A 72,089-nucleotide genomic window follows, 5' to 3' on the forward strand; every position below is an offset into this window, starting at 1 on the left:
GATTGACTTCCATAAGTTATGTGCAGAATAATGGAAACATTCTAAGACTACTCTCCTCTTGTGCTAAATGTTTAGTCACGTGCTGAATGTGGCGGGAAGGAACACGGAATACCATTTGGCATTAAAAAGCACTGCTGGAGTTCACTGACTTAAATGATCTAAATTTCAGGAGTTGTATCTGATTTGTACCCATTCCATCTCGGCTCACATGTTCAAATCCCTTTGACGAGGATGCCTATTTTATATTTTCAGTGGGTGCCATTTGAATGAAGGTTTTTGCATTCAAACCAGGATGTCTGTAGGATCAGTCTATGCCAATTCACATTGTAAACTAGCCTGCTTCATATCCATTGAAGGTTAATACAGGAAAGTGGGGAATTCATTTCTCATTAAATATCTTGAAGCTCGATCTCACAGGTGGGCTGTTTCACAAGCTGAATTCTCCCACTGGAGGTCTTGGCTAGAGAAAGTTGCCTGCATAGCCACCTCTGTGTGACTACACTGAGCACTTTATGGTGTCCAAAACTCCACCGTAAACAATTCTTTCCCTCTCTCTGACATAATCTTAACATTTATGAAACACCCTCTATTTATATCATAGGTCTGTCAGTAGTGATGATAATTATCTTTATAATAACTCAATCCTCCAGGAAATCCTAAACACTATTCCACGGTTTAAAAGGTGGGTCAGACAGAATAAGAAAAATATGGTCTTGTAAGTTTGCACCGAAATCTAGACAAAGGTCATGAGTAATAATAAAAGTGCATATTTTAATTAAATATAATATATATCAAATATGAAGCACAGACGACAACCTTAATAAGAGTGCAGGGATAACAAGAGATCATTGAGGATAGTCTGATTAAACAGATAATATTTAATTATACTGGAAAGAAGACTAGAAGACTATTACCCAAATATATAATCACATATGTATATAAATCCTATGTCATATATATGTATGTATGACATAGGAATCTTTTCTCAGTCACTTTGCCAGCTGGAGACCTCTGACTGCCAATGCCACTGCCTGGCCTTGTTTGGGTCCGGGCTTACTGCAGGAGATGCCCTGTCTACCCGACTCATGGCTCCGGGGCTAATTCAGCCCTGATGCTGCTTCCTGTCACATAGGGAGGCTGTCCTCCACTGGCAGAGGGTAGAGGGCCACCGTGTTACTGCTTTCTTCATACCTGCATTCGTCAGGGTCCCAAGTTCTTGTCCTGCATCCAAGAAGAATGAGGTTACACTGACAATGAAGGGTTAGGTGAGTGGAGCAAAGCTTTACTGAACAATGAAACAGCTGTCAGCAGAGATGGGTAGTTCCCCGCCCAAAGTCGGATAGTCTCTCCCTCAGTGTAGCTGGATGCAAGGCTTTTATGGGTTCAGAACGGGAGAGTATGTGCTGATTGATTTGTGAGTATGCAAAAAAGGCTAAAACAAAGTCACCATTCAAAGCTGGGCATGGCAATGTATAAAACCAATTAGGTGACTAACATGGCGAAACCCCATCTCTACTAAAAATACAAAAATTAGCCATGTGTGGTGACACACGACTATAATCCCAGCTATTTGGGAGGCTGAGGTGGGAGAATTGCTTGAAATCTGGAGGCAGAGGTTGCAATAAGCCAAGATCGCACCATTGTACTCTAGCCTGGGGGACAAGAGCAAAACTCCATCTCAAAAAAAAAAAAAAAAAAAAAAAAAAACTGGGGAAGGGTAGGTATATGCAAACTGAGTGAAGGATGAGGATCAATCACAGGAAAGCACACACCAAACGGGAAAACAGGTACTCCATCTGCGCTGTGGATTTCAGGATTTAAAATGTCTTTGGTTTGAAGGTGTCGTTTCACTGGGGACACTCCCCGTCTGTCTGCCTAGGATTTGTCTGCCGCTAGCTGCTATCTATCTATCTATTTAGATGCAGAAAAAGTATTATAGACTAGTGAATAATCATAAGCAACAGCCCAGTGATAGCAAAGAGCTTGCCTTATTTGGAAGGGTTGACATGACCCACTGTACTGCAGCAGACAGTTGGTATACAAGAATACTGAAAAATCAGATCTGAAAGATGAGTGAGAACCACAGAGGGAAGCTGTTGAATGCCCAGCCTGAGCATTAGGCATTTATGCTGTAAGCAGTGGAGAGCCTCGGGAGTGTTCTGAGCGTGGTAGTAAGTTACACATGCTGGAGAGTTGGAAGTCCAACACCCCAAGTAGGAAGTGGGAGAAGACTATAAACATACAGTCTCTCCCTCTACTGGCCCAAATTTCAGAAAACATTTTACTTTCAATCTAAGCTTTTTCTTTGCCACATGAAAGCCAACACATCCAATAGAGGGTCTCAGAAACCCTGACGATGAATTTCCTGTTTTCTATGCCCCCTCTAAGAAACAGTAGCCCTCTAATCTCATTGAATTCTGGCTTAACTTTGAACTTGCAATTCAAAATAAAACCCAGTGATTGACTATTTCATGGTGCTATTTAAAAAGTCAAAGGAATGTTAATGATTCTTAACCTGCATGAGTTCTATAAAGGAAAGGAAAGGTCAACAGGTACAACTGAGAAGAGAAAGGAGGTTGTCTAGTGACCACAGTGAAAGTTCTGGAGGATGCCTACAATGGATATTAAAAGACCCTAGAAGGACCTGAGTAATTCAATTTTAGCATCATAATGTGTGAGTGTTTGAGGACCAAACATCAGTGCTACTTAAGATCAGAATCTTCAATTTTCTTTAATGGCCTTCAGATAACAGGAAAAAAACATAAAATTTTCAGAGGTTCTGTGGCTGTTGAAAACAGACTGATCAGAACATTCATTTTAATAAGTACCCGGGTGATTCTGATGAGATCAGAATCAAATCCACAGAAAGAATCAAATCCACAGAAATAACACCTAGAGAAATTCCGCTTTGCCCTTCACATGTTTTTGATCCTCACAAAAGCCATTTTACAAATATTTTATATACAGGGAATCATAGACTTGAGAGGTTAAAAGATGCAGGGATCACAGCTTCTGAGTGGTTCTGCTGTATCTTAAAGTCATGTCTTCTAATCCAAGTACTAGCTCTTTATCCACAGTCCTCTAATTTATATATAATGAAACTAAATTCATAGTGGATTGCTTAATGCCAAAAGTTAAATCAGTCCCAATTCCAGAATTCAAACATATGTTACTAGAGTCACAAAGATATGCCACCTTTGTTTGCAGTTCACGTACAAATTTCCCCAGATTCATGACTTCATTGACCGTGATCCAGCATTGCACTAAACATGAAAAACCTAAGTTTTTGCTATATATGCAACACCACTATATGTGCAAAACCATTGCACTATATATGCAAAACCTAAGTTTTGCAAAGATTCACCCTGATTGCCTCTGAAGTCTTTGAAGGAAAGCAAATGTGGTATTTTGCTTACTTGTTTTTGTTATGATTTCAGAAACATAGTAGGTTTATCTGTGGTTTGAGGTGGGGTATCATCACAGGAGCTGGAGCTGAAGACAGAACAATTAGGGGGGTGTATATTAGTCTCTCTCTTATTTAAGGCAAGTAACTTCACCTCTGAGCCACAGGAAACTTCCTTGAATGGGGTCTGCTTATCTATCTACCAGGAGAACCTAGACAAGAAGTCTGAGTTGATTTCAACTCTCACCTCATCCTTTGATGTCTCCTCAGAAATTAGGTTTTCAATATATATTTTATTTTACCAAACAGCAGAGCTCCTTTTTTCAAAAAGTTTATTTGAATGAAACAGACAAAAGTGGGGCTTCTCCTGTTCTAATTATGCCATAACACAGGCTCTGAGGTGGTTTCCGGAGGAATCTTTGGAAATGTTTACAAATCTGAGAAGCACAAGGGTAAAACTTCCAGGACCTCGAATTCCAGGAGTATGTGGAAAGTAGTACGAGCCTGAGAAGACCCAGGGGACCACTGGTTTCAGTTCCAACCGGAAGCTTCAGTTACCCTCTAGAGTAACTCTCCACAGATCACGTCTCTTTTGCTAAAGCTATGTTTTATATTTTAGAATAATCAACAATTAGCAAAAGTGATTTCTAAAGTGTATTTCAGCTATTTTATCCCACATTAGAAGTTATAATTCTGCTGAGGTCCGTTCTAGGGCCTTAAAAAAATCTCACTAGATCGTAAGCTTCATGAGGGCATCTGCATATGTGTGCCTAGCACTGGCCATGTGATAGGCAAGCCAGAAACACAATAAAAAATAGCCTCGGCCAGGCACAGCAGATCACGCCTGTAATCCCAGCACTTTGGGAAGCCGAGGTGGGTGGATCACCTGAGGTCAGGAGTTCGAGAACAGCCTGGCCAACATGGTGAAACTTCTATGAAAAATACAAAAAAAAAAAATTAGCTGGGTGTTTTGGCAGGCACCTGTAATCCCAGCTATTCAGGAAGCTGAGGCAGGAGATCACTTGAACCCGGGAGGTGGAGGTTGCAGTGAGCAAAGATCAGGCCATTGCACTCCAACCTAGGCAACAAGAGCAAAACTCTGTCTCAAACCTGCCCCCTCCACCCCCAAAAATACAAAAACAGCCTCAGTGACTTTCATAATGCCAAACACAGATGGCACTAAAATCATTTATATTTGATTTGGAAATGTATCTTAGGTTTGATACATTTATATTTGATTTAGAAATGTATCTTAGCTTTATGTTATCAAAGAATGGTTAAAGAATGTTTTAGAGTGTGTGTTGCATATCACTTAAACCTTTGGTATGTTTAAATTATATCCCATCATGTTTAAAATTTGCTGTTTATAAGCAGTCAGTTCACGTGTGTGTGTGTGTGTGTGTATGCACACACACAGACATATATACTAGCACAATGCTTTACGCATGACAACTACTGAATAAATATTTGATGGATTATAAAGATATGTGTGACATATCCATATATAGGTATGCTCAAGTAGCCACGTCTGTCTGTGAGTGTGTGTATGTGTATATGTGTAATTATTCAACTCTGACTTCTAAACGTGCCCATCTATAGTTAAGTGAGAAAAAGCCAGATTAACTGATCCATTTGACAATAAATCTTTTACTCAATGCCTATCTGACACCTTTTAGAAAGCCATGATAAATGATTAACGAGTGCTTAAAGCATAAACGCATGTTTTGTTTCTGGCTATTTATTTAGATAGCCCATTTTAGCTTCTAATCAAGACAGAAAGTAATGCATCCAACATTGCGGGCTTACACTTTGAAAGCATTTGAGGGAAAATGCCCTGGAGCATAGGCGTGCTCTCACACAGGCATACATGCACATACTCGCAGACTGACAGGCCAGTGCCTGCCCTTCCTGTGCATATATCGACAGTCCATTATGGTTTTAGAGTGAAGAGCAATTGGCATATTATCAAAATAATTTTTAATGTGCAAATGATCACCCACCCTAAATTAACACTCAGTCTCCACATGAAGAGATATTTGTTTTGATGCCTCCATGATAAGTAACTGGCAAGACATATCCTCAAAAATGGACATCTTATTTCCAGTTTGAGCCCAATTTTCTATGCCTATCACGTCACACCTTATCTCACGCTTCACATCTAGAAATTCCAGAAGTGGATTTCCCATAGTCCCCCGTCTACTTTCCTGTTTTGAACATGATGCACACTTCAATGTTTCATTAAGCTGCGCTATGCTTCTCCACATCAGTACATCTTCTGATGCAGATCAGGTCTAGTATCTTGCACTCTAGCACAAATCCTCATGAATGGTGCCTTTGCCAGGTTCATTTTGGCCCTGAAAATTGAACACTTAACACCCAAAGGGTCAGAAGGTGCTCTATGAAGAAGATCAACATGGCATGATGAAAACCAAGACCTTAAAAAACTATGACTAAAGGCTGAAGAATGGAGGAGACTTTTCCAAGTTCATATAGTAAAATTGATTTGAAGGGCCTGGGTCTTCCCATTCCTACATTGACGGCAACCTTCTTTTTGGAATTTAGAAATACCAGCAAATATGCCTGCATTAAAAAAAAAAAGTTTTCTTATAAAGCAGAAACAAAAGGTAGCTCTTCATTAATTTAGCAGGTTACGCCAAATGTTATCCCACCACCAAAGGAAGCTACTGTTATTAGCCGACAAGCAAACTTCCTAATTTCTAATGGTCTTTTTCTTGTCCTCTCTCTCTCTCTTTTACTCAAAATAATCTAATTACTGCAAGTGCTAAATTCTATTCTCATTGACAATTTTGAGGAAATGGGGCAAAACATTTGATTCCACCCTCAGCTTCTCTCAGTGTCTGTGACTAGCATCCCACCATCCAGATGGGTTCCCAAAGCTGTATAATCAGAAGCTGGCTAACTCTATGTATGCTGAATTCTTTTAGGAAACTCTCTGGCAAAAAGGAAAATGAATTGAGTTACTTGAGAAAACTTGAGTATATACCTTCTCATTCAACCCATGTGTTTAATTGCTGTAATGCCTTGTTCTAATTCACACAAGCAAACTAAGACCCATATGCTAAATTCATCTCACTGTGTAAAGGCTTATTGGAATACAGCAATGCCTCTATTTTTGTGTATTGTCCGTGGCCATTTTCATGCTATAATGTCAAAGTTAAGTAGTTGTCATTCTATGGCCCCCAAACACTAAAATTAGGCCCTTTCAGAAAAAAAAAAAATTAATTCCTCATTTATAACATTACAATTCCTGCCTTTTCATATTAGATGAGCCGTGTACCAATGAGTCAAGGTTCCTGAGTTTCCTTAACCAGTTTAGTCTGTTTAAAAGATATATCTGTCAGGGTGCAGTCAGGAAATAAAGACTCATAACAAGTAGTTTATTGAAAGAGATTTAATACAGAAAGACAGTTATAGATATGATAAAAAAAAAAAGAAAGAAAACAAAAACTCAGAACATGGAATCGACTGCCTCAGAATGACACTACTACCCCTAGGACTGAGTGACAAAGGAGGGGGTGCTTTTACCAGCCACAGCCTATGGAGCAGGGATCTGCGAGGAGGACTCACTGAGCAGGAGCTTCGACCCTAGAAGGAAGATTGAGCGGCAGGAGTTGGAATCACAAAGACCCAGCCACTAGTCCAGTTACCACCAAAGCGGAGACAGAAGGAGAGGACACCCTGGTTTCTTCTTTTCTGGTTTCACTCTTATGTCAGTGTCTCACATTAGTCAAGCCCAGTGGAAATGTAGGAGCCAGGAAGGCCTGAGAAACGCAGTTTTCAGGAGTCAGATTTCTGGAAAATAGAGCAGAACAGGCAAAGAAGTGGAGTGAACTGAGAGAAAGAGGCACACGACAAGTGCGGCCGGTATGTGATTTTGGACAAGACACTTCAGCAATCTAGGGTTTCAGCTCACTCAGGTGCAAAACCGAGAGGCCGTTTATCTGTTGTAAAGTTATTACATGGACTTCCCTAAAACAACATATTCTAACACATGTAATGTGTAAGCCCAGTAGACAGCAGATGCCGCATTTGCCTGTGAACACTGTTATTGGCAATACTTTTCAAATTGTCTCTCCTGTTTTCTTCCAAGCCCACTTCCTATCATTCAACGCTTCCTTGCTCTGACGACAGCTATGATCACTTGAACATCTACTGACAGGCTAAGCCTCCCCACACTTAGTATGTATCATCTTATGGCTCGTTAGCGTAAATAAGAATCTTACAGTTCTTGAGCATTAAATTTGAAGACAGGCCTACAGTTAGTTTTGTTTCTGTTTTTATTGGTTTTGGTACTTGGAGCCTCTGGATTAGGCCTTTGAATCTGATGTAGCCTCTTTGCTGTTGTAGTTTGTATGTTCATTTATGTGGATTGCCAGAACTTCATTTAATTAGGATTAGTGCAGCTTCCATTTCTAATATTTTTGTCTTTTTTTCTATGACTGCACCAGAGATTAAAATTGAAGATTTAAATCACAAACAAGTAATAGAGATCCTTCTTCCTGCTGAGAGAGATATTGATAAACTATTATATTTCTGAACTTCCAAATCATTTCACACTCTAGATGTCAAGGTTCACTACATGTCAAAAAAGTTCTTTTTATTATTTGTTAGATATTTGCAAATTTACTAGATCCCTTTGGTCAGCTCAAGACTGGTTAAGAAAACTCAGATGAACCAGTCACTGTGACTTAATGGGAAAGTGCAGTCCTCATGGTATGCACAAGTTTCCAGGGAGGCTAATAGCATAAATACATTTATTCTGTCTGTAATGGTGAGAAGGACATTCAAGAAAGACTGGGCAGACAAACTTTGTATCGGAAATGAACATTTTAAAAATGAGACTTACTCATCTTGAGACAGAAAGAAAAAGTATTATTCCAGGTTGAAATAATAGCATAGGCAAAAGTTCAAAGGTAGGATTGGGCATAATTTGCTGAAAAAATGATGAGCAACCTGACATAACTGGAAAGAAGCTCTGCTCTAGTTTCATTCTTCTGTTCTCCCAATGACTCAGGTTCTGCAGTTATCTTGTAATTTTAAGAGCAATCCCACTTGGTTTTCTAAGTTCTTAGAAAGGGAAGAAATAAATAGCCCTTAGAAGAGAATAAATAGAAGATGAGATTTATATTTGACACTTGCAATATCCAAGTCCTGGTCATACTAGATAGATTCATAGAAGGTTCCCCTGCTCTTTCCCTGTGCCTTCAGCCCCACCATATCTAAATAGCTGTGTTGAACACTCCTGTTTGATGTGTCTCTGTCTTTCTCTTCATTACATGCTTCTCTAATTTCTGAGAGTGATGCTCTGCTTGTGTCCCTATTTCTAACCCAGATCTTCTTTAGAATCTTGGTCTTCATATTAGATGGGTTTTTGTCAAGATCTCCAAGCCTCAAAACAATGTCTCCATTCTCTTATGTAATTAACATCCATTTTGGAAGTATAGAAAGAACTTTTGTTTGGGAGAAGCATTGCTCTGTGGAAATCTACTACAGAAATGAATTTGGTTAAGATCTCTTTCTCTCTCTCTTCTGCTCTCTTTCTCTCTTCCTCTGCCTTGCTCCCACTGCCCCTCACTTCCTCCTCTTTCTCGCTCTGATTCTGTCTTTTACTCCAAATTCAGCAAAGGTTCACTCATACCTAGAGGCTTAAAGCTTTTTCCCCCTGACTCCTTCAGGCCCAGTTGAGGAAACACATTAGAACTTATAGAGAGACTCATTGAAAATATTTGGGAATTGGCTTGAATGAAATCCTTGATCTTGTATCAACTTGATGTTTCATTATCCTTGTGGATATTCTAAACATTTTAATAAAATTCAGAGGGATTAATATGGCTAGTAAAGTCAATCAGTAAGTTAAAATCTATGTGTGCTATCTATCCATTTATCTATCTAAATTGTTTAGGTAGTAATAATAAAAATATAAGAAGACCATTACTGTGCTTATTTTCTCCATGAAATATAAATATATATATATTTTATATATAAATAAAATATATGTATGTTTATATATAAATAAAATATATATAAATATATATACAAAATATCTATATATAAAATATATATGTATTTATATATATACAAATATATATATTATATATATAACAAATATATATATATTTAAACAAATATATATATATGTTTATATATATTTGTATTTCATATATATTATTTATATTTTCTCCAGGAAATATAAATAAATATATATATGTTTTTATATATATATATATATATGTTTTTATATATATATATATATATGTTTATATATATATATATATATATGTATATTTCCTGGAGAAAACAAGCACAATAATTGTCTTATTTCTCCTGGAAATATAAATATATATATATAGGAAATATATATATAGGAAATATAAATATATATATATATAAACATATACATACATATATCCTGGAGAAAATGAGACTCTCTGTAAGTTCTAATGTGTTTCCTCAAATGAGACTAAGGAGTCAGGAGGAAAAAGCCTTAAGCATCTAGGAGTATGAGTGAACCTTTGCTGAAAACAACCTACTATCTATTGAAGCTACTATATCCTAGTGCTATATACATTCACATATATATGTGTGTGTATATGTGTGTGTGTGTGTATGTGTGTTTCTTTAGAGCTCAAGGCCTTTCAAATAATCTCAATAAATCTTTTTCTTGTATCTCAGTGGTCAATCAAATAAAATGATACCTCTTAAAACCTGTTCTGGGTTTTAATTACAGCCAGATCAGTGGTAGATTGGAACTAATGCCTTTCACAGTCAGACAATATGTCACAGTTGGCAGGCACTCCAAGATGCAGGGTACCTGCTTCCTTTGCAATCTGCATCATGTTGGTCTGAGGCCCGTTCTTGAGCTTGGAACTTTAATTTTGGCTGTTTGTCCATAGATGTGTGAAAAATAACACATGTAAGCATTCTCCCAGGGAATATAAATTGAAATTTCATGTAGAAAATGGAATTTGCTATCTCAATTTTACCCTGGACTTTCCTAGATTCTCAAATTGTGCATGTAAGTGTGGCCTTACCTGTAGGTTCAGCTCCATCTGAATTCCTGGTCCTAGTGTAATGACTATCAAGGCCTGGTCAAGACAAGAAGAATATATATATATATATATATACATAAAATCTCAAAGTTATGGTATCTCTTACCATGGCTGAAGCAAACATAAAAGGTAGTAAAAACAAAAAACAACCTACTATCTGTTGAAGCTACTATATCCTAGTGCTATACATATTCATAGTTAATTCTCATATAATACAAAGAAGAATGTGCTATTTATGCAAAGAAAATGCATGTAATCTTTGTTCATGGGGGTTGCTATAAGAAAACACTTTAAGAGGAGTAATTTATAAGGGCACTAATTCCACTCGGGGGGGGCTCTGCCCTCAGGATCTCATCACCATTCGAAGCCCCACCACCTAATACCATCACTTTAGTGATTAGGTTTCAACATAGGAATTCTGAAGGGACACAAATATTCAGAGAATAGCACCATGATGAATGAATTAAAGCTTAGTGGCATTAGGTAAATACCAGTTCACATCACGAGTAAGAAAGGAATAAGGATTGAAATCTGAATCTGATTCCAAGGGTACATTTCTCCCCAACAGAATATTCTGCCCCATAACTCAGAATCCTTGGTCTTCTTTAACTTGACCAAGTTCAAAGAAAGTGCTGCTTCTCTAAAAAGGAGCAGAGTAGAGCTTTTCCTCTCCAACATGGGTAGAGCTTTGCCAAAAACACCATTTATGCATCCTGTAGATCCTTGTAAGTTAGATATTGTTATTCCCCTTTTACAGATAAAAAAAGCTGAGGCTCAGAGAACTTAAGAAAGTCCTAGTGAATTACATTAAGTGTAGGTTCCTAAACTTCATTGACTATTTGATTCTAGTGTTACTCTGTTTCCATTCCACCTCACTGAACTTCATCAGGGATGTGCTATTATTAAAGATTTTTGAAGAATTTGTTACTTGATCTGATTTATTTTTAATTTTGCCAGAAAGTAGCAAATCAACTAAATTCAAGGACGTTTTTGCCATCTCCAAAACACAGCGTAGAAAATCTAGGCCATATTCAGATTGCTTTCCTCAGAGGACAGAAGTCTTACAACCCATTACTAACACAATCACAGTGGGAGACATTTATAGCTTTAAGTGTAAGGAAGGGTAATTAAAATGTTGTTGGCATGCATTTTTTTTCATTTCCCAGAGTTTGCTATATACATACTGTGCCGTGGGCATCTTCCGTTGCCCTGCAGGATATATGAGCATCCTAATTTGTTTGCGCTGTGATTTTGCTTAGAATTTTGATGAACTACAATAGAATCTTTGGGCTCTGTGCTCTGTTTGGGGGCTGTGGGCACAGCTCCCCCAGGCATTCACAGCCAACCCACAGCACTTACGGAGTGACAATTCATTTTTATTCCGCTCTTCTCTAATTCTTCACAAAACTCTAAAACAGCTGAGGCCTTTAGTTCTTCAGGCCCCGAGTTTTGTTCTGTTTTCCAGATGTAGTTGTTTGTCGTGGACTGAATTGCGTCTCCTTTCACATGTTGAAGTGTAAATTCCCAATGTGACTGTATTGCAAGTTAGAGATTTCATGGCCATCATTAAAATTAAATGAGGTCATGGGGTAGTTTGACTGGTGGTGTCTTTATATGAAGAGAAAGAGACACTAGCGCTTACTCTCTCTCCACACTCACACAGAAGAAAGGCCGTAAGAAGATGCAGCAAGAATGTGGCTGCCTACAAACTAGAAGGAAAACTCTCATCCGAATCTGAATTTGTCAGGACCTTGATCTTGAATATCAAGCCTCCTGAACCATGAGAAAATGCATTTCTGTTGTTTAAACCACTGAGTAAGTGGTATTTTGTTATGGCAGCTGATGTAAACTAATTCAGTATCTAGATCCTTTTCCAATAAAGAACCTATTTTTATGCCCTCATTAATAATAATTCTTTATTGTATATGACATCATGACTTCTTGATGACCTAGCTCAGCCTCCCCTCCTCTAAGAAGCCTTGCTGTTCTTCCTAGGCTGGGTGACTTGGCCTTCTACACATTCTCCACAAAGCTTGGCACAGAATCTTTCCGGTTTACCTCCATGGACAGTGGTTGGAGTGATTTGTTTTCAAATATTTATCCCCCATTAAACTCTTATGTCTTATAGGCGCAGACAAGATTTCGCTCCTTTTCAAATCCCCAATGTAAAAAAAAAAAAGAAAAGAAAAAGAAAGAGAAAAACATCAATTGGCACATTGCAGCATTCAGTAAGTGTGAACAAATAAATGAATTTACATATTTGCTTTTAATCCTCACAATGAGAAATATTCCATGTAAAAAGTAAAAATAATGTTAAAAAATTAATTCATAGAAGAGATTAGATATTGCTTGCTGAAGATCACAGAAAATAAATACTTACATGTACACTTAAGGCAGAACTAGACTTTAACCCCTTGTCCTTTTTCTGCTCCTTCATTGTAAGCTGTGTTGAATAAAATTTCTGAAACTCATGCCTACTATGCTGTAAATGGTTCACAAACACTGTGTGAGGGTGATTACTTGTAGTTGGATGAGGGAATAACATCACTAACTGCAATAAAATCATGTAAAAATTAGCTTTTTTTTACAACTGTAAAATATTGATAATAATGCCACCTCGGCCAGGCACAGTGACTCATGCCTGTAATCCCAGCACTTTGGGAGGCCAAGGTGGGTGGATCACAAGGTCAAGAGATTGAGACTATCCTGGCAAACGTGGTGAAACCTCACCATCTCTACTAAAAATACAAAAATTAACTGGACGTGGTGGTGCACAACTGTAGTCCCAGCTACTCAGGAGGCTGAGGCAGGAGAATCACTTGAACCCAGGAGGCAGAGGTTGCAGTGAGCTGAGATTGCGCCACTGCACTCCAGGCTGGTGACAGAGTGAGACTGCTTCACAAAATAAATAAATAAATAAATGGATAAATAAACAATAATTAATTAATTAAAAATTAATACCACTTCTGCATAGCTCTAAAGTGTGTTGTATGAACAAGTGACATAAATGTAAGCTATTTTTATTTTCTATTTTCTGAACATGTCAGGCAACTATAAAATATAAAATTGTAGGAGTTACCTTAGATAATCTCTAAGCCTCTTCTGCATGGAAAAGTCTAAGATACAGTTACTTTCTAAAACAAATTGTTGATACACTTGGAGTGTTTGATATGTTTATCCGTAAGAAAGGTGAAATAATTTCAAGCATTGCTCTAAGATCTACTTTAAAAATCACCATATTTGTTAAATCCCTGAGAGGTTTTGCACTACCCCAAGACACTGTCTAAGTTCAGTATCATAGCACACAGCCTTCATGGTTCAGCAGTCGCTTGAATCTAAACTATATCTCCCAAAAGACTTTTCACCCATCACTTAGTTTATACTTTAGCACTACTCAAGCTCTGGGAGAGTCACACAACACACCAGGCTATTTTGTGACAAATTTGCACAAGAATTCTGACTTCTCCATAATATCTAACACAGGTAGATATTCTATCTAAAACACAGAGTTTTATTGGGAATTTAATTCATTCTTTATGTCTCATTTCAAATATTACTATTCAGGAGAATCAAGAATTTCTCCCTCTGCAAGTCATGCATACTACTATTGTGATACTTACAGTTTTATATCAATCTTTCTTTTTTCCTGCCACCCGTTGCCTATTTATCTAGATCAGGGCTCCCTCCCCTTGGCCTTGTTGTGTTGGACTATCCTGTGCTTTGGAGAAATTTTTAGCAGCATCTGTGACTTACCCACTAAACGCTGGTAGCATCCTTAGTGGTGACAAATAAAAAACATCTCCAGATTGTTCTGGTGCCTTTGTGAGAATCACTGAGTTAGAAGCATCTATAGACAGGCATAAGCACTCAGACACACCATTACAGAGGGGTGTGGTAAGCTAAATAAAGCCCGCCACCCAAAAAATGTTTATGTCTTAATGCCAAGGAGCAGTGCCTATTTTATTTTACATGTCAAAAGAAAACTTTATAGATGTGATAAGGATCACTGGAGCACTCAGACTCATGAAACAAATTGCTAGACCTAGAGAGAGAGCTAGACAGCAATACAATCATATTGAAGAACTTCATGGTCTACACAGAAAATTTAAGAAACATTGGAGTTGGCTGGGTGTGATGGCTCACACTTGTAATTCCAGCACTTTGGAAAGCCAAGGTGGGTGGAACACTTGAGGCCAGGAGCTCAAGACCGGCCTGGCCAACATGGCAGAACCCTGTCTCTACTGGAAAAAAAAAAAGCAGCTACTCAAGTGGCTGAGACACGAGAATCTCTTGAATCCAGGAGTCGGAGGTTGATGTGAGCTGAGATTGTGCCACTATCAGCCTGTGTTACACAGAGAGAACCTGTCTGAAAAAAAAAAAAAGAAGAAGAAGAAGGAACACTGGACTTAAATTGGACTTCAAACAAAATGGACCTAACAGACATTTACAGAACACTCTATCTAACAATTCCAGAATATACATTCTTTTCATCAGTACAGGTAACATTCTGTAAGAAAGGCCATATGCTAGGCAACAAAATAAGTCTCAATAAATTTTTCAAAATTGAAATTATATTATGTATCTTCTCAGAGCAAAATATAATTAAACTGGAAATCAATACCAAAGAAAACACTTTTGAAATTATACAAATATATGTAAATTAAACAACATGCTCCTGCATAACCATTGGAATAAAAAGAGAAATTAAGGTAGAAATGGAAAAAAAAAAGAGACAAATGAAAATGAAAACACAATATACAAAAACCTGTACAATACAGCAACAGCAGTTATAAGAGGGAAGATTATAGCATTAAATGCTTACATGAAAAAATTAAAAAGGTTACAAAGTCAATATACCTCAAGGAATTAGAAAAGCAAGAGAAGATCAAGCTCCAAATTAGCAGAAGAAAAGAAGAAGAAAAAAAAACTAAAGCAGAACTAAATAAAATTAAAAATAAGAAAACAGTACAAAACAAGACAAAAAGTTGGTTCTTTGAAAAAAATAAACAAAGTTGATAAACTGCTAGGTGTTATAACCAAGAAGTGAGAAGACTCAAGGAAGCAAAATCAGAAATGAAAAAGGACACATTACAACTGATTATCACAGAAATTCAAAAGTCCATCAGACTCTTGAACAACTATGTGCTTAAAAACTAAAAATCCTAGAGATACAACCTTTCAAGAATGAACCGAGAAGAAATAGAAAGTCTGAACAGATGAATGAATAATCAGTAGCAAGATTGAATGAATAACAAAAAATCTCCTGACAAAGAAAAGCCCAGGAACAGATGAATTCACAGCTGAATTTTACCAAACATGCAAAAAGGAACTAATAACAATTATCCTGAAACTGTTCCAAAACATCGAGGAGATAATTCGTCCTAACTTGTTCTATAAGGTCATTATCACTCTGATATTAAAACCACATACACACACACACACACACACACAACTACAAACCAGTATCTCTAATAAACATAAACATAAAAATCTTTAACAAAATACTAGCAAACTGATCCAACAGTACATCAGAAATATAATCCACCATGATCAAGTGGGCTTTATACTAGAAATGCACAAATTGTTTAACATATGTAAATCAATAAATGTGATGCATCATATAAATAGTATCAGGGACAAAAATGTGATTATCTCAATAGATGCAGAAAGAAGCATTTGATAAAAATCAGTATCACCATGTTAAAAACCCTCAAAAAAGGAGGCATAGTGTAGAAGAAACATACCTCAAAATAATGAAAGCCATATATGAAAAACCCACAGCTCATATTATACTGAATGGGGAAAATTGCAAAGTATTTCCTCTAAGAACTGAAACAAGACAAGGATCCCCACTCTCACCAATTACATTCAACATACACTGATAGACCTAGTCAGGGCAATCAGGCAAGCAAAGTAAATAAAAGTTATCTAAATTGGAAAACAGGAAGTAAATGTTTGCTGGTGATACGATTTTATACTTAGAAAATCTTAAAGACTCCACTAAAATGTTCTTAGATTTAATAAAGGAATTTAGTAAAGTTGCAGAATACAAAATTAACGTATAAAAAATCAGTCACATTTCTGTAAGCCAATAATATTCTAGCTGAGAAGGAAATCAAAAAGGCAATCTCATTTACAATAGCTACCAAAAAAATCCAGAGATAAATTTAACCAAGGAGATGAAAGAACTCTACAAAAAATTTACAAAACTTTGATAAAAGAAATCATAGATAACAAAAGCAAATGAAAAAAATCCCATGATTATCAATCAAAATAATTTATATTGTTAAAATGGCCATACTGCCCAAAGCAATCTACAGGTTCAATGCAAACCCCACCAAAATATTAGCATTATTTTTCACAGAAGTAGAAAACACAATCCTAAAATTCATATGGAACCATAAAACTTCTGGATACTAAAGCAATCTTAAGCAAAAAGAACAAGATAGACGACTTAACATTATCTGACTTAAAATAATATTACAAAGGTAGGGTCACCAAAACAGCATGGTGCTGTTATAAAAAATAAACACATAGATCAATGGAACAGAATAGAGAATCCAGAAAGAAAGCCACATATTTATATATAGCCAACTGACCTTTGACAAAGCTGACAAGAACACATATTGGGGAAAGGATATCCTTTTCAAACAATGGTGCTGGGAAGATGGGATCACCGTATGCAAAAGAATGACACTGGATCCCTATCACTTACCACATATGAAAAATCAACTCAAGATATATTAAAGACTTAAACTAAGACTCAAAACTACAAAAATATGAGAAGAATACCTAGGGGAAATTCAAAATTGGTTTTACAAATAATTTATGACTAAGACCTCAAAAGCACAGGCAATGAAACCAAAACTACCCAAATGAGACTAAACGGCCTAAAAAGTTTTCATTCAGCAAAAGAAACAGCAGAGCAAACAGACCAGTAGAAGGGGAAAAAATATTTGTAAACTATTCATCTGACCAGTGACTAATATCCAGAATACACACGAAACACAGACAATCCCTTTAAAAATTGGGTGAGGAATATTAATAGACACTTAAAAAAAAAAGACATGCAAATAACTAACACATATGTAAAAAAATGCTCAACGTCACTAATAGAGAAATGCATAAAACCACAAGGAGATATCATTGTTCACCTGTCAGAATGGTCATTATTAAAAAGACAAAAAAAATAACAGATGCTGTTGAGGATCTGAAGAAAAGGGAGATCTGAAGAAAAGGGAACTCTATTTTTTTTTCTGGGACAGTATTTCATTCTGCCACCCAGACTGGAGTACAGTGGCATGCTCAAGACTTAGCATAGGCTTGACTTCTTGGGTTCAAGCATTCCTCCTGTCTCAGCCTCCCAAATAGCTGAGACTAAGGTGTGTACCACCATGCTAGGCTAATTTTTTCTATTTTGTGTAGAGAAATGGTCTCACTACATTGCCTAGGCTGATCTTGAACTCCTGCCCTCAAGTGACCCTCCCACCTCAGCCTCTCAAGTGTTGGAATTGCACGTGTGAGCCACTGAGCCTGTCCCCAGGAACTCTTATACATTGTTGATGGGAATGTCAATTAGTAAAACCTCTATGAAAAACAGCGTGGAGATTTCTCAAAAAACTAAAAAACAGAATTATCATCTAATCCAGCAATCCCAGTACTGGGTAACTACCCAAAGGAAAATGCAGCAGTATATCAAAAAGATAAATTCACTTATATATTTATCATAGCACTATTCACAACAGCAAATATATGGAAACAAAGTATCAATCAGATTAATGGATAGAAAATAGAAAATGTGGTGTATACAAACAGTGGAGTACTAATCATCTATAAAAAATAATGAAATCTCATCTTTTGCAGCAACATGGAGCTTGTGTTTATTATTTTAAGTGAAAGAAACCAGGTACAGAAAGTCAAATATATATTCTCACTCATAAGTAAGTGTTAAAAACGAGTACACGTTGGCATAGAGAGTGTAATGATAGACAAGAGATACTCAGAAGGGTGCAGAGGTTGAAGGGGGTTGATGATAACTTAGTTAATAGGTACAATGTATATTATTTGGGTTATGGATATCTTTTTTTAAATTGTACTTTAGGTTCTGGGGTACATGTGCAGATCATGCAGGATTGTTGCCTAGGTAGGTACATGGCAATGTGGTTCGTTGCCTCCATGGCCCCATCACCTATATCTGGCAATTTTCCCCATGTTATCCCACCTCAACCTCCCCTACCTGCCACTGTGCCTCCCCTGGCCCCCCCAACGGACCCCAATGTGTGATGCTCCCCTCCCTGTGTCCATGTGCTCTCATTGTTCATCACCTGCCTATGAGTGAGAATATGCAGTGTTTGATTTTCTGTTCTTGTGTCAGTTTGCTGAGAATAATGGTGTCCAGATTTATCCATGTCCTAAGGACACAAACTCATCATTTTTTATGGCTGCATAGTATTCCATGGTGTATATGTGCCACATTTTCCCTGTCCAGTCTATTATTGATGGGCATTTAGGTTGGTTCCAGGTCTTTGCTCTTGTAAATAGTGCCTCAATGAACATACATGTGCATGTGTCTTTATAATAGAACAATTTATAATCCTTTGGATATAAACTCACTAATGGCATTACTGGGTCAAATGGAATTTCTGTTTCTAGGTCCTCGAGGAATCACCACACTGTCTTCCACAATAGTTGAACTAGTTTACACTCCCACCAACAGTGTAAAAGTGTTTCTATTTCTCAACATCCTCTCCAGCAACTGTTGTCTCCAGATTTTTTAAGGCTTGCCATTCTAACTGGCGTGAGATGGTATCTCAGTGTGGTTTTGATTTGCATTTCTCTAATGACCAGTGATGATGAGCATTTTGTCATATGTTTGTTGGCCTCATATATGTCTTCTTTTGAAAAGTGTCTGTTCATATCCTTTGCCCACTTTCGGATGGGTTTGCTTGTTTTTTTCTTGCAAACCTGTTTTAGTTCTTTGTAGATCCTGGATATTGGCCCTTTGTCAGATGGGCAGATTGCAAACATTTTTTCCCATTCTGTTGGTTGCTGGTTCACTCTAATGATTGTTTCTTTTGCTGTACAGAAGCTCTGGAGTTTAATTAGATCCTATTAGTCTATTTTGGCTTTTGTTGCCAATGCTTTTGGTAATTTAGTCATGAAATCCTTGCCTATGCCTATGTCCTGAATGGTTTTGCCTAGGTTTTCTTCCAGGATTTTTATGCTGTTAGGTCTTATGTTTAAGTCTTTAATCCATCTGGAGTTAATTGTAGTGTCAGGTGTCAGGAAGGGGTCCAGTTTCTGCTTTCCGTACATGGATAGCCAGTTTTCCCAGTACCATTTATTAAACAGGGAATCCTTTTCCCATTGCTTGTTTTTGTCCAGTCTGTCAAAGATCAGAGGGTTGTAGATGTGTGACATTGCCTCCGAGGCCTCTATTCTGTTCCATTTTTCTATATCTCTGTTTTGGTACCAGTACCATGCTGTTTTGATTACTGTAGCCTTGTAGTATAGTTTGAATTCAGGTAGCCTGTTTTGTTCTTTTTTCGTAGGATTGTCTTGGCTATGTGGGCTCTCTTTTGGTTCCATAAGTTTAAGTTGGGTTTTTCCAGTTCTGTGAAGAGGGCCATAGGTAACTTGATGGGGATAGCATTGAATCTATAAATTACTTTGGGCAGTATGGCCATTTTCACAATATTGATTCTTCCTAACCATGAGCATGGAATGTTTTTCCATCTGTTTGTGTCCTCTCTTATTTCCTTGAGCAGTGGTTTGTAGCTCTCCTTGAAGAGGTCCTTTACATCCTTTGTTAGTTGTATTCCTAGATATTTTATTCTTTTTATAGCAATTGTGAATGGCAGTTTGTTCTTGATTTGGCTCTCTTTACGTCTGTTATTGGTGTATAGGAGTGCTTGTGATTTTTGCACATTGATTTTGTATCCTAAGCCTTTGCTGAATTTGCTTCTCAGTTTCAGGAGACTTTGGGCTGAGACGATGGGGTATTCTAAATATACAATCATGTCATCTGCAAATAGGGACAATTTGACTTCCTCCTTTCCTAATTGAATACCCTTTATTTCTTTTTCTTTCCTGATTGCTCTGGCTAGAACTTCCAATACTATATTGAATAGGGATGGTTTCGTTGGTTTTGAAAAACATCTTTATTTCTGTCTTCATTTCATTGTTTATCCAGCCAACATTCAAGAGCCATTTGTTCAGTTTCCATGAAGTTGTGTGTTTCTTAATTCTGTGTAGTTTCTTAATTCTGAGTTCAAATTTGATTGCCCTGTGGCCTGTGCTTCTTTCAGGAGCTCTTGTAAGGCAGGCCTAGTGGTGACAAAATCTCTCAGCAATTTTTTGTCCATAAAGGATTTTATTTCTCCTTCGCTTATGAAGCTTAGTTTGGCTGGATATGAAATTCTAGTTTGAAATTTCTTTTCTTTAAGGATGTTGAATATTGGCCCCCACTCTATTCTGGCTTGTAGAGTTTCTGCCAAGGGATCCACTGTGAGTCTGATAGGCTTCCCTTTGTGGGTAACCCAACCTTTCTCTCTGGCTGCCCTTAGCTATTTTTCCTTCATTTCAACCCTGGTGAATCTGATGATCATGTGCCTTGGAATTGTTCTTCTTGAGGAATATCTTTGTGGTATTCTCTGTATTTCCTGGACTTGAATATTGGCCTGCCTTGCTAGGTTGGGGAAGTTTCACTGGATAATATCCTGAAGAGTGTTTTCTAGCTTGTATTCATTCTCTCCATCACATTCAGGTACACCTACCAAACGTAGATTAGATCTTTTCACATAATCCTGTATTTCTTTGAGGCTTTGTTCATTTCTTTTCACTCTTTTTTCTCTATTCTTGCCTTCTCATTTTATTTCATTGAGTTGATCTGCAATCTCTGATATCATTTCTTCTGCTTGGTCGATTTGACCACTGAAACTTGTGTATGCTTTGCAAAGTTCTCGTGCTGTGTTTTTCAGCTCCATCAAGTCATTTATATTCTTCTCTAAGCAGTTTATTCTAGTTAGCATTTCATCTAATCTTTTTTCAAGTTTTTTGGTGCTTTTAGCTCAGAGAAGTATTTTATTACCCACCTTCTGAAGCCTTTTTCTGTCAATTCATCAGATTCATTCTCCACCCAGCTTTGTTCCCTAGCTGGTGAGGAGTTGTGATCCCTTGGAGGAGGAGAGGCATTCTGGGTTTTGGTGTTTTCATCCTTTTTGTACTGGTTTCTTCCCATCTTCGTGTCTTTATATACCTGTGGTCTTTGTAGTTGGTGACTTTCCGACGGGGTCTCTGAGTGGACATCCTTTTTGTTGATGTTGAAGCTATTTCTTTCTGTTTCTTAGTTTTCCTTCTAACAGTCAGGCCCCTCTGCTGCAGGGCTGCTGGAGGTCTACTCCAGACCCTGCTTGCCAGGGGATCACCCACGGGGGCTGCAGAACAGTAATGGTTGCTGCCCATTTCTTCTTCTGTTATCTTCATCCCAGAAGGTTACCCACCAGATGTCAGCCTGAGCTCTCCTTTATAAGGTGTCTCTTTGGGTATACAGGAGTCAGGGAGCTGCTTGAGGAGACAGTCTGTCCTTTATAGGAGCTCAAGTGCTGAGCTGGGAGCTCCATTGTTCCGTGCAGAGCTGCTGGGCAGGTATGTTCAAGTTTGCTGCAGTGGACTTATAACTGCCTCTTTTCCCTGGTGCTCTGTCCTAGAAAGGTCAGGCTTTATTTATAAGTTCCTGACATGCTGCTGCCTTTTTTCATAGATGCCCTGCCCCACATGGAGATAGTCTAGTCACAGTCTGCCGGCAGAAATGTCGCTGATCTGCCATGGACTCTGCCCAGCTGCTGTGTGAACTTCCTTCAGGCAGTTAGAACTGCCTTGGTATTGGCAGACTGCTTCTGTAGTGGCAGATGCCCTTCCCCCCACTGAGCTGGACCATCCCAGGTCCAGCTTGCTGCAAAACTCTCAATCCAGAGTGTTTCAGATTGCTTGTTTTGTGGGGGTGTTACTCACGGAGCCAGATCACCAGTCTCCCTGTCTCAGTCCCTTCCCTTTCCATTGAATGGGCCGCATTGTCTCCCAGGTTGTTCCAGGCACTAGTTGAAATGGCTTTCCAGATTTGTGTGAGTTTCTGTGCACCAACCCATAGCACCAGCTGACGCAGCCATCCTGGAAATTTGTGGCACTTTTTGGCCTGGGAATGTCCTGGTCTGCGGGCAGTGAAAACTGGTTTGGAAATGTGGTGAGAACTCATGTTGTTCTTGCTGGGAACTGCACTCCAGAGCTGTCCCTATTTGGCCATCTTGGATCCTCCCTCTGGGATATGGATATCTTAAGAGGCCTGACTCTTGACTACTACACAATCCATGCATGTAAACAAAATTGCACATATCCCCCCAAAATTTGTACAAATAAAATTAAAATAAAAGGATCTTGAGAGGGAAAATTATCCTGAACTATCTGATGTGTCTTAGGTAATCAATAATTCTTAGAGATAGTCTAGAAGATTAAAGGCAGAAGGAAATGATATGAAGGAAACAGAGGTTGAAGTGATGCTCTTTGAAGATGGAGAAAGTACCTATGAGGTAAGGAATGCTGGTAGCTTCTAGAAGTTAGGGAAAGCAAGGAACTGGCTTGTTTTTACACCCTCCAGAAGGAATGCTGATGATTCTATGCTATTAGCTCACCAAAATTGGTTTTAGATTTATAATCTCTGGAAAGGCTAACATGTGTGCATAATCATCAAATGTTACTATGATGTCCTAATTATGTTACACACACCTGTCTTTGAGCTCCCTAGGAAAGCAGTCTCCTTGATTGTGTCCACTTGCCCTTGAATCCATCCCAAATTCTAACATGACACATGGCCAAGCACTGGTGCTCCAACATATTTGTTGAATGGATAAATGACTGTCAGTGAATACGGTACCTAATATATTGTGGTATTCAAAAACATAGATCTGAGCTCCCACATGTCGGTGAGAACATATGAGGCTGCAAAGGCACACAAATGATACAATGGGCTTTGGGGACTTGGTGGGAAGAGTAGGAGGGAGGCAAAGGATAAAAGATAACAAATATGGTGCAGTGTATACTGCTCGGCTGATGGGTGCATCAGGCTCTCACAAATCTCCACTAAAGAACTTACTCATGTAACTAAATATCACCTGTACCTCAGTAACTTATGGAAAAATAAAATTAAAAAAAAAATCTTAAGGGACCTTTAAAAATATATACAGAGCTGAGAACATTATAGACTCAAATTAAATAATCAAAACAGTTTAAGTATGTTTAACATTTTTAGGTCAAATAACTCATTCCACTGGTGTTTTTAGAGTTAAGGTATAAAAATGATAAAATGCAGGAATTCTAAAGCCCATAAGAAATGGGTTTGAAACATGCACCAGTTGTTCACTAACTGGAATATTTTGCCATATCACTAGATCTCTCTGAGCCTCAATTTTCAGATCTAGAGCAAAGAGATAAAATACTTAGGGGGATGATCTTACACTACCCTAAAGTAAGTGCCAAATTAATAAAAGAAAAAAGACTCACAATGAAATAGTTGATAAATCATAGCAAAAGGACACAGGAGATGAAGGAAAGCTCCCACAGGCCACAGCTGTAACAATTTCAGCACCAAAAGAAAGTGCTATTGAATTATAACCCCTCAAAATAAAATAGATGTCTATGAGTCTGTGCTGGTTTAATAAGTGATTGAATAAATAAGTAAAGTGGATAAATAGACAAATTTCCTATGTAGAAGGAATCCAAATAATTTATCCAGATACTTTATCCTCAAGGACAGGGACCATAACTATATATGGATTGCCCATATAACAGTGTGAAAGGGGGAGGAAAAAGTAACTTAGAGTAGAAAGCCAGAGAGAAAATACCTCAACTCTGTGATAAAGATTAACATCGACAATAAGAAGTCATGCTGATAATGTGACAGGGGCTGTGTTAAATGACATATATAAATTATTTACTTTGAGCCTTACAACAATTTGATATGTTTTCTTGTTCCCACTTGATAGAAGAAGAAACTGAATCAGGATATTAAGTGACCTAATCAAATTACACAGCTAATAAGAGGAGGTTCAGGGTTTGCTGAGGAATTGTGACTCCGGAACTTTTACTTCCATATTTACAAAATCTCTTGAATCTGCAGTTCTGTTTTTATTGTGTTGCACACAGGCAGATACTTCTCTTTGCAGACTATAGGGCAGTTTAAACAGTTCACCGCTTAAGTTTTACTCTACACATTTGCATTAACACATTTATTAAATCTGCCCACTGACAAGTGACATCATATAATGAAAGATCTAAGATATCAGGGAACTCACTGAGCACAACTGAACCAGTTTATGAAGGGGGAAAGCAAGATTCTTAGAGAGGATGGGATGTGTGTACAATATCATCTGTCCACAATAGTTCATGGAGTTGGGAAATGCTGGGGAAGACGATGTATTGCTTGATGGTTGCAGAAATGTGCTAGACCTGCCATAACAAAGCCTCTCCAGCTGGGCAGCTCAAACAACAGAAATGTATTTTCTCACCATTCTGGAGACTAAAGTCTAAGACTAAGCTGTCAGCAGAGCTAGTTGTTTCTGAGGTCCACGAAAAGAGGATCTGTTCTAGACATTTCCTCTTGGCTTGTAGATGGACACTTTGCTCTATGTCTTTACATCCTCTTATCTCTGTATGTATCTGTGTCCAAATTTTCTCTCTTCATAAGGACACTAGTAATATTGGATTAGGGTCTGCCCTAATGATTCATTTTAATTAATTACCTCTGTAAAGGCCCAGGCTTCAAATACAGTCACATTCTTAGGTAGCAGGGATTAGGACTTCAGCATATGAATTAGGTGGAGCGGGGTAGGGGCAACAATTCAGGCCCTAACTGTTTTTTCAAGCACCACAGGGTTAAACAAGTAGAACTTCGAATTTATGGGTTTTCAATTCCTTCGGAAAAGTAAAAACAAATCCACAAGTCAACATAAATATTAAAAGAAACATACATTCTTTTACAAAGCAAAAGGATGAGTTGTCAGGTACCACATCTCAGAAATCACAGAAAATTGGAAAAAATGTATTTTGAACATAGAAATTCACTGACAATTTAAATTTTTCCTTCTCTATAGCTCCTTTCCGAGCCACTTTCACCTTTTCTTCTTTCAATGCCTAGGACACTTAGAGTCTTTTACATTCATTTTAGAGCCCATTGAAATACCATTTCTATTGGCCCATCACCTATGCATGCAGTTTTCTCCCTAAAGAGAAATTCAGAACTCCTTATGACACTTGAACCCTGATCTTATATTTAAGTGTCAAGAACAGCATGCTATGCTACTCTGGGCATACTCTGGAGATGAGACATGTCCTTTAAAATACAATTAAAAGATAGAGTTTAGGAGTATGGTGAGGGTATTGGGATGTAGAGGAGAGACTTTCTTAGTTCTCTAAATAATTATATTCTTTCTTCCAACCTTGGGCAAAAAAAGAAAAAATATATATTTAGCCAATTGCTTGCTAGCCACACATATCATTCAATTAATCATTAATTAATTAACTAGAGATTTTGATAATGCTCATGGGTAGGCAAGCAGACAAGAGACCTGAGATGACTGTGTACTATATTCAAAATCACATATTCGGCAAAGGGAAAATTCTGAATAAAATATACTTTTGGTCTAAATTCAAAGCCCAAATTCTTTTGTCCTCAAAAATGAGGTGAAATTTCAGGTTTTATATTTGCGTATAGAGCCCACAGTGTCAGCTGAGATTTGCACAGCCATGGACCTGTCAATAACACACCTCCTGTCCCTGGATTGCAAGGCCTTCAAAGCCCTCCCTGAGATTTCTGACAATCTAGATTGACAACCTCAGGAATCCCCTTTGCTCTGGGTTTCTTCGTTTCCTTCTGTCTCCTCGTGTATCTCACCACAAAGAATCAAACTCATCCCTCTAGTGGTTTTCTCCAAATAAAAATAAACAAATAAAAAGCACAGCACACAGTCTTCCTGGCTAAGGTAGAACACGCTAAAGAGTTGACAGAACCCAGCAAGTATGATTAAACTAAAAATCCTATCAATCAACAGAAAGGTAAACAAAGGAAAACAAAAGCACAAGCCTATATTAATTTCCTGGATATTCTTGTATTCAAAAAGATAAACCCTTTCTGACCACCATTTCCCCAGTAATCTCTTTTTTGGGGCTCTTTGATCTGACTCAGAGTCTACAAATAACAATTTTCTCTGTTGATCTCTTTTTTTTACTCTTCACCTATGCCCCCTTCTTTTTGTCCTCTCATCTCCTGATAGAATAAGTCAACCTCTCGTTGTGTCTTCTGAAGAGAAATTCTGTCCTTTCCCTAAATCCTTGGTAGGAACTTGGGATGAGAATCTGACGAGGGAGGAAAGCGTAAGGCACGCCCTGCTTTGTGCTGAAGAGGCTCTGAGAGATGACAAGACTGCAAAAGAGGATCTTTGTATGAGATTATGTCTAATTTTTTCCTTAAAGGATAAGAGGAATTGGCTAATAGTAGAGCATTTTAGGCACAAAAGACGACTTTCCAGGGAAAGTGAAGTTTTTCCTACAGCATCTTTGTAAAGTTAGTTCTGAATCCTTAGGCAAACAAGTCTAAACAAACAAACAACAACAAAAAAAAATCATACGTCTGTAAAAAAGTTCAGAGGCACCTATGAACAAAGCGGTATTTGTTAACAATTTGAGGCCACCTTCTTTTCCATCACTGTGCCTGAGGGTCTGTGCAGCAGAGGGCAGGGGAGACTGATGGCACTTTCTCTTTCCCCAGCGAATAGTGAGTGCACTGTGATATTTGCCCTGGCGTGTGTTTCGCACTTTCTTTCTTTGTTGTGTGGATGACTCAGACTGTGCTGCCAGGCTCTTATTTGCTTGGGCCTATAAAAGCTGCCGGAGTTGTCTTGTACTCAACAATTTAGTGTGAAAGGCATGGGAACCATTATCTCTAACGATTCTGAAAGATTATAATTAAGGATGACAGTGTTGAAAGAGAAGTTCAGATTTTCTCCAGCAACGAGGCTATAAATTGAGGACGGTACAGGATCTGGACAATTGAACCTCCATGCAGGCACTCAGTCATAATTGGGATTGATTTAACAGTCCGCAGCTCACACCCTGCATCATAAATTGATTGGAAATGACAAGCAATGAAGATTAACACCTTTCAAAAACAGCATTCACTTTAAATAAATAAATATCAGAAAAGATAAAACGGTTCAACGGTATGGCATGTCATACCTCCCTCTGCCCCATGAAAAATCTCACCAAGGGGCTATAAACTAGAAAATATTTTCCAAAGCAAATCCAGTGACTTCCAGAGTAATATAAACAGGATCAGTCTCAGGTTGACGGCCATCCTGGGTGAGCTGCTTAAATCATGGAGAATTCCACCCTTTAAACTTTGCAGTTTAATAAAGGCTTATGTCTGTAGCATTTGTTTGCTTTGGGCATTTAGAGTAATGATGTGGGTGCAAGCTTTGGGTCCAGAAAGCCTGCATTCAAGTGTATTTGTCCCTCCTGTCAATGTGTGCTCCTGGATGAATTGTTTATTTGATTCCTCTGTGCCTCAATTGTCTGCCATTTAGAATAAAAGCAACAATGGACCTATCTCACAAGGAAGATAAGATGGTTAAGCGACTTCCCTAAAGGAAAGCGTTGAGAAAACGCCCATATGCTATAAATGTTCAGTATTAAAATCAGCTAGCCTTCAGGGACCCTGAGTAGGGGCTCTCTACTCAGACGGGGGTATGGAGTAAGATGAAGCCTCTATTCTTGAAAGAAATTAAATTGCTTCCTTAATTTTGAGTACAAAATAAGTCACATGGATCGCCACTCAAAACATATTACAATGTATATAAGGAAAACTCTCACCTGTGTCTGCTCGTTTTTGACTCAGGTGCTCCTGAATTTCTGACCCACAGGAAGTGCATGAGATAGACGATAAATGTATTCTAATATTTTACGCCAACAGTTTTGGGGTTAATTTGTGCCTTAACAGTATATAACTAATTTGCAACACACAAATGATAGATCTGGGCAAGACATCCTTAAACCATTGAAGCTATAGACATAAGCATTGAACATGCAAAAAGTCAGAGAATAGTTTTTCCCTAAACTATTTGCTTTTTAGGCTGATAATATCCTCCATTAGTAAGTTCATCGATATTTTTCTGTGTTTTATTTCTTATAGAATCTGTTTTAATGAAGGTTTCTTTTCTAATATCATCAAACGAATGAGTTGGACTTTTATATAGGAAGTGGCCAGGATCATCTTCAAGGCATAGTAGCTTTCTCTATTTCAAAGTCTCTCTTATTTTCTGTGGCCAAAGAGACAGAAATACCCCCTGCAATGATGGTGCATATGTTACTTTGATGTTGCAGCCTCTCTTTTGCTTTTATAAACCAAACCATGGCTTGGAGAGTTTTTTCTGCTATCCCTAATCACCCCATTATTAATATTCTAAAGAAAGCATACACTTGCCTCTCTTCAGGATGTACCCCTCTCTTTTAGAAACGGTGTCTTTGCTGGGATTTCCAAAATCTACTGATTTTGAGCTGGCTCATTAATCTCTGTTTTCTTCTTTTTGCTTCTTCATTTATGTGTTCTGTGTCAGTGACTTTTAGCCACCTTTTCTCATGATTGGAAAATAGGGCCTTTACCTGATAAACTACCTTTGCCAAGCATGAAGTTTGATTTTTATTTTCCATGTTTGATAATTTCAGGAGGGAAATGAAAAAAATTGCCAACACATTTAGCCATATTCATATAAAATTATTTGACATTTTTTCGTGTCTCTCTCCTCCATAAGCTTTTTTCCCCTCCAATTTTATATCATACAACATGAGGCTGTTGTAGAGGTCAGATGAGAAACTACATAAATACTCAACATGTGGGTACCAGATAGACTTCAAAGAAGTATATATGCACTGTTGTTATTAATACTAACTATAAGCAAAATCACTTTCCTAAAAAGTAAAGATCAAGTCAGTTTTGAAAAAAAATGAATGAATTTTGTAATGTATCATAGGTCTTCCCACAGGGGTAGTCATTAATGCAGGAGTCACAGCCATACAAGGGTTTTCTCTTCAGCCTGTATTTATCTTGGGTTCTGGAGCTGTGGCTGCCCAAGTCCAGGAGTGTTTACTGAAGCACCGAGTCTTCTTTTCCTTTAGGTACTTTGTGCCCAGCACTTAGGAGGAATTGCGCAATATTTATAGAATAAATAAATGGCTTCACATTGCATTTCAGTCTCTTCCAATACTCTGTAACTTCCTGTTCTTTATTCATTTAAGCAACAGTGCTGTCATTTCTTAAAATATATATGTCTCTTCTTTTGCAAGAGCTGGCTTTAAGACCAAACTGATTTATGCAGAAGCATACTTTTGTATATTCTGTGAATAATGGTGTGTACAATTATCAAGCTTTGGGTTTTTCAACCTTTTGGAATGATTGATTTTTCTGGTCATTTCTATTCACGTTACTTTTAGTCTGATCCATGATGCAAACAGAATGGGACCCGTGAATGAATTAACCCATGGGGCCCACCATTTCCTGGGGCCATGTATCAGGTTGGTGCAAAAAGTCATTGCAGTTTTTGCCATTATTTTTAATGGCCAAACATGAAGTTATTTTTAATGGCAAAATTGTGATAACTTTTGCATCAACCCCATAACTCCTGCACTCCAAGGACATAACCAAGTCTCTGGTGTTTTCTCTACTAAATCACTTAATGGAAAGTCACAAAGAAAGCAAAACAGGGTTAAATGATGTTTATTATGAAGTAAGTGCAGTCAGATCCACTCATGTGTGACTCTAATTTGAAGCAAAGACAAGCATAATGAAAGGTCAGTTTGCTGTCCCTTGATAGAGACTGTCTAAGAGCTGAGACAGTCCTGCTGATTTCCGCAGTTAGTGCTTTATGTAGGAAAAGGAGATAAGACTATTTTAGCCAGCTGGTGCTAAAATATACCTGATAACCTGAGGGTGGGGTGAGTTTACCCTTAATAGACTTTAGTGTGAATAGATTCATGAAATGTATTCTTTTCTTCTTTTTGATATCAGTACTATTCATTTTCTCATATTATGCTCTCAAAAAATGGAATTCAACTTAGACAAAATGTGATTATAAGTCCTCTCTTGGTTCTTTCACCATTTTGAGCTCAATACTTTTCAGTTTAACTGTACAGAATGTACTGCTTTTTGGCTTTTGTTACTTCTGAGTCGTTTGCTTTTTTTGGATATGGGCTTTCAACTTCTAATTCATTGTGACAAACATACTCAGTGTGATCGCATATAAAATGCTTTCTGAAAATAATCTGAAAGCAGTTGGAAAATGGATTTATTCCTAAATATGCAATCACATATTTTTGCATATTTAATACATATCAGGTAACACTTTTTATTATCTTGATACATTTACAAACTCATAGGTATCTCCTTCTCAGACTAAGGCGTCCAAGACAAACTGATATTAGGGCACAACTTATTCCAATCACATTGAACCAAATCCCATCCAATCGAAGGAAAGCTTTCATACACCTGAGTATGCTCTTGTTTCACCAGTTTGGAGGCTCTCTATGATCCCATTGGTCATTCTCAATCCTCTCTCTAGCAGGAGTTAGATCTTTTCCCCTCTTCTTTCTAAATGCATTTCTTTATGTGTTAGTCTCCATCCTACAAAGTAACCTGTTTGACTGGGGATGGACTGTTGCTTATCACTGAGTTGCATTCTTAGTCCATTCTTTTAGGAAAAAAAGTAGACTTGTGTGGCACCAGTTGGATCTCAAGAACTGGCTTTATTCTTGAGTAACAGCAGCCATTCTGGCCTGAGAATGAACCTGGCGGATCCACTATAGGGACTGCATTTGGTGCAGGATCTCAGATGCTGTGCTTTGCAATCTGTAGCTCCCCTTACATTCAGGCCACACCTCTGGCAGCTGCTCCTAACTGATAATTCCTACAGGATGAATGCTAAGGAAAACCCGTTTCTGGGAGACTTGGGAACCTTTGTCAGATGACACTGACTCAACAACCTGGTGCTGAAACTTTAGAGTACATGAGAAGTCAAAGGCTTCCTCTCAATCCTCTTTCCTCTTTTTAACTTGCTGTAGGCCTTATAGGTCTGATGAGTCTCTCAGGCTTCCTCAGCTCAGTTATTTCCTGTAATAAAATCTTGATACATTTAATTATTTTTTTTTTCCATGTGCTGCATGGATGCCTTGGACATCCATCTTAGCAGCCAAGAATACAACTGGATTTTCTATTCCACTGGAGCTTATTTTTTACTAGAAAGGAAAGAATGAAATAAAAATACTATAAAGGAAAGAAGAAAAGAAAATAGGAAGAAAGAAAAGAAAGAGGGAAGAAAAGGTGATTTAAGATACTGATATATGCTACTAAGTAAAGCAAAGCATGTAAATTGTAAATTAAAGGAGGAGAATACTGTCTTACTAAAGCTGGAAAAGACTCTCTGAGGAGGTGGACATGGAGTTCTGACCTGAAATGAGAAGGAGGCATCCATGCAAAGGTAGAAAAAAGCATAATGAGTAAACATGGCAACTATCATGCAGTAATCATTAGGGATGAAGGCTAATGCTATCTAAGGCGCAAAAAAGAAAGCTGCTGATATTTAAGCAAACAATAGAAAAGACTGCAGTAGGAGATTAAGCAGAAGCTAGACTATGGAGGATTTTAAAGCCCTTTTAAATGTTACCATGCAGTATATAATTTTGGAAAGTCTCACAGGCAATGGTGAAGAAGACAGTTATGAAGATCAGAACAGGACTCAGGAAAGCAGTTTGGAGGCCGTTGTGTTACCACAGTCAAGACATGACAACATGTGGACCTAGTTTATGCCAGAGGATATTGTGAAAAATGATGAGATTTAGTGTATATTTTGAGGACCTGATGATGTATTGAATATGAAGTTGGGAAACTGCAACGCATGACGGTGACAAGTATTCAAATGGGAAAAGCCGTAAGGGAGACATTATATGAAGAATAGAATCAGCATTTTAATTTAACATTATGTTTGGGTTTTTAAAAATTAATCCTAGCAGAGGTTTGGAGAAGGAATTTTAGTTTATGGCCCTGGAGCTCAGGGAAGAATTCCAGATGGAAATACAAATTTGAAAATCTTCAACATAGTGATATTTTAAGCCAAGAAAATGTATACAACAACCTAGTGAGACCATGTAGTAAGGAAAGTGAAATTTGTTTGTAAAAGCTACAGGCACTTGGACGATTAACCTCTCTTTTCTAAAATAAAAGATAAAGACAATAAGAGCAATGCCACAGGCTTGTTGAGAGGATTAAGTAAACAAATGTGGCTATTGGGAAGAAGTCTGGCTGTCTAGAGTTACTCCATTCAAAAGGCAGGCTTTCTTAGACCAATAAGACTTTGAAACTCTTCAGGCCTTGATTTCATACCAGACTAATATCAGTTTACGCCACAATCTGTCAGGAACCCAGCAGGAAGAAACTGGTACACCCACAGAGGTAATGGGAGAACGTTCAATGAAGAATTATATATAAAGGTATGTGCAGTGATAGCATCGGCAAAAAGGGGAAAGGAAGATGAGATCCTAGATTTACAACCCCCAGGCATGTTGGCAAGGGAAGAGAGTGGTTACTAGACCAGGGGAGGCATAACAAATAAGACAGAGACAGCTTGATAGCTCCTGAGGCCACAGGAGAGGAACTCAGCGCTTCCCAAGCATGACCAAGGGTTGAGGTCACAAAGTAATGGGGTTGAATGAGCACTTTGACCTTCCTTTCCTTTCCTATTTGTGTCCTCCTGGGTCCTCATATTGCACACAATTTTCTGAAAACAAGAAGGCAGAGAAGCCACTTAAACCTTACGTACTCTCTGACTTTACATCAATGAAATAGTTCTAAAGCACACTTCTAAGACCTAACTCCTAAGTCTCTTGAAAAATTAAATAAAATGTTTTATAAAGCCTAATGTATTCCACAGAATTAAAGGGTCATCACTAGACTTCACTTAGAAGACATTCTTTACAATGTAGTTACACTTTTTTGCTTCAGTAACTAAGATTCTTGTCAAGTTTTGGTCCTTCTTTCTATAACATAAAAAAAACACGATTCTGGATTGCTTTTTGTCTGTGGGTTGTTATCCCTCCCTAAAGGTCCAGCTCACTTCTCCTTGGAAATCTTCCACAATGCCCCACACTCGATTCATATTTCCTCTCTCAATCTTTTCACAGAATGCTGCTTTCATAAAATGCTGAGATTTTGTTTAATAAAATAAATACCCCAAGCACTTATTTTATTCTATTTTTAATTATTTCATTTTATTAATATACTTATTCCCCTAAGTGCAAGATCCCTCATGAAAATGAAAGTTGCAATGTCATGGCCAATAGCAAATGGACAGTTTCTTCCAATCCTCCAGGCCTCTCTTTTTTACTGGGAGAAGGAGAATCTTTCCTATTAAAATCAAGGGATAAGAGACGATACCTGAAGCAGAAGGTGAAACGTTGGTAGAAGACACAAAAGATTGGAGAAGTTTCTTCCTACATATTGTTCATTATCTTTCCTTTAATTGGCTCAATGTGACAGCTAAGAGCCTGAAATTCTCTCAGTTGAATTCACAAATGGTATAAGGCCCAGGTGAAAGAAAGAATGGAAAAGACAAAATATGGCTGCTTTGCTGCAGGCATTAGAAGAGGGAAGAAAATAAGGGTTCTTGAAACCAAATACAACCTTTTAAGATCCTATAATTCCATCTCTTTTCAGATAATACACAGGACTCAGAAACATTGATGCTCTATGATTTATTGTTTTCAAGAAGGACACAAACTCCAACTCAAATATATATATACGAAGAAAATTAAATTTAAATAAGAAAGAAAGCATTTAAACAACTAAACATGACTGTGTGCTAAAATTTCAAGTCACGTAAAACAAAGAAAATCTTAGGATCTGCCCCAGATTGAAGGAAACGAAGAAGTCATTACAAATAAATACAATATGTGATCCCACATTAGATCTTGGGCCTGAGAAAGGACAATGGTGAGGCAATATACAAAATATAAATTACAGATTAGTAGATCTGTTTCATTATATTAATGAAAATTTCTCAGATTTGATAGTTATAATTTGGTTATATAACATGTTAACATTTTGTGAAGCTGGGTGAAAAATTTATGGAAACTCTTTATAGTACTTTTGTAATATTTTAAAGTCTGAAATTATTTCAAAACATAAAGTTAAAAATTATATACATATGCACACATACATGATCATCAAAATATAATGTAGTCAATATGGCTATTAAAAACGTGTTAAAAATGCCATGAGATCCTAAAAGGGGATAATAGCATCTCTACTAGTTCCTAAATTCTCTCTCGATGAGAATGAAAGGAAACACTATCAAGATTACAGCAGAGCGATAGACCTATTGTCCTAGGCAAACCAGGCTACCAGTCACCATAGTCTTTCAAACAACCAACAAGCGACCATCAGATTGAAGCAGAAGGTGGCATTCCAGGTAGGGAGAAAATGAGAAAGAGGAAACCAAACCAAGGAAGTACAAGGTGTGCCTGAGGCCAGGAGAAAGTTCAGAGTCAGACGCCTCAGTCCACCTTCAGATCCCAAGTCCCTGATGTGCACCAGGTTCAGTTTTTACAGGGATAAAACAATAAATGACATGTCATAGGTCCTTGGATTTATGGAGGTTATACACTAGTAGGCAAAACTAAAAGCAAACCAATAAATACCTATAAAATAAAATAAAATTTCACAATGAGAGTTACGCAAATAACTTAATGGGTTGTCTTTGGATGGTATGGTTCAGGGACATGACATGACTCAGATCTGAAACCTCAGGGAGAACTTGTATTCAAATTGGTGGTGTGTGTAGGGTGGGTGGGTTTGTGGGCTCACATTCCAGGCATAGGCTCAAGTAGTGCAAAATTACTATGCTGGAAATGAACCTAGCATATCTTAGAGGCTCAAAAAAGACCAACGTGGCTGAAAATGGGAAGCCCAGAATGAAATAATATCAGAGAAGTGATCAGGATCCTGAGTATTTAGTGTTTCTGAAGCCTGGAAAAGAAATTCACATTTTTACCCTGACTCAGTTTAAATATATTCTTCTTAGTAATTGAAGGATTTTCAGTGGAGTGAACTGATCCGACATGTATTTAGAAAGACCATTTTGGCTGCTTGAGAAATTGATTGGGGTGGAAAATGATTGGGGTGGAAAAGAAGAGGAAAATAGTGGATTTGGAAGACTCTCTAATTTACGTAGTAGATCATGGTGGAAGCAGAGATTGAGAAACAGAAAATTTAAGACAAAATTTAGAGGTAGGACTTGCTGAGCGGCTTAAGAAGCAAGATTAGAGAAAGAGAACACCAACTGGATGTTACTATTTACTAAGATGGGATTTTAGTGGAAAGATTTTAAGAAGAGAGTAGCTTAGTCAAAACTGAATTTTAAGAAGTAATTCTGGCTGCAGTGTTTTCTAAACCACTGTTATTATAATATGACCTTCACAATTTTACTGCAATTAGTAAAATTAGTTTTTAAATAATTATATAAAATTATGTTATTAAATTTATATGAAATGCTACTCCTTAAATATATTTATACAGTTAATAATTTGCATGGACTAATTTTTTTGCTTGCAAATGTGTTATGTTAAAAAAGAAAACTTCACTTTTTTTATGGGAAAATATAAGCCAGTAGGCTTATTTGCTAAAGGTTCTACTTTGGTATAATCAGAAGAACTTAAAATATAAATAACTTAATTATACATAATCCAATATTTCTTTAATGTTGTGCCTTTAGAATCACACAAAATCATTGGTTAAGAAACATCAACTTAAAGGCAGAAAAACTTGTCAAGGGCTAATAAAATTCACCAACTGATGGTGTCTTCTGCTGAAATCCAATTTCTATCATAGTATTCTTTCTGAAACATTTTTGTGTGGGAGTGGCAACAACAAAAATGTATACATAAATATTCTTGTTCTAAAATTAATTTTAGTAAAAAGCAGGCCTATGTGATACAAAATATTCTAATGTGAAACAGTTAATTCTCTAAGCTCTCAACTTACTCACAAGAAATGATTAGGTTCTGGAATGAATCCACCTCATTTATTCTTTTACTCAAGATTCACTCATTGGCCTCAGGCTTACGATTATTGGTGAAAAATAAATATAAAACATTTACATTCAATGTGGAAGTTAAATAAGAAGGCAGGGAGATTTCCTGTAGGTAAACCCACCAACAAAATAGATTCTTGTACCATTTACTGAAGGCTGACACTGAAGCTCCAGGGAGCAGAAAGGTGTAAGATATTTACAGAAAACATAAACCATTTAGAGTTATGATTTGCACTGGGTCAGACATTCAGGAGAGGGGTTGTCAGCAGTATTGGTGAATTCAAAATAGCTATTACTATTCATGACACACATAGACGCACTGCCTTCTCTCATAAGTTCTTTCTCTAAAAATCTGTGAAGACTAAGTATGTGTGCAGGAGTATTACTCTGAGAGTTCTTCTTCATCTCACTATATTGCCTAAAAAATTACAGGAAAATTTAGCCTAAACAATGGTCCCAATGAAAGCTGTTTCTTGTTTGGTCTTCATGCACATGAGAATTAGATTTCCTCAAATTTTTATTCCAGTTGTATTACATTCAACTCTTACTCCCATTTTTCCTTGCTTGCAGCTTGCATTATTACCACTTCAACCTTATACCCTCCCATGGTATGTCCCACAGGCTCCTATCTTGGTAAATGAACCCTGTTGGTCCCCTCTACTTAAAATACCTTTATACAAACTGTTTCTCGAGAAGTCCTCCCGGCTTTCAAAATCCTGCTGAAATTCCACATTCTCCAGAAATCTTCCTGAAATCCTTCTTGCTTAGTATTTTCTAGACTCTAAATCTCACTTGAAACTACTGCATCAGGCTCTGTTGATATTTTTAACAAAAGCTTCCAGAGATTTTGATAACCAGAAAAACCCAGAAAACAGTTCTAGTCAAAATCAATTGTCTTGTGTTTTTACAGTTGTTTATACACGGTGTTTTATAATTTTTATGATATTATATGCAATAACACATTTACAGAACTGTCTCTCCTAAACTGTGACCATTATTAGCATGTTGGATTTGCCTGCTATTTACAGGCCTAAGACCTACGAATTTGGGGAGTATAATAGGCATATATTATTACACCAATTCATTTGTTAATTGTGCAAAATAGTACTATATGCAAGTAGTTTTATTGCTTAAATAGTACATATTATACATTATTTTAATCAAATATTTAAATTTCTACTATTTGCGGACACTGTTTAAAAATTGTAGACAACAATATTAAGACATAATCTCTTACTTGATTTTTTTGTTTTTTATTTTTATTTTTATTTATTTATTTACTTAGTTTTTGTTTTTATTTTTGGCTTTTTAATTTAATTTTTTTTATGGTTTTTTGTTTTTTTATTTTTTTTCTTTTCATTTTTATTTTACTCTACATTGAATACACTGAATCTAGAAAAGCTAAAATGTGCTGGTGTATAAATTACGATTTTTTTCATGTTACATTAAGCAGAAGTATAAACAAGATATTAGAGTTGAGCAGATAGAAGTTGACTTCATAGAGAAGCAACTTTGGCAAACAATTGAGGTTCATTCTAGGGAATAACTTGTGTGGTGGCATCCATCTGCAAAACACAGATATATGAACAGAGGGATGCTTTCAGTGACATACCCATTTTAATGACACTATATTTTATGGGAAAATTAAAAATAGTCCATATTTCTATCTCATTGGAAGATGAAGTACTGTTTTCCAAAGCCAAGCTTAAATACTACTGTCAAAGTAAAAACTGCACTGGACACATTTAAACAGACAAGGAGACTTTATTTAAGAATATCGTACTAGAAGAGTACCAGCAGATCAATCTATAAGAAAGATATTAGAGAAGTTATGGGTGAGGTTGATCAATAGAATGTATCTAGAATTTCAAGATATAGTGGTGTGATCTCAGCTCACTGCAACCTCCATCTCCTGGGTTCAAGTGATTCTCCTGCCTCAGCCTCCCCCAGTAGCTAAAATTATAGGTACCCACCATCACATCTAGCTATTTTTTTTTTGGATTTTTAGTGGAGATGGGGTTTCACCATGCGGTCCAGGCTGGTCTTAAACTCCTGACCTCAAATAATTCGCCTGCTTTGACCTCCCTAAGTGCTGGGATTACAGGCGTGAGCCAATGCATCTGGCCTAAGTTGGTAAGTATTTTTCTCTGTGATTGTCTCATCATTCTTTGCTAACTGGCTCCCATCCAAAGTAGGCTCCTATCCATGCACAAAGATCAGGAGATAGGGGCATCATCTTCTGTGATGATTATATTTCAAGAGTATGCCTCCCAGGTTCATGAGAACTATATTCCTGGGTTGTAAAACTTGTGAGAGTCTTTTGAAAATATTTACATCTCAAGGGGCCAGAAAAAAACTTGAAAAGTACAAGATTTCTAAAGCCAGTGCTCTAAGAAACGGAGCTCTGGGTGCTGGAATCAGGAAGAAGCCTATCTAAAAGTTATGATTTTTTTAGATGTAAGAAATAATACTTTTGCTAAAATTTATAGCTATTGCTAAAAATTTACAGAACTGTCTCCCTTGAACTGTGGCAATTATTAGCATGGTGGATTTGCTTCTTATTTACATGACCAAGACCTATAAATTTTAGTAGAATAATAGGTGTATATGATCACATCAATTCATATGTTTATGGTAAAACATAGTAGTACATGCTAGTGATTTTATTTATATCTCAAAGGGCCAGAAAAAGACTTTATGATTACAAGATTACTAAAGCCAATGCTCTAAGAAAGCGGAGTCGGGTTCCTAGAATCAAGAAGCAGCCTATCTAAAGTTTAGTCAAGCAGAGGGGAAAGCTAAGGCCCTTTGGTACCACCTATGACAATTTATCTATGATATAGGTCCCAGATACAAGCAATTCCCAGTCTTATTCCTTGGCCAGACATTCATGGATAGTCCCATGTTTTCTATATATTCTTTTACTGACCTGAAACAATGAATAGGAGTTTGATAAACAGTAAAAGGGATGAGGAACATTCTAGGTAAATGCAGCAACATGATTGTGTTTGTCTGTTTCGTGTTGCTATAAAGGAATACCTGAGGCCGGGTAAATTATAAAGAAAAGGGATTTATTTTGGTTCATGGTTCTACAGACTGTACAAGAAGCATGGCATTAAGATCTGCTTCTAATGAGGCCTCAGCTAGATTCCAATTATGACAGAAGGTGAACAAGGAGAAGATGTATCGCACAGTGGGCGCAACAGCGAGAGGTGCTAGGCTCCTTTAAACAACCAGCTCTCACGTGTAATTATCGTGGGGAAGATACCAAGCCATTCATGAGAGATCCACCCCCATGACCCAAACATCTCCCACCAGGCCCGCCCCTCCAACACTGGTTTTATCCTGAGATTTGGAGGGAATATTTATCCAAACTATATCAATAAGCAAATGAGTAGAGAAAAATGAAAGCACAATGTTTAGAGTGTCAAAGATCATATATTCCCATTTCTTTTCCTATTGTCTATTCAACATAAACAAAAATATTTTGCATAATTTCTCAGCCTGAATATGCAGCAAAACTTATTCTAAAATTCTAGGAACATGGCTGAAAATGTGCTTTTGGTCTAATAATAATTATATATTTGCCTAGCTACTATTGACTGTAATTTACTACACATTTGACTTTCTTCTTTCTAATGCTAACAATTCTTCAAAATAAAATGTAATTGACTGGGTGTGGTGGCTCATGCCTGTAATCTCAGCACTCTGGACAGGCCAAAGTGGGCAAACATCTGAGATCAGGAGTTCAAGACCAGCCTGGTCAACATGGTGAAACCTCATCTCTACAAAAATACAAAAATTAGCAGGGCATGGTGGCACACACCTGTAGTCCCAGCTACTTGGGAGGGTGAGGCAGAAGAATCACTTGAACCTGGGAAGCAGAGGTTGCAGTAAGCAGAGATCATGCCACTGCACTTCAGCCTGGGTGACAGGGTGAGACTCCATCTCAAAAAATAAATAAAATGTTTTTTTAGAAGTCAATTTACTGAAGAGAGACCTTTTGCTCAGTGAAGTTCAGTGGCTGCTTAAAGCCACTGAATTTACATTCCCAAATATTAGTAAGTGGCAGTGTATATTCAAGCCTCACTCCAACCTGACTTTAAAGCTGGAACCCATTCCATTTATATCACTCTGATTCTCTACAATCTGTTTGCATTGCATTATGCTGTTTTGCTATGGTATTTTATATTATATTCTTTCTTTCCAAATAATCCTTTTTTTTTTTTTTTTTTAGAGTTTAGTATTTCTGAAGTTTCAAAGAAAGATTAAGAGACTGACTCTAGGCTTCTCAAACCTAAATGATTCCTGATATCACAACACCAGTTACCTCTCACTCCTAGGGAATCCCCAAAATTAGTATTGCTTTTCAGACTCTACTACTGGGAATTAATTGCATGATTAGAACCCAATCAAACACTATTACATTTGTGACCAAGATGTTAAAAATCTAATATTCAGATGAATAGATCTGACTAATCATTTGAAAATGGAACAACTCTTAAATTACAAGGACGAGAAAGAAAGTCTAAAATAGTTAAACTGTGGCTTGGGCTCTGCGGAGGGGGATTTTTCTGCAGCCGTTTTCTCTGCCCTCTGATCCTTCCTGAATCATTCTCCTTTTGTCTGCCAAAAACACCAAGTTGATTACCTTTTTGTGTCTCCCTTTTCAAACACATTGCTGAAGCCAAGAGTAATTGTGCATTCAGCATTGGTATGAAAACCCATGATCATGTTAAAGTAATTGTAGCTTTCATTCCCTGGCAAACAAGCTTTAAAGAAACAAGAGAAAATTTCATGTCAGCTCTAAACAGCTTTCCTCTTTGTCCTTAAAACATTCATCAATGTTTAATTTTTGAAGAACCACATAGTCGAGAAAGGTGGTGGCAATCATGGCAAGAAAAATAACCTCAGGAGAAACAAAACAAATAATTGTCAATAAAGTGGCCATAACCCTGACAACAAATGAGCTTCCACAAGTTTAATTACCAGGAAATGCATGACCCTGCTGTTACTAACAAGACTGCAATCAGCTAGCCTGAGGTTTCCATGGTAGAGACTGGAACTAATTATTTGGTCAAGCTTCTTTGATAATGGACTCTAGGATATCTGCCTTTGGCTTCCTACCCTGGAATTGCCTCTCTTTCTGAAAGCAGTCTTTTAACAAGAGAACTTGGAAGGTATGAACAATCTCCCAAAGCCATTCCCAAATATTAATTTAAAGTAACACAAAGAATAAAGAAATCATTTATTCCATTTCAATGGTTAGATCTCCGATCCCATGAATCTTTTCAGACCCAATCAATCAGTAGCCCCTTGTAGGCTCTCAAATGTAGTTGAATCCATGAGTGAAAAAAAAATGCTAAAGGGAATTCTCTTCATCTTCATGTGGTCATGTGAAAGGAAAATAAATCTTGGGGCCCCCAAATCACTAAGCTAAAGGGAAAAAAGCTAGGAACTGCTTATGGCAAACCTGCCTCCCATTATTTTCAAAGTCATCTCTCTGCTCACTGAGATGAATGCATGTCTGATTGCCTACTTTGGAGGGGCTAATGAGAAGCTCAAAAGAATGCAACTGTTTTTCTATCACCTACCTGTGACCCAGAAGCCCCTCTCAGTTTGAGTGGTCCCGCCTTTCTGGACAGAAACAATACACATCTTACATATATTGATTGATGTCTCCTGTCTCCCTAAAATGTATAAAACCAAGCTGTGCTCTGACCACCTTGGGCACATGTCATCAGGACCTCCTGAGGCTGTGTCACAGTTGTGCGTCTTCAACCTTAGAGAACTCAGCTTTCTAAATTAACTGAGACAGTCTCAAATATTCAGGGTTCACAGTAACTTTCAATAAAGTTTTTCTTTATTGAAAAATTTGTTATACATAATGATGGATTCTAAATGTTCAAGACTAAATATAAAAGTATGATTAGAAAAAAGATTCTTGAATGTCTAAGTTATTGTTTCCTTTACCCATTTGTTTATCCATTTATTTATAAATACTTATTAAGTGAATTTCAGAGGTTAGAAACTATAGAATTAGGCCTTGAGAAATACAAAAGTGTTGCGATAATCAATTTTATGTATTAACCTGACTGGGCTAAGAAATGCTCAGATAGCTGGTGAAACATTATTTCAGAGTGTGTCTGTGAGGGCATTTCCAGAAGAGATTAGTGTTTAAATCAGCAAGCAGAGAATAAAAACAGCCCTCACCAATGTGGAAGAGCATCGTCCAATTAATTGAGGGATCAAACAGAACAGAAAGGTAGAGGAAGGGCAAACTTATTCTCTCTCTTTGAGTTGAAACATCTATGTTCTCCTGGTTCTTGAGCCTTTGGATTAGCACTGGGACTTACAACATTGGCTTCTCTGCTTATCAGGCCTTTGGGCTTGAATTAGAACTATACCAGTGGCTTCCCTGGGTCTCCAGCTTGCATAAGGCAAATCATGGGACTTCTCAGCCTATATATGATTATAGTACACATATGATTTATTATGAAGCATTGGCTAGCACTGTGAGCTTATATATGCATATACATATGTCTGTGTGTGTATATATACACATATATGTATGTGTGTATATATCTGTATACACACACACACACACACAAAAAAAAAAAACCCAGAAACCTCCATGTGACCTTGGGGAGACCTCCCCTGCTTCTATATAGTTGGCATATGGAAGAGGGACCTCCAGGGCTCTGTGTTCTCATGGGCAATCACTACTCTGCCTCCTCACTAATACTCAGAGCCACAAGTATGAGAGTCCTGTCATGGACTTTATTGCCATTGAAGCCATTTGCCAGGATAAACTCAACAAGTTTTCTATTCATCACAAACCTCCTAAACACTTCCACTCCACCCTTTGGACACCAGGAGATTATCTGACATCAACATCATTCCTTGTGTTTTGTTGCCCTTCTTGCTCTAACTGGAATCTGATTCGCCATGGAGACTGCCGCTTCCCCTGAAATCTTCTGGAAACCATGAGTATTTACTCATCCACACCCTTCATGCAACTCAAGGAGCTTCCCTTTTTTACTGCTGTCGCCAAAGCTTCAATTCAACCCATTCCTTTGACTTAACCTCACTGGACCTCATGGAAGCAGGACCTCATACTTTAGTATGAATCACCTTTCAAACCCCAAAGCTCTTATTTCTAAAACATTGCAGTACCTGACTCATTGTTATTCTCACTAATAATCTAACTACTTTAATTTCTGGTCAGTGAAATAGCCACATAGATTACATTTCCAATAACTAAATCAGATTTATTAAGCTATAACTCATACATATAAGTGTAAAGCTCATAAGTTTTGACAAATGCAGTTGGTCTTATCCATCACTACAATCAATATATTAAAAATATTCATCACCCTAGAAGATCCATTTTTCTCCCACGTGGTGAAGCCCTCCAATAACCTTTAGGCTCTGACAACCACTGATATATATATATATTTTTTTCTGTTCTTGCAATTTTTTTTTATTTTCCACGTTGTCATATAATAAAATCATATATAATATAAATGTTGGTTTTTTTTTTTTTTTTTTTTGAGACGGAGTTTCGCTCTTGATACCCAGGCTGGAGTGCAATGGCGCGATCTCGGCTCACCGCAACCTCCGCCTCCTGGGTTCAGGCAATTCTCCTGCCTCAGCCTCCTGAGTAGCTGGGATTACAGGCACGCGACACCGTGCCCAGCTAATTTTTTGTATTAGTAGAGACGGGGTTTCACCATGTTGACCAGGATGGTCTCGATCTCTTGACCTCGTGATCCACCCGCCTCGGCCTCCCAAAGTGCTGGGATTACAGGCTTGAGCCACCGCGCCCGGCCAAATGTTGGTTTTTTTCACCTAGTATTTGAGATTTTTCCATGCTGTTCTATGTAATAATATGTTATCTTTCATTGCTTGGTAGCATTCCATTGTCTGGATGTACCACTGTTTGTTTACCCACTGACAAATGGAAAGGTTTTTGAAGTTTTAAAACTTTTGTTTTTATATGAATCGAAGTATTCATTTCTCTAGTGCAAATATCTGGAAGTAGGAGCTTTGAGTTTTAGTTACATATTGTGGATGCATGTGTTTAATCAGATATGTTTTACAAATATTTTCTTTTTTTCTTTCTTTGAGGCAGAGTCTTGATCTATCGCCCAGGCTGGAGAGTAGTGGCACCATCTCGGCCTTTGCCTCCTGAGTTCAAGTGATTCTCCTGTCTCAGCCTCCTGAGTAGGCAGGATTACAGGTATGTACCACCACGCCCAGCTTTTTTTTTTTTTTTTTTTTTTTTTTTTTTTGTATTTTTGGTCGGGACAAGGTTTCACTATGTTGACCAGGCTGATCTTGAAATACTAGCCTCAAGTGATCCTCCTGCTTTGGCCTCCCAAAGTGCTGGGATTACAGGCATGTGCTACTGCACCTGGTTTTCAGATAATGTATTTTTTAATATCTAGAATTTCAATTTGGATTCTCTTTATATCTTTCGCGAGCTTCCAAAACATGTTTAAAAATTTCTCCAGATATTTAGACATTTAGAATATATTCATATCAGCTATTTTAATGTCTATGAATTATATTATATGTGTGATTTTTTGGTCTGATTATATTGACTGCTTTTTCTCCTAATAACGGCTCCATTTTACTTGTTCCTCTGATAATTTTGTATTGGATTTGAGACTGTGAATTTATTAATTATCTATTCTGCTTCTTATTTATTTAAATAGTTTTGAACTTCACTGATGGTATATAACCTCTACATTAAGGAAAACCACCAAAAATAATACTCTAGAACCGACTACCAAGATTTGTATACTCTTTATGCCAAGTTTTTCATTTTTTATCACTTTTTATTCTAACTTATTTTTCACTGACACCCAATTCCAACAATGTGTTTGTCCTAGAAATCTACTTTTCATTAATCCTGCCCCATCATTATCACTTATTACACTCCTCATGACCTTACATTGATGTTTATTTCCCTTTAGAGTCCATGGTCCATCATTGTTACAGTTCATTTAAATCAAATTTCCATATGCAACCCTCTTTTTCCTCAACAAATGAATCTCTTATTCTAGAAAATGAAGGTTTTGGCATTATTCTGTTTCAGCAGCCCCATATCAAAGCTTGGCTGGAGAAAGATGAAGCAAGCTATGGTTTCCTGGTAACTATAATTCAGACATACCCAATTTCAAATTGACTATTAATGCTGCTGTCAATTCTTCACTATTTCCTCGGTCCGTTCAATCTTTTGATTTCCAGGATAGTTATGATTCATCCTCTCTCCTAAAATTTCCAAAACCTTCATTATTGCCTGTATTTTCACTCTTATCTAATACGCTTCTACCTATCATATTGAGAAAAACACAGATAATTATAAGACAACATCCACACGCTTTCACTGCCACATTCATTTACCTACTTCCTTTCTTTGTTCAACGCTGGAGTGACTCAGCTTCAGATCTCCTCTATTTTCTACCATACTTACTCCTAGGAGACTTCTTTTATTCATATGAACTTAAATACCATACATATGCTGAGAAATCCCAAATTTGCAGCATATATATATGGTACAAATTTTACTCCTAACTGTAAACTCATAGTTCAACGACCATCTAAGAATCTCTAGTTTATATGTTCCCAAACACTCTAGACTTATTAATCAAATTACTTACTTGACCTTATTATACAATCACCTTCAAGACATCTCTACTTAACATATTAAAAAATAGATCTTGCTTTTACTACTTCAATATGCTCCTTCAGTCTTCCCTAACTCAGTTAATTATACAACTCTTCACTTATTTTTTGCCTCTTCTTTCCACTCACTGTTAATCTATCGAAAAATCCTATTGGATCTATCACTGAAATGAATCTGAATATATTCAATACTCTCACTTTCTCCGTGGTCACCATCCTGACTGCACCGTTATTTCTTACCTTAAATGCATTAGCTCTTTCCCCTCCCTGCTGGTCTCTCTTGCCATAATGTCTTCCAGTGTATATGCAATGCAGCAGGCAGAGGAGGAACGCTGTTAAAGCTTAAATCAGATCATGTTACTTTTCTTCTAAAAATTCCCCTATTTTTTCTCATCTCAGTCAACACTTTGTAGCTGTCCACAAAGCCCTGCATGATCTGATGCCTGTGATTCTCCTCCACCCAATTTCCACGACTCACTCTCTCAATCACAATACTTCAGTCACAATGGCCTTCTCACTGCTTCTCAAACACACTTAGCATGCTTTCTCCTTAGGTCTTACACACCATGGCATTGTTTTGTATTTTCTTGGCTTACGTAAAAGAACGTTAAGTCTGTATTCAAATGCAGACTACTTGCTGAGGCCTTTGCTGACTACTCTATATGATGCATCCCTCTTACTCTCTACTCCCCTTTGCCTGGCTCCCTTTTATATTCCTCTTGGAATTTTATCACAATATGTATACATAAATGCATCTATAAGCATATAATTATATGTTTGCGTTATATCCCCTTCCATAGAATATAAACTCCCTCAAGACAATAATGTTATATGCTATGATTATATCTGAAATATCAAAATCTAGAAGAAAATTAAAACATGAAATAGTGTAGTCACTCCATAAATATTAAATAGTTACTCTTGTGAGAATGAGTAAACAAATTTATTGTCTCTGAGTCAGAGCTTAGCAGTGAAGAGGGACATTATATTTTCATAAACCTCCACACAAACATTTTATTGATTGTAATTTATTTTTTTGAGATGGAGTCTCACTGTCACCCAGGCTGGAGCGCAGCAGTACAGTTTAAGTTCACTGCAACCTCTGCCTCCCAGGTTCAAGTGATTCTCCTGCCTCAGCCTCCCAAGTAGCTAAGATTACAGGTACCTGACACCATACCCAGCTAATTTTTGTACTTTTAGTAGAGATGGGGTTTTCTTCATGATGGCCATGCTGGTCTCAAACTCCCGTCCTCAAGTGATCCTCCCACCTCAGCCTCCCAAAGTGCTGGGATTACATTCGTGAGCCACCATACCTGGTCTAATGATTGCAATTTGTTGCTGTACATTAGTCCTGAAAATGAAAAACCTAAAAAACTCAAATATCAGTTAACGCTGTATTTAATAAAATGTCTTAAGTGTAAATAATATAATTTTCCAAAATAATCTGTGGAAGCAATGTTTATGTTTGTCTGTATGTTGTGGTGAACACTTAAAACTTTTTATCTCTGCTATTTATTGACATAACCTCTAGCTTAAGCAATCAAACTTGAGGAGTAAATTTTTTTTTTTTTTTTTTTAGACTGAGTTTCACTCTTGTTGCCCAGGCTGGAGTGCAATGGCGTGATCTCGGCTCACCGCAACCTCCGCCCTCTGGGTTCAGGCCATTCTCCTGCCTCAGCCTCCTGGGTAGCTGGGATTACAGGCACGGGCCACCATGCCCAGCTAATTTTTGCATTTTTAGTAGAGACAGGGTTTCACCTTGTTGACCAGGATGGTCTCGATCTCTTGACCTCGTGATCCACCCACTTCGGCCTCCCAAAGTGCTGGGATTACAGGTGTGAGCCACCGCGCCCGGCCTGAGGAGTAAACTTTCTTCCACAGCACTAGTTCTTTTGCTCTTTTCAATCAGCGCTGTAGACCTCCAGCTCCTTCAAATTCTGCTCTAGTTTTCTCAGAGTCCTTCCATATGTGTCATTTTCGCAGGTGGCCTTCTCTGCCAGCGCTCAGGGGCTTGTGTCTCAGTCCTAGGTTAAGGGACAAACATATAAATAGCAAAAAATTGAAAAATTAAAGTTTGATAGTTGACCTAGCTAGGAGCAAGTGATAAATACACGCTGAGTCACATCGTACTGTAGACAAATGTGTCCTTTTGGTACTCGAGGCACAGACTGTGAAAGAGATAAGGTAGAGCAGGGACAAGGAAACTGGCAAATGCCATGAAATAGTTAAAAGTATCCTCAGCTCTGAGATTCAGACTTTGAAAAGTTCTCCAGCTGCATCCAAAATGAAGTGCCATTTTGTGACATCCTTCGGTTTCCAAGTTAGATCAACTGCTAAGAGGGAAGAGGTCAATAACAGTAAGACATTTTAGGGGGAGAGGAGAAGGGGTGAAATACTCATCTCAAAGCAAGAGAGGAGAGCAAGATGATGACGGTGGGGTGATATGCACTCTGGGCAGCACAGAGAGCTGTCAGAAGTATGAAACAATAAAAGTAAAGTAGATTCAATCTTCCAGGCTGTGTGATTTTCTCCAGGGAGCTCCAGCTATTTTGTAATGAACACACAGAGGTTCATTTTATCTAGAGATACTTTCTGTGTGTGTGAAGAAAGAAGAAAGGGGCAAGTGGAGTAGCACAGGTGAGAGTATTCCGAGTGATGAACCCTGAGATTCAAGCAGAACAGAACAAGAAGGTAAGTAAATACAGAAGTGAGAAAGCCTAGAACTAGTCCTTGAGCAAGGAAACTGAAAGGATAATCATTGTTCATATTTTTAGTACAATCTGCTCATGAAAACAGTATCCTTTTGAGTAGTTACAACAATCAAAATACTATTGTATACAATATAAAAGAAGAAAAGCACCCAGTTCCCCTTGATAGCAAAGCGACACCAGAGTCCTGCTATTTTCTGAATGGGTTGACAGCACCTTAATCCTCTTCATTCTGCTGCTGGCTTAGAATCCTGTGGAGATAATGGACCAAAGTCTTCCCTCTCAATACTTAATGTTGGCTTGATATCACCTCAGCTACCACTGGGGACAAACAGCTCCTGTGACCTGTTTTACCCAAAATCTCAGCACAGTATACAGTTGGAGAAAAAGCATTCTGATTTCCAAGCAACAATTATATGTTGAACTTAATGTCAGGAATAGATGTCACAGGAATAGATAATGTCAGATATATATATATATATATATATATATATATATATAAATTGCATATATATATAATTCAGATATATATAAGTATACTGAGTAATGTATACAGATATATAATATCTGTTTAGCTTGTGTAAACATATTCACAAAATGAATATATATAAGCATATATAATATATATAAGTATATATAACATATATAAGTATATATTCATTTTGTGAATATGTTTATGCAAACTAAACAGATATTATGTATCTGTACACATTACCCAGTAACTTACACATAGTAGGCATTCAAAAAATTTTATAGACAGCACAATGAAGAGATGTAATTTTATTTGTCAATAGTGAGGGATTGCTATTTGCTGCTTTCTCACTAGGGTACACATGAAACTCAATGTCAATAACCGTTTTTCTTTTCAAAAAAAGATAATATTAAAAAAAATAGTAGCTGCTGTCACCTTTAAAATTAAATTAGAAATACAATTTGGATCTCTGCAGGTTAGAATGAATAACAAAATTCATTCTAATCAATAGCTCAGTGATATAATATTTAAGCTCACTACTGGATACTTTCAAACTTAGAAATAAAATATCTTAATGGAATAGGTGGTACTATGTAATCCTCATCCTGGGATTCATTATACCTGCCTCTCAGAGAAGACAGCTGGTGAGTAGAAAGTGGAAGTTCAACAGCAGGTTTGTCAGCTCATAATCCAGTATTACTTACTTTAAAACATGCGCTAAGAACAAAGCCGCTGAAAATTGTCAATGAATAGTTCATTGGTATGCAAAAGAGATTGTCAACATTTGCTAATATTTTAATGAAAGACTATACTGCAAATAATTATAGAGACAGACTCAACCAAAAATATTTTATCTGCAGGTTTGAAAGTTAGCATTCAATAATGTGATTTGCTTGGAGACTGGAGAAAAAAGATGAAAGAAAACAAGATGGATGAGCATGTTTGAGGGATATGAAAAAGTAGGGGATAGGTGAATATTTTTATGAAGAATTAGGGAAATGCATCATATATTGATTTTAGTATTGCTACAATAAAAGAAAATAATAGTTTTAAGAAATGAAATTTAGATAATACAAGATAGGACTATCTTTTTTTGTGTAAAGCTAAAGAAACAGTGTTATCACATCACTACAAACTCAGTTTTGATTTTGGCCATAATGTATGTTCTTGTATCTATATCACTGGTTTCCAGAGTGTGTTCCAAGCAACATTCGTATCAAAGGAGGAAATGTTCAACATGTTGAAGAAGCTGTATATTTGAATCCTCCTTGGGTATTTAGGATGAATCTAAAAGGCTCTAAGATTTTTCTGTAGTAACCATATCAATTAACCAAACACACCAATCCTCATCTTAATTGACAATATGTTTACATAGCTATCTATTTATTCACCTATTTATTTATTTGTTACACATTTTTACATTGTGGAAACAGTCCTATCTGTAACACATCCTGAATAAAATCAAAGTGGGTAACACTGTGATTGTCCCTTGAAACTGACTGTGACAGCTTCCACGCTACATCACTCCCTTTAAAATCAAACCCTATGGGCATATTGAAATGTAAAACAAAAATACTGGGCTGGTGAATCTTAGCAAACTTTATTAGTTACTTGGATTACCACATGCCATTGGAGTAAGATCCCTGCCTGATCTCATGTAGAGTCAATTTCACAAAGACATTATCGAATCTAAATTATAACAACATAAAAATCTTCACACTAATCATGTTTTCACCGTTCTGATGTGCCCCTAAGCCATGCCCATCCATATGCATGTGATGGAGTAAGAGTTATGGCCACCTGGAAAGGGGAGCAAAAAGCGTCTGGGGAAGAAGCTCACTGTGGCAACCTCTGACCTGGGAGGTCTCACTGTGTCCTTGTATAAGCCAAGCAAGCCTTGTTGAGTTTTTGTGTTGTTCTCTGATGAATTTCAACTACCTAGTTTTTTCCCTTAGAGTTTGTATTCAAGATGGGGGTGAGAAAAGCATAGTTGACCCTTGAACAATACAGGTTAGAACTGGGCGAGTCTACTTAAAGCAAATTTTTTTTCAGTAAATAAAATTGACTCCCTATTCGAGTGGGCTCTGCTTTCACAACCAAAGGTAGAAACAAAATTCATAATTGGCAGGATGTGAAACCCGCCTCCCCAGAGGACTGGCATTCCGTAGCTGCAGATTCCACAGGCTAGACTGCTGGAATTGAGTATGCATGAATTTTGATAGCTGCAGGTGGTCCTGGAACCAATCCCCCATGAATTGGGGCTTTTCCAGCTCCTTTTCACTAACAGTGTATCCTTTTTTTAGTGCTGGCTATAATTGGATTTAAGTCCAGAGACCCATTTGATAAACATAGGAATTTTTGTTCAGTGGACAGTGAAAAACACAATAAATAAGAAAAGAAAGGCTAGTGGCTGGATTTGAAATTTAACATTTGGCATATGTTGCCTTATTTCTGGCTCTCCCATACTGAGATAATGGAAACTCTTACAATGAGAATAATGTTTTGCAAAAATTAAACCCATTTGTTTTAATTTACCCCAAAGTAAGCTCCTTTCCAGTCCTCTACTTTCTGGGTCAAACTCTGGGTCCATTGCTCTTAGGAAGGAGAAGGTGGTGATGGTATTTCCTAGAATGCAGAGGCCACCAAGAAGCATTGAGTTTTGAAACCGAGTTTCTTTACTGACTAGCTATTTTGAAAAACAACAACAAAAACAATTAGTCATGTTACGATAGGAAAGGGTTTTCCAAGTCTACCCATACTGCAGATTGTGATCCATCAGTACATGTCAGAAAATCGATGAAGTAGCATTAAGACATGTTTTGTGTGCTGTTTTTGGTGGGACTTTTGTTCAGTTTGTTTTTCCTTAGTTATTGATTACAACGCAACAGAATTAAGTAGAATAGGATGCAGATTGAATGCACCACTCACACCAAGAATATGTTTTGTGAAACATATTGTACACTTCATGGCTCTCCAGAAAAACAAAACCAATAGAATACATATATACAAATAGAAGGCAGGGGGTTTATTAAGGTAAATGTCCATATCATTATGGTTGACAAGAAGTCCCAAAATATGCTGTGTACATGCTGGAGAAACTAGGGGACTGCTGGTGCAAGTCCTGGGGTCTGAAGGCTGGAGAACCTGGTGTTCTGATGTTCAAAGGCATGAGAATATGGGTGTCCCAGCTCCAGAAGAGAGGAGGAAAGGAGGGAGGGAGGAAGAAAGGAAGGAAGGAAGGAAGGGAGGGAGGGAGAGAAAAGACGGAGGGAGGAGAGAGAGAGGGAGGAAGGAGAGTGATAAAAGAAAGATGAAAGAAAGAAAAAGAGAGGGAGACAGAAAGAAAGGAAAGAGAAAGAAAGAAAGGAAAAGAAAGAAGGAAGGAAGAAAAAAGAAGAAAGAAAAAAATGGATCTTTTCTCTGCCGTTTTCTTCTATCCTGATCTTTAGCTGATTGGATTGTGCTCAATAACATTGGGTAAGGGTAGAGGTCCCTTAGTCAGGCCACAGATTCAAATGCCAATCTGCGCAGGAAATGCCCTCACAGGTGTACTCAGAAATTATGCTTTATCAGCTATCTGGGTATCCATTAATACAGTCAAGTAGATACCTAAAATTAACCCTCACAAACACATACTCATCTTAGCATGAAAGAAGAGTATAATCAGCAGTGGAAATCCCAGAGGCAAAGGGGAGTGTGAGACGGGATGGACAGGATGATGAGAACACCAGGTCTATGGTCCCCTCTGCACACTCCATTTGTAGAACCCTAGTAGGACATGCCTGGCAAGCAGCCCTCCACATTTATCCTTTTCTATTTTCTCAACCCTTCCGTCAAACTAGGGGCAGCCATATCCAAGTGGCTTGGTGAGCAACGTCTGGTCAAGCAGAAGAGGAGCCTATTTTGTCTGGCAGGAAACAACATTTGCTCCTGTGTCCCTGGATGTGGCATTTAGCAGGATATGGAGAGATACTGAAATCAGAATGAAATGCTGAGGGGCCCAGAGAACTGTGAGTGTTGCCAAGGATTGTAGGGGCAACCTGCTTGCCTGGGAACCATACAGCCATCACAGTTAGGAGAGTGGGCTGAGGTGAGGTCTATTCAGCAAGGAGATATGAATATTTTTCTCCTTACCACCTTCCAGCTGGCAACATCACACGACACATAAACTCAGGAACAGATCTCAGCAGCAGCAACCAGCAGAATACCCAGGGGAAGTCTCACATCACTGCTCTGCATTCCACCGTGCAGCCAGCAAAACAAACATGTAAGCAAAAAACAAAAGCCCCTCAAGCAGAGACCAGAGAGGATGCAGTTACTCCCCGTATGGAAGCACGCGTCCCCGCTCTCCCCCGCGCCCCACTCTGCAACTCTTTCCTCTCTACCACCACAAGACTGTATAACCACACATTCTGTCAATCATCCACGTAGTATTTAGGGGAAAGAGCTGGCAGGCAAAAATCTGAATGATAGAATTTCTAAGCAGATGTTGTTACCTATAAGACTGATAGGGGTTTACTTACCAACTCACGGTGCTTCTACCACATCACCGTCAGAGAATTTAGAGAAAATTGTATCAAAATAGCGTTGAGGAACAATCTTCCTCAACACTATTTTAGACCCAGGGAACCGTTTTAGGACAAAGGAATAGCAACAGCAAGCTTGATTATAATGTATTCCGAATCACTGGAAAGTGGTCAGCTGAAGAAAACACTGAAGGGTTGGGATGGTCTATTCTGGGATGCTGCCTGTGCACACGGATAGCCTATCATCACTGAAGGGTTGGGATGGTCTATTCTGGGATGCTGCCTGTGCACACGGATAGCCTATCTTTTATGCATGCTCCATGAGCTGGATTGCATGGATCTGTGGTCCAAATGGTCAAAGTAGGACTGGTCCTTCTCAACAGGCTACTCATGTCCATTTGTGGAACTTGTGCTTCTTAACCTTAAAGTTTTGTCTCAGCCGATTAGAAACCCTTGTTCCCAAGGAAGGACAGCTTCTATTATAACACATTGTAAAAGTGCCACTGAACTGAAAACTGCATGTTCCATCTTGTCCTGTTGGGCATGAGGAAGGTCCAAGAGACAAGATAAGGCATTACTCTATTGGTGAAGCCCACTGACCCTATTGATTTTGGTCTCCTAGTGTTGTTACCTAACCAGGGGGAGAGGAAAGAAAGTGCTAGAATCTAGGAAGCTCACCAGATCAGTTCTTTTTCTGTCAAATCGGGGGATGTCAGTAAATAGTTAATTATGGTAATAGGCAATCATATCCTCACAGAATCATGCTCAAGTTCTCTCTGTTAAATGAGCAACCTAGATGGCTTAGGAAAATTAGGTATTTAAGGAGTAGATGCTGAATAACAATTGTTAGTTTGGGGAATACAGACAGAAAAGGGAGCTCATTCTACCTCACCTACATTAAGTCTTTTTATAGAAATTGAGCTGGTCACTTACACTGAAACTATTTGGACTTAAAGAAAGCACAAGGAAATTTGTGCTGTGAAAGGAGATGGCTGTATCCCATGTACTCTACCTCACATCTTCCCAGGTCACCTTTTAGGGCTTTGGAGTTTGCTGGCTTCTGATTATATCTCTTTTGCCAGCAATATCATGGTTTAGGCTAATGGGACTGAGAGGCTAGTTTTTGACTCAGGCATCGAAAACTGACCTGATCTTACTGAATTCACAATGATGAGTCATGAGAGTCCGAGGCCTCTGCTTTACTCATCTTATTGCAGGGATCCAAAGCAATCCTAGCCAGGGTGCAACTTTGAGTTTTAGCAAAGTGAAAACAAGATGAAAGAGTCCAACCAGAGGCAATGAGGTGAAATAAGAAACCCATGGAAAGACTGGTTCACTAGTGCAAGCTGGAATTTAAACACTAAAAAATCTGAACCCCAGAACCAAATCTCAGAGAAAGAAACAGACCTCTTCATAAATGAATGACACTGATCCCAGGGGTCAGATCTGGGGAGAAGTGTAATCTAAATGGAAATAGGTCATCAAGAAAAGTAGAAAAGCCAAAAAATTATAATAAAAACCAGAATATATTAGTCATATATATGTGTGTATATATATATATGACTTATTATACTGAAAAATACATATGACTAAAATATTGAAAATCTCAGTGGTTACAATAAAACATAATAATTTTCCTTGCTCAGTCAGGCTAAGCAAGGCTGATATAATTTGGGTCCACTTGGCTTATCTCCAGGCTACAGGTAAGATTTATTTCTGCTTCATACATCTCATTCTGAGGTCCAACCTGCAGGTGCAGTAGCCATCTGGAATTTGACCTTATGAAGGAATACAGCAGCACAAGAGGACACATGAAACCAAAGAATGTTTATTCTGTATCCATGTCCTATATCTTTATATTCCATTGTCCCAAACAAGTCATGTCCAAACACAGTCATAAGAACAGGGGTATATACTCCACCCTGAGGAGCATTTGCTGATCAATAATTTAATCTAGTACTGCTGGGCAAATGGTGGCTTTTTCTGACCAATCTGTATGAAAATCCTTATGAATAAATGAACGTATAGTATTTGGTGTTTCTGTGATTGGTGTAGTGGGCCAGGGGCAGGGCCTGGTGGGTCCTCAGATCTGCAGGTCCCGCAACTCAGCTATGTCACTTTAACAAGAATGAATCAGATTATGACTCACCTGAGACTAATGTGCCCACCAATATGCCAATCTATTATGCATGATAAGTTGGCTGCTTTTGCTAAGTAATCTGGACAATTATTTTAATTGGGCAGAACCATTTCTTCTTAAACCACATCTATTAGGATGCCAGGTTCATAATTGCTTCATCCTTGGTGAATGTGAATTCAGAGCAGAAGGACTCAATGGTATCACTCAATTTTATGCTATAAATCCCGAAAATAGAAAGGAACCACTATGGAAGCATTCAGGCTGGCTGTGGGTCAGTGTGCCCCCTGTCTTAGCATCAGAAAGCAGAGTGCCAGTTTGGTTCTGTCATATGGATTAATCTTGGTCACTCTCTGATTGAAATTATCTTCTTCTGGAATACATAAGACAACTCATACACAAAAGACTGGGCATTGTGTTTCCAGCATGAGGGTCATTTTGACTCTTTTAAAGTCATCTTTCTACGTAAGAGAGCAACTATAGAGGTTGCTTTCATTTATCAAAAATCTCTTAATTAAAAAAGTATTCATTTTTATCATGTACAACAGGCTTACTTATGTATGTTATGACCTATATGCCTTATGTATTCTAGTCATCAAGATTTAAATATTCTGTCTCATTGTTATATGGTACACTTCTTCTTTGGGTATGGTAAATATAGTTAATATGTAAAGTAACTTCTTAGAGAGACTGCTTTCTTCCCCCAATTCTGATGCTGTTATGACGTTTACATAGACATAATGCAATAGCCATTGAAATATTAGTCATACCTGGCTTAATCCTGCTGTGTACATAGTACGTTACAAATAAGTTGTTGGCATTTGAAAATGTTGCTTGAATATTTTGAGTGTATGTTTTCTCATCTGCAAATTGGGAAAACATGCTTGCTCTGCTGACTCTAGAAATACGTAGAAGGAAATTGTATAATACGCGAAACACCTGCTTGGTCTATGAGAGGGGCTCAGCAAATGATTGATGCATCTGATCAAGATCTTGAAGTGTTTCTATAAACTCTCAAACAATATGTAATGTAAAATAAAATTATTAAACTCAGTATGGTATTTATTGTTGTTTTATTTTACAGGTACCTTATGTTTCTGTCTTTAATGAGTTAAAAGCCTTTTTGTCAGGAGGCCAAATCATGTTATGGTTTCTACCCTACCTTTGGTTTTTCAGCCCCATTGTGCTTGCACACAGAAAAATCTTTATTGATTTACATCTGTTGTTCCATTCATCAACACATGACAATTCAAGTCAACAAACAATAGGAAGAGAAAATATCAAAAACAATGGAACAATAAACCACATTTTAATTTTACTGCAAAAATCCCCCAAAGGAAGGTGGCAACAAAAATGCCTCTTTTGTCATTAGTGATACGCATTTTTCTAATTTATTCTTCTAGCATGACTCTCCCTGGTTCATTTTAATCCTGTTGGAGTACTCTATAATGGTCATTAAATTTCAAAGTACTGCACAATTAAGGATTAGTTAACTATTAGACCATATAATGCCACTCTGATTTATGCAAGCTTCATTAAAATCTTTTTCAGCTGAGATCTGAGTGGGATATGAAACGTATCAAATTTAAGAATTCAAATTAGTTTAATGAGACTTTTCTTTCCTTGAACTTCCCCCATGTGCTTGTATGGTACTAGATGTTTCAGAGACACAAAGGACTATAAATGGTTGGTAATTATGAAAAAAAAGAAGGAATTTGTTAGTTGAATACAAGAAGAAAATTTAAGTGTACAGCAAAAACAGTTTTGTCTTGTTTCTTTGCATGATCATAGTGGCAAAATGTAAGAGTGTTTGAGTCATACTGAAGTGGCGAAGTTCCATAATCCTTCTAATTTTGTTTCTAAATTAATCTTTCTCAGTTTAGTTTACTTTAATATGTGTTTGCTATTGATGTACCAAAAATTATCACAAATGCAGTAGCTTAAGGCAACATTTATTTATTAAATCTTACTTCTGAGGGTCAGAAATTGGAGTGGGCTCATCTGTACCCTGCTTAGTAGAGTCTTTCAAACCTGAAAATAAGGCATTGGCTAGTCAAGCTCTTATCTGGAACTTGTAGGGAAGAACTCACTTTCAAGCTCATCCAGGGTGCTCCAGAAATTCAGTTCTTTGAGACTGTCGCATTGAGGTGCTCTTTCCTTCCAGGCTGTCAACAAAGAGTGGTCTCTTCTTCGAAAGATCATTTTCATTCTTTCTTTCTCTCCATCTTCAAGCCATTAAAGGCATACCCTGGCCATATCATGCTTTAAATCTGAGTTCCTGTCATGATTTCCTCTTATTTGCTATCCAGAAAAGACTGTAGGGTTTTAGGGCCTTATCTGATTAGATTAGTCCTGCCTGGATATTTCCTCTATCTTAATGTCAACTGCTCAGCAATCTTAATTACATCTGCAGTCTCTTCATAGCAGTACCTAGGTTACCTTCTGATTGAGTAACTGGAAAATAGAAACTTGAAAAGTTGGGGAAAGGGGAGAATTTTTGGAATATCAAAAATTCTTATGACAAGCTGTAAAATGGGATTAATAGAAGGACATAACCCAGAGGATTCTTATGAAGATTCTATCACAATACGTAGGTAAAGAACTTACCATTAGTGCATAGTAAATGTAATGAAATTTAGTTGTTACTGTTATTGATATCAATACTATTAATATTGTCAAATTTAAATTTGAAAGACTGGATAAATCATAAATGGACCATCAATGGACATTGCTGTTTTATGTTACAGTTTATTTAAGTTTGATGGAGACTTATGGAAAAAACTTAGACTATACCATTCCATATCTTGAAGAGTACTTAAAATTTTGTTTTCAAATAATAGAACACCAGCTAAAAATTAGCATAATCACAAAATAGTACATATTGGTTCATACAAATAATAAAAAATGCCTAGAAGAGACTGATGATTGTGGTCTCATAAACCACCTCTGCTCACTCTTCACTGTGGCTTTATTCACTCATATTGGCTTTGATATGGTTTGACTGTGTCCCCACATAAATCTCATCTTGAATGTAGTTCCCATAATCCCCACGTATTGTAGGAGGGACTTGGTGGGAAGTAATTAAATCATGGAGGTGATGATTCGATAAGGGGCTTTCCCCACTTTGCTTGGCTCTTTTTCTGTCTCCTGCTGCCTTGTGAAGAGATGCCTTCCACCACGACTGTAAGTTTCCTGAGGCCTCCCCAGCCACGAGGAACTGCAAGTCAATTAAACCTCTTTTTTTAAATAAATTACCCAGTCTTGGGTATTTCTTCATAGCAGTGTGAGAATGGACTAATCCTGGCTTTTTTTTCAGTGGCTCACAGTTTATGTTACTTTATTTTAAAAATGTCTCATGTTTCAGTTATCCTCCAAAATAAAATAATAATTCATTTAAATAAGTGACAAAACATGACAACAAAACGAACCTCCATGAACACACTACTTTAATAACTAAAAAGTTATAAAAATCCATCACTTAATTGTTTTGCTTCGTTTTCTCAGCCACTGCTTCCTACACAAAGTCTAATTCCATCATGGATTTCCTGTATATACTCCACTTGCTTAAAAAAATAAGTTTACAAATATATTACTCAGGAGACAGAAACGTTGGTTATTTCATCTCATAGTTTGACAGAAATCGTTGTTAACTAGGCTTAAATGCATTATCTAGATAATTGAAAACACAAAGAAGAGAACACGAAGCTACGGTAGTAGCAGTCGTTTCAGCTACCATCTCTAGGCTGGGGAAACACAGGGAAGAGTTTGGAGTTATTAAAGCTTAGAAGTCCTATAGAGCTGCAACCCAGAATGTGGTGGCCATCTGAGGAGGGCACTGCTACTGACTAGAGCAGGTTTTTCTGAGCTCAGAGGAGGGGTTTGCATGGCTTGAATCCAGCCCCTTAAATAGAGGGTGACAGCCAGTATTGGGGTTTCTGCACTTCCATGAGAACCCAAGTCCATGGGATCTCTAAGTTCATAGAAAGGGGCACTGGAGAAAGGCAAGGTCTCTAAATGTGGAATAGGGCTGGCTTACTCAATATCTTTGAGTAAACACAATAAAATAGTATATTCCAATGCTGGGGAAAAATAATAAAAAATAAAAATACATTTTAAAAACCCTGCAAACTGGTTAAACTTTTGCCACAGCAAAGAAATTCTCATGTTTGGAATGAAGAGGCATTGCTGAATTAACTTACAAGAAGAGAAATGCGAAACAAACAGAAAACAAAAAGAAAAAAAAACAATCTTTTCTTCTTCTTCCAGTCTTTCCATGTACCTCTAGTGTCTTTTCCTGGCATAGACAAATTTGGAGGTAGCTGAGCTTTCAGAGTTCCAGTGTGATTTTCACAAAGCAAATTTTTGCTAGTATGAAATGCCTTTTCATGACTTTTGTGCATTTTTGTTGTTAGTTTTATTTTTCTAAAAATTATTTATGGAAAACTCATTTTTTGCACACTTTAACTTTTATATCTATTGTATGTTTTTTTCTCCAGTTTATGTTTTATCTTTTCACTATCTTAAAGTTTTTATGATGAAAATCAGATCTTTTAATTTTGTTTGTATTTAAGTGAAACATAGACTAAAAGTAAAAGGTTGGAAAAAATATATATATATATCTTACAATCATTAGTCAAAACATAGTTGGAATAAATGCATTAATCAGAAAAAGACTTCTGAAGTAGCAGTATTATGAGGATAGAAAAGAGCATTCATAATAGTAAAATAATGATGATGATGGTGGGGTAAAAAAGAAAAAAAGGAAAAAATAATTTTAAACACACATGAACCTAACAGCAGAGTTTCCTCAAACGTGATGCAAAAAACTGACAGAACTGAGAGGAACAATTGATGATAAAATTCACAGTCACGGGAAAGCATACTGCACACAATTTCTCTGCAATGAATGGGGTAGAAGATTTGAGAAGATATTTCACTGAGCACATACCTGTACAGAAAATATGCACAGTAAAATTTGCGTTAGGGAAATGCAATTGAGCTGACAAAGTGATACCTCTACAAACACATTAGAATTTCTGAAATAAAATGTTAAAAAGAGGAAAACTCTAACAATATAAAGTATTGGTGAGAATGTGGAACAATCAAAATTTGCATATATTTATGATGGGAATGCATCACTTTAAAAAATTGGCAATTTCTCATTTTAAATATAGGACCACCACAAGATCCAAGAATCCCATTCCTAGGTATTTACAGATGAGAAATGAAAAATTATATTTACAAAGAATTTTATAGGCAATTATTCACAATGGTTTTATTTATAAACACAAAAAGCTGAAAACAACCTAAATGTCTTTCAACCAGTAAATGAACAAATGGTGGAATATTCCTAAAATGGAATATTAAACACCAGCAAAGAAGAAGAGACTTACTAATACATGCAGAAATATAAGCAGATCTCATAGGTCTTACAGTAAATGAATGGATCTGGAGCCAAAGGGCTAAATGCTGCATGTTTTCATTTATATGACATTCTGGAAAAAGCAAAACTAAAACTATCGATTAATGGTTTCTAGGGTGGAATGTAGGGGTGGAGAGTGGACCATGAATAAGCATGAAAAAATTGAGGGTATCATAGAAGAATTCGTATCTTGTTTGCAGTGGTGACTATATCAATAAGGGTACATTTTACTGTTTGCAAGTTATGTCTTAATTAATATTTTTGAAAAAATAAATACTGTCAAAACATTCTCAAAAATAGATGTACCAATTTACATTTTGGTGAGCCCTGTAAGAGAATTTTTGCTGTTTCATGTTCTTGATAACACTTGGTATTTTCTGTCTTTTACATTTCAGCCATTTTAATAGTATGTATTAGTATTCCATGTAGTTTTATTTTGTGTGTTTCTGATAACTAATGATGTTGACTACCTTTCATATATTTATAGAGTATTTATATATTTTATATAGTCACATAGCTATTCAAAATAGTGGGCATTTACCTACTGAGCTGTCTTTTTCATTATTTGTAACATTTCCTTATATGTTTTAATGCAAGCCTTTTGGTAGAGTGGATTTGGACGTAGAAGCTCTGGTTTGTGGTTTGCCCAGCTCAGCCACCTTCTGGCTCTATGACCCTGCTGATGTCATTTAACGTCTGCCCTACAGCTTGCTCATGTACACACAAATGTATCTATTATATATTATATATTATAATTCTACATATTGAATATATAATTAAGATCAAATATAATATAAATAGATAATGTATTTATATAAAACATATCAATTCAAAGTATTATAAATTATTAAATTATTGTTAAATATATCCTTTACTATATTAGAAAGTGGCAAATGTTCTAATGTGTCTGATAATATTGCATAAAGTACTAAATCAATACGCATATTAGTCATCTGTCTATGTATATTTTAAAGATTGCAGAAATGTCTCTCTTCACACATGGACCAAAACTTCTTCGTTGGTAATTCCTTATTAGGTCCATACTGCATACAATATATGTCTGGACCCTTTCTGCCTTAGAGCACTCCTATACAGTGGAGGACTCAAACTGGAGGTAATACTGTGTAGTACACATCAGTATTTTTATCACTTTTTAAATTTAATTCATTAACCACCAACGTGAATTTTTTCATGAAACGTCAGGAGACCTGTCAATACTGGACCTGCTTCCCACATACCAACATACAGCAAGAGGGAAGCAGTGGTGTACAAACTCTGTTTTCTTTTTTGAATTGGACTTTAAGCTCTGGGGTACATGTGCACATCCCACAGGGTTGTTGCATAGGTACACACACGCCACGGTGGTTTGCAGTCTCCGTCCCCCTGTCACATACATGAGACATTTCTCCTGGTGTTTTCCCTCCCCATCCTCCCCGCCCCCTGCTGTCCCTCCCCTAGTCCCCCACCTCCCAACCTACCCCAGTGTGTGATATTCCCCTCCCTATTCTCACATGTTCTCATTGTTCAACACTCGCCTATGAGTGAGAACATGTGGTATTTGATTTTCTGTTCTTGTGTCAGTTTGCTGAGCATGATGGTTTCCAGATTCATCCACATCCCTACAAAGGACACAAACTCATTGTTTTTTTATGGCTGCATAGTATTCCATGGTGTATTTGTGCCACATTTTCTTTGTTTAATTTATCACTGATGTGCATTTGGGTTGGTTCCAGGTCTTTGCTATTGTAAACAGCACCACAATGAACATACGTGTGCATGTATCTTTATAATAGAACAATTTATAATTTGGGGGATATATACCCAGTAATGGGATTGCTGGGTCAAATGGAACTCTGCTTTCTTATTTTCTATATTCTTGATGCTCTGGCATCTGGGGCCTCAGTGACTGGGGAGAAAGTGCCTTTCCCAGGAGGAGCCTCTTCTTAGAGAAGCACTTCTTAGAGTTATTCTGCCCGGGAGTGTAACTATTGTATGCATACTAACCAATCCAGGGCCCATCACTAAACCACTTCCTGCATCTGGCTCTTAAATCCAGGAAGGTAACACTGCTCTATCCTAATCACCCAGGGTCAGGTACCAGACAATTAGTCCTCTCCACCACAGAGCCTGCTGAAGTTACACTGGCCAATCCTGAATCAGCCTAGCCTGCCTTACCTTGCCTTTCCCATACAAACCACAATAAAGACCAATGTCATGCTTTTCTCCTGCTCCTCCTGCCTCTTTATCCTCAGCAGTACTTCCCTGTGTGACTTTGCGTGGTATGGGGTGCCCCATCCTTTTGAAAACCATGAGTAAAAATTATCTTTTCAATGGCAATTGTCTTCTGATCTATTGGCCTCAGCAAATCTAAACAATACTAAATTCTACATTTTAAAACAAGCAGCTTCTCCCTTCAGAAGGTCTGTGAGCATTCTGTTTTATCAGCCCTTTCCAATCTTAGAGGAGTGAGAGGCTTCTATTCCCTAGGTCCTATTTCATCCTGGGTTGCATGTTGGTAGCATTCACTGATTTGCTTACCCCAGGTCTGATTCACTCATTTTTGTGAATACTCTTATCCCAGAGGCATTAGTCTCTGATTGAACTATTAAAGAAAAAATCAGATGTAGTTGAAGTGAATGGATATCTATATTTTTAAGAATTAAATATATTAATATTTGAGATTATCCATGATTTAGGTGCTATATGGCACCTTTACTGGAGAAGATTGTTAGGTGTGATTATAATTCAGCTTTCAGAAATACTCACAGGAAGATATTATTGATGGTCTCAAAAGTATTGATCTTCACATGCTTTTTCATTCTTTTATTGATAATTCATAAGGCAAAATTTCAAAAAAATTATATACTGAGATCATATCTGAGATATATCAGCATAGAAACATTAAAGTGGAAATGTAAAATTATTTATTTGGAATATATGGATTAAAATTATTTGTGGGGCAAAATTACAAGGTTTTTTTTTTTGCTTAATTCAATCAGGAATTTTACTTTTCTTATTACACCTTTTAAATAATTATCCAGGTGCATATCATGTAATTTTTGATAAAATGAGCAATCAATCATTAATACTTTCTAGTTAACTGTTACATGCCTATTACTTTTCTAGAAATTGTGAGAAGAATATGCTTTTTAAAGCTGCAAAAGCTCACAATTTAGGAAGATTGTCAGGAATTACTCAAAAGAACAGGCACAAGTAATTCTACAGTATGTTCTAGCTGCTAAAGTAGAAAGTACTATGTTTATTTCACTTCACCTAACAGTGGGGTCAGTTAATGTTAGATTTATTTTTTAAGTTTATGTGACCCTTACATACTCATCCGAGGTTATTAAGTTTTCCAGAAGCATACCATGAGCCAAATATTCAGGCGCAACTGATAAAGTGAGAAAATGCTCCTGGGACAGTGATAGTGGGGTAAGGGAAGCAGGGTAGGGAAGAAGTAGAAAATGATGGTAAAGCTTCAGATTAAGTCCCAGACTCATTCTAAGCCTCCATGGACCTCTGGAGTATAAGTTTCACAACATAGGTGGTCCTGACTGGAGACAAGAGGTGGGCTATTTAAATAGCTCACAGTGCTTGCTTGGCTGAGAAAATAAGCCTCAAGAGTCTTCTAGCTTTCCACAGAGGCAAGGTGACTTCACTTGCCAAAGGAGAATTGTTTGGAGAAAACGTCACATGTGAGCAGCAAAGCCCACAGAGGCTAGGGAATGCACACATGGCACTAGTAAACGGACAGAGGGCATTCCTGTGGGCACTACTGTTTCTAGTAAACGGACAGAGGGCATTCCTGTGGGCACTACTGTTTCTAGTAAACAGATAAAGGGCAATCCTGTGGGCACTACTGTTTCTAGTAAACGGACAGAGGGCATTCCTGTGGGCACTACTGTTTCTAGTAAACGGACAGAGGGCATTCCTGTGGGCACTACTGTTTCTAGTAAACGGACAGAGGGCATTCCTGTGGGCACTACTGTTTCTAGTAAACGGACAGAGGGCAATCCTGTGGGCACTACTGTTCCTAGTAAACGGACAGAGGGCATTCCTGTGGGCACTACTGTTCCTAGTAAACGGACAGAGGGCATTCCTGTGGGCACTACTGTTTCTAGTAAACGGACAGAGGGCATTCCTGTGGGCACTACTGTTTCTAGTAAACGGACAGAGGGCATTCCTGTGGGCACTACTGTTTCTAGTAAACGGACAGAGGGCAATCCTGTGGGCACTACTGTTTCTAGTAAACGGACAGAGGGCATTCCTGTGGGCACTACTGTTTCTAGTAAACGGACAGAGGGCATTCCTGTGGGCACTACTGTTCCTAGTAAACGGACAGAGGGCATTCCTGTGGGCACTACTGTTCCTAGTAAACGGACAGAGGGCATTCCTGTGGGCACTACTGTTTCTAGTAAACGGACAGAGGGCATTCCTGTGGGCACTACTGTTTCTAGTAAACGGACAGAGGGCATTCCTGTGGGCACTACTGTTTCTAGTAAACGGACAGAGGGCATTCCTCTGGGCACTACTGTTTCTAGTAAACGGACAGAGGGCATTCCTGTGGGCACTACTGTTTCTAGTAAACGGACAGAGGGCAATCCTGTGGGCACTACTGTTTCTAGTAAACGGACAGAGGGCATTCCTGTGGGCACTACTGTTTCTAGTAAACGGACAGAGGGCATTCCTGTGGGCACTACTGTTTCTAGTAAACGGACAGAGGGCATTCCTGTGGGCACTACTGTTTCTAGTAAACGGATAAAGGGCAATCCTATGGGCACTACTGTTTCTAGTAAACGGACAGAGGGCATTCCTGTGGGCACTACTGTTTCTAGTAAACGGACAGAGGGCAATCCTGTGGGCACTACTGTTTCTAGTAAACGGACAGAGGGCATTCCTGTGGGCACTACTGTTTCTAGTAAACGGACAGAGGGCATTCCTGTGGGCACTACTGTTTCTAGTAAACGGACAGAGGGCATTCCTGTGGGCACTACTGTTTCTAGTAAACGGACAGAGGGCATTCCTGTGGGCACTACTGTTTCTAGTAAACGGACAGAGGGCATTCCTGTGGGCACTACTGTTCCTAGTAAACGGACAGAGGGCATTCCTGTGGGCACTACTGTTCCTAGTAAACGGACAGAGGGCATTCCTGTGGGCACTACTGTTTCTAGTAAACGGACAGAGGGCATTCCTGTGGGCACTACTGTTTCTAGTAAACGGACAGAGGGCATTCCTGTGGGCACTACTGTTTCTAGTAAACGGACAGAGGGCATTCCTGTGGGCACTACTGTTTCTAGTAAACGGACAGAGGGCATTCCTGTGGGCACTATTGTTTCTAGTAAACGGACAGAGGGCAATCCTATGGGCACTACTGTTTCTAGTAAACGGACAGAGGGCATTCCTGTGGGCACTACTGTTTCTAGTAAACGGACAGAGGGCATTCCTGTGGGCACTACTGTTTCTAGTAAACGGACAGAGGGCATTCCTGTGGGCACTACTGTTCCTAGTAAACGGACAGAGGGCATTCCTGTGGGCACTACTGTTTCTAGTAAACGGACAGAGGGCATTCCTGTGGGCACTACTGTTTCTAGTAAACGGACAGAGGGCATTCCTGTGGGCACTACTGTTTCTAGTAAACGGACAGAGGGCATTCCTCTGGGCACTACTGTTTCTAGTAAACGGACAGAGGGCATTCCTGTGGGCACTATTGTTTCTAGTAAACGGATAAAGGGCAATCCTATGGGCACTACTGTTTCTAGTAAACGGACAGAGGGCATTCCTGTGGGCACTACTGTTTCTAGTAAACGGATAGAGGGCATTCCTGTGGGCACTACTGTTTCTAGTAAACGGACAGAGGACATTCCTGTGGGCACTACTGTTTCTAGTAAACGGACAGAGGGCATTCCTGTGGGCACTACTGTTTCTAATAAACGGATAAAGGGCAATCCTGTGGGCACCACTGTTTCTAGTAAACGGACAGAGGGCATTCTTGTGGGCATTATAGTTTCTAGTAAACGGACAGAAGGCATTCATGTGGGCACTACCGTTTCTAGTAAACGGATAGAGGGCATTCATATGGGCACTACAGTTTCTGACCACAGTTCTCAAACCCCTTCTAGACACAGGTAATGAAGAGATGCCAGACATGTATTAATAATGAGGATTCTAGTAGAGAGATATGGAGCAACTGAAGTACAAGGTAAGACTTCAGTTCCAGCATCAACATGTAATGTACTTGGAAGCTGCCATTCCAGTCTTAAAAGCATTGGAAAGTTAAAGAAACTGAAAATTAACTCCTACTGGGCCTATCAGGAACTGAAGATGCAAGGCATATTGCCACCACAAAATCTGGAGAGAGAACTGAATCCAGAGAGTCACAACTGAGATTTGTTTATCCATAATGGAAGCCACTGAGCTAAAACTGTTAGGAACACTTATGAAGTAATTCTGATGAATGGTTGGAATAGGAGATAAAAATGATAAACTCTCTGCCAGGCTAACCAAGAAAAAAAGGGACAATGCAAATTACCAATATCAGACATTTGAAAGAACTTTATCATTATTGATTCCATGGAAGGACGAGTCCACATATCTCATAACTGAGATTAAATGCATCAATTCCTTGAAAGACATAAGCTACCAAACTCCATACAAGGAAAATATATACAAATAGCTTTGCATCTATTAAATACATTGAATTAATAATTAATAATCTTCTAAACAGGAAGCACCAGGCACAGAGCATTTCACTGGCAAATTTTACCAACCATTTAAGGAAAAAAGAGTCAGACAATTTTTTTTTTACAATTTCCTACAGAAAGTAGAAGCAAAGGATGTATTTCCTAACCCACTTTAAGAAGTCAGTATCACTTTAATACCAAAAGCAGATAAAGGCATCTCAAGAAAGAAAAACTACAGATGAATTTCTCTCATAAATATAGATATAAACGTTTTCCATTAAATATGGAAAATGGAACCCAACAGTTTAAAAAAAGAGCAATGTCTCATGGCCAAATTGGATTGAAACATAAGGTAACAAATGCGGCAATAGAGAGTTCCTGAAAGTTCTACATGAGTTTTAGTGAGGGTAATCTAACACAGATTGTTTGAAGAATCAGAGAAAGCTCCAAGAGATGGAAGAACTATAGAAGGTCTCCCTCTGAAGATGTGGGAAGGCTATTTTAGAAATGGGAAGTAAGATACAGTATTTTAGAAATGGAAAGTAAAATATGCAAAATTGGTAAGAACACCAAGGTGTGTATGAGCAATATCTCCAAAACTGTGTGCTGCGTGGTGGGGCTTTAAGACCATGAGGCTGGAGAATGAGGTAAAGCTCAGCTTTTGGAAATAGTGGAGAAAAGTGATAGAGTGGGTTAAAGCACCAACTTTGGATGACAAGGCCTGGGTTCAAACCTCAACTTCCCAATTTCTGGCTGTATGACCGTGGATAATTCCTTGAAGTTTCTGTGCCTAAGTTTTCTTGAGGAAATGGGAATGTCTCCTAGTTTTTTGATAGGCGTTAATGCATGTAAACCTGTATTAGTCTGTTCTCAAACTGCTGTAAATAAATACCCCAAATGGGGTAATTTATATTTAAAAAAAAAAAAAAGAAGTTTAATTGACTCACAGTTCACCTGGCTGGGGAGACATCAGGAAACTTGCAATCTTGGTGAAGACAGAAGACATGGTTTACATGGTGGCAGGCAAGAGAGAGAGTAAGTGAGAGTGCAGGAAAGTCTACCATTTATAAAACCATCAGATCTCATGAGAATTCACTTGCTATCATGAGAACAGCATCAGGGAAAGTGCCCCCATGATCTAATCAGTTTCCTCCCTCAACACATGAGGATAACAGGTTCCTACCTCAACACATAGGGATTATAATTAAAGTAAGATGTGGATAGGGACACAGATCCAAGCCGTATCAGCGCCACTAAAGTCCCTGACACATAATTAGGTCTTATTATTTGTTAGCTATTAATATTATTATTCATCTGTAATTTACATATATTGGCAGACATTTAGAGTGTATCTTAAAGGCAACTGGGAGTCACTGAAATATTTAAAGAAAAGAGTTTGTGCAAGATTATATTAAAGAAGTATTTTGGAGAATAGCAAGATGAATTATTACGATGGATTTAGAGTCTTTAGTAGCTGTCCAGGACAGGAAGAATGAAGTCTGGCATGAACATCATGTCACTGGGAGAGGGATTGTAGCAGGGAGACAGCTATGAGAGATGTTTAGGAGGGAGAGTCAACAGGACTTGGCACCTGATTTAGTGTGGAGATTGTGGGAGAAACGCTGCCCCGGGAAGCAGTAAATAATCTGCAAAGAATGAACACGCCTACAAGACAATTCTTTACTGCTGAAAACATAGCTCTGGAGTGACAGCTTTGTAAATCATTAGAGTGAGTTTCTTCAGGAACATGGAGAATCAGAACATGTGCACTAACCCTTTGTGAACAGAAATTTCAGAAGAGAAGACACTTGGAATGTGGCTTGAAGTTTGGCCAGGGAATGTATGGCAGCAAAGAAGGGGAGAAAAGATTATGTTTCTTATACTCAGCTGATAAACCTCACTTACATATAAACATATAGATCATTAGAAATCTCCTCTGTCAAATGCTCTAATCTGCTAGGATGAAGAAACCAAGGTTACACACATACACATACACAGGCACACAGGCACATACATGCACACATCATTATATTTCCTAAAAAGCACTGTAGCATTGAAGCTCTCCCTAAAATATCTAGCACCACCTAGCAACTTCTTATTCTTTTGAGATATACAGTCAATAATCTCTAAGACATAGTTGGGTTTAATGCTCTCATTTTCAGATGAGAATACTATAGTTAAGAGTTAAGTTACAACTTGCCTGAAGCTGACGCACTGAAGTAGAATTGTGACAAAGCTCCAAATATCAATGCTTACACAATGCTATTTCTTCTAAACCACTCTTCTACTTTTTTCTACCCTTGCTTATTTTGCTGATTCTTTTTCTGTCCCTTCCTGATCTCTCCTCAAATATCCAAAGAACACTACAAAATGGGCGACAGGCTCAATGTTGCTTAAGCTATTTCGGGCAGAATGTTGTATTCAAGCAGCTCATAGCCATTCAAGTGAATATGAAGAGGATTCAAACTCAAATGACATGCATGACCATGTTTCACACACAGGTAAAGAAAAATATGTCACCATCATATAATTATCTCCCTTCTCAATTTCTCAGCATCCACATTTGGTTAGCGGGATTCTGATCTCCCCTCCCTTTACTTAGCTCACCTATATTACTTCCTCCAGACGTGCTGGGAGATGGGGCTGGGTGGGAGCATTTTGTCGGCCTGAGCTGTTGCCTGTTGAGCTGCTGTCCACCTTTGCTAACAGGTGCACAGCTGGCCTGGCCACACTGGCACCTGCAGGGCACAGAGCACTGCTGTTCTCCTCCAGCCCCACTGTGCCCTCTGGCGTCTCTCAGACCATGGTCCTACAGACCAACAACCTCTTCTTGGCATGGGGAAACCCTTTTCTCAGCATATATTTCAGAGGCAATTTTTCAGAGGCGACTTTTTGAGGCCTCCAGGTAGGGCGTTCTTTTTCCTTGGGCAAACGGATCGAGCTGAGAGTACAGGATACTGGGCTGTAAAGTGGGCCAGCACAGCCCGATACTGAATAGTTGGGGAGCCTCTTTTTAGGCTTCAAGCTTATCTCACTAGCCCACAGGCAGTGAACCTAGTCTTTGTTTCAGAGTTGTCTAACTTTCCATAATAGGTCAGAATCTTCCAGAATATGCTAATAGAGATGGGTCACAAGTTTCTCAGAATGTATTGGAGAATCTGTGAGGTAATGTTTCTTCATGCTAGAATTGTCTAAAGGAACCCCACTCCTCCAAAAGCTAAGCACAGCTATGAGGTTAGAAATGAAGGCCCTCCTGGAAACTATGACCATCCCTGTCCTGCTCCTGGCTCTGCCTCTGCTAGGGATGTGACAATGAACATCTTCCCACTTCTGCACCATTGTTTTTCCAGCTATGAAATAGAACTGCAATCTGATTTTTCATTCTCAAAGAGAAGATTTATAGATGCAATAATGAATGTAAATGTGTTACAAATAATTATTAGAAATCTCCTCAAGGATTCTATTATTTGGTTATTACTTACAGGAAAATAATAGGAAGTACGTATTTTTATTTTTTCTAAATATGATTTCCTGAGTTGAAGGGATTTGCTCATTTCAGCATTGAGGGGTAGAGGTTTATAGGGAATTGCAGAGAGTGACTAAATTATAAATTAAGAACTAAGCAACACTAAACACAAAAAAATGCCAGTGCATGACAATGAGAAAGAGGAAATGTTTATCGTAGGAAGAATGCAGAAAATCCTCAGCAAGGGAAAAACACCATGGCAAGTGTTCAGAGAATCCCCAAACACGTATTTCACGTCTGGAAAAGACCTAAACGTTGTTTTGTTTGTTTGTTTT

Source organism: Aotus nancymaae, unplaced genomic scaffold (assembly GCF_030222135.1).
Source record: "Aotus nancymaae isolate 86718 unplaced genomic scaffold, 86718_ANA_hifiasm-v0.15.2.pri h1tg000036l, whole genome shotgun sequence".
NCBI lineage: Eukaryota > Metazoa > Chordata > Mammalia > Primates > Aotidae > Aotus > Aotus nancymaae.